We start from the raw sequence: 72,041 nt of genomic DNA, 5'->3' as shown, positions 1-72,041 counted from the left end.
CACCTGCTCCGCTCTTGCACCCCCCCCCACAACCTCCCGATCCTCCTCCCCGCTCCTGGTCCTCCCACATTCTCCCCTGCCCGGCTACGACCCACCCCAGAAGGACTCGGAGCCGCGGCCCCAGCTCCCGCAGGTGCGCACTGACCCCCGGCGGCCACAGAAGGAACAAGCAACTTTCGTGTCCAGTTCCGGGGCCTGGTGGTTTTAACTGCTGTTGGTCAGATTCCTTATTTTTTTTTCTTTCTTTTCTTTTCTTTTTTTTTAGATTCTTTATTTCTAACCACACCAAAGCCAACAGTTAAGCGCTCCTCCGGGGTCTGCGGCCCACCTCTGACTGTGCTGGGGGTCCAGACGCGCTCTGGCCACCTTATTGAAGGTTTGAGCGACTCAGAAAAATTGTCCTCTTCTTGGGGGTGAATTGGTTTGAAAATGATTTAAAACATGGATCGTTAGCGAGTCTATACATGCTGGTATCCTTCATCTCAGATAGGAAGAGATCAAGGCCTGGATGTCTTCTGAAGGAGCAGCAGGTCCCAAGAGACGCTGATGCACTATGTTGGGATTGAGCAAAGCACTGATGTGAAAAGTTATCATTGGGCAAAAGGTAATTTCATTGTCAGCATAAAAGTCTCCCTGCCTCTGCAAAGGATCCCACGGGAAACTCCTGGCAGTCACTCCAATCCCCAGGGAAGTAGAGCCATCTTAAGGATTCTCTACAAGATCAAAGGCAGATGGGGAAGGCTAAAATAAGCTTGTCATCATCATGACTCTAAGACTTTGTCCCCCATCCTTACAGTTGAAAAAACCAAATATATTTCTGTCTTTGTACATCAGCTGGGTTATCTTTCCTCCCCGGATCCTAGTTCTTCCAAAAGCATGATGTCACTGCTACCAAAATCACTTTCACACCAGCACATTAAGCTAGTACTGACAGTTAAGTATGTCAACTCCGCCACACATCAAACATAAAAGATTTATTTGGAGAAGAAAGCTCCTTATTTAGTGGAAAGTGGCTAAGACTCTGGCCCACTCTTTGACCCAAAGCTTGGATAAATTATAACTAACTACTCTGCTAGTTAAAGTTGAAGTTTAATAAGTTACTTTCTTCCAGCTCTGGATATTTCATTGGAAGATATTTTCCTGTGTTTGTCTTACTTTGGAGTAAAGAATGCACCTATCACTTTGTCAACAAGCCTCACAATCATTCCAGAACATTGGCCAAATCTCTAAGTTTTCATCAAGACCCACTGTGTGCCCGGTACTGTGCTAGATTAACATATTTAATTCTTACCAAACTTTATGAAACAGTTATTATTTCTCTGATTTTGCAGATGAAGATACTGAGACTCAGGGAGGATGAATAATATGCCCATCCCACAAAGAGTACAAGATGAAGCTGGAATTCCAAGCCTGGAGTATTCATTTCTTGGAGCTGCTTAACAAATTACCAACACCTTGGTGACTTTAAAAAATGGAAAAATATGCCTTCTCAGTTCCAGAGACCAGAAGTTCAAATCAACGAGTCAGTAGCGTTGGTTCCTTCGGAGGTTCTGCGGGAGAATGCATCCCACATCTCTTCCAGCTCCTGGTGGTGGCTGATGTTCTGAGACTGGAACCCTGGAGGAATGTGGTCCCATTCCTCCATTGTCTGCTCCTGTCTTACAAGGACATCTGTGATGACACTTAGGGTCTATCCAGATAACTCAGGATAATCTCATCTCAAGGTCCTTAAAGTAATCACATCTGCAAGGATCCCTTCCCATACACAACACCATTTAGAGGTTACAGAGACCAGGACTGAGTATCTCTAGGGACATTATTCATCCTACAACCCCTGGCTTATCCCAGAGCCTTTCTACATCTGCTTCTAGAGTCCAATTGCAGTTCACTGAAAGCATCACTCTCTGTTAGTGATAAACAGGAATGAATGCCAGAACAAAGCTTCCTGAAAGAATATTGAGATATCAGCAAGTTAAGGGCCTCAGATCAGCTAAAGGTACTGAATCCTTGCTATATTGTTGTATGGCCTGAGGGGCACTATTGCTGCATGATGAAGGAGTGCCTTTGAGACAGCCCCATCCATGTGTTTTCAGAGTTGTGCTCAGATCATGAGGGGAGCTTGGGCAAATGCCCCTCTCAGAACCCGAAGGGTCTTAGCTCTCCTCGGGTCCTTCCAAATCCAGCTGGTGGGATAACACCCAAACATGCGAAAAAGAAATATCCAAAAGATTTACTGGATGGTTTCAGACAACAGAAAAGAGCCAACTGCAGCACCCCAGGATTACTACTCATGGATGGAACAGGTGAAAATTCTGTTCCATTTTCAAAGGTGGATACTGTGTGAGTGGGTGCACATATGTGCATGTGTGGTGTATGTGTGAATGTGTGTATCTGTTTTTATGTATCCACATTTGTTGGTGCATGCACGCACATGTGAGAGTGTGCGTGTGTTCGTGGGGCACATGGGTGAGGCAATAATTTTGTTCCTCCCTTGTTTTAAAAAGACTGTTATCATGTACATGGTGCACACATGGTCTGTGTCACGCCACTTTTCATGGTGGCTGCTGAGTCACTAGGGCTTCTGAAAACCACCTCACAGAAGGACTTCTATTTTGATTATTACAATTAATCAAGTTGGGAAAATGTGGCAAGTCGTGACTTGTGAGGTAAGGCTCAGAAAAAAAAAAGCCTTAGTTTTGAGCTGGAGTATGACTTGAGTTCCTTCATTCTGATGATTGTGTGTGGTTTGTGGACTTGTCTGCTAAGGAGACTGGCATTCAAGGAACATTCACTTCCGGGTAGGAGGTGTGAGGAAGCAAGCACAGGGTCAGAAGTGAGGCAGGCTCTGCGCCCAGCACATCACATGTGCTCTGGCTGACATGGAAGATGTTGCTCACCCTTGTTGATCCTCCTGTTCTCTGTGAAATGGAACAATAACCTCAACTTATGAGGGTTCATCAAGTTAGTAAGGACAAAGTGTCTCACAGTGCAGGGGCCATGGTGGGTTCTGGTGAAAAGCGTGTTCCCTCCCCTGCCTTAAGGGGTTAATACTGGAATAATTATGAAGGGCTTTGAGTTTTGGGGGAGTCTTTACTCCAAATAAGGCAAACATGGGAGACCGTTTTCTAATATTATATATCCCAGAGTGACAGCGTCGCCTCACTTGGACTTGACGACCTGCTCTGGCAGGACGACCACCCGTCACCCTTGTCCAGGGCCCTCCTTTCTAGGACAAGTCGACACACGGGGCTGCTAGGAAAAGCCCTTCTTGCCGGGGCGCCTTCCCGCAGCTCAGCTCTGCGGGTCATGTGGCCGCACCTGCACCCTCCCCCCGGCCCCCGCAGACCCCAGACCTCACAGCTGGGCGCCTGCTCCTGAGGGCTCGCGCAGCTCATGGCACCCAGCCCAGGGCCTGGCCCACGTGCCCGGCTCTCCGTGTTCCAGTCCCTTCCACCTTGGCTCGGTTGATCCTTCTCATCACCGCCTTTGCGGGGTTGAGCAAGGAGGAGGGCTGCAGGCCCCGGGCAGGCCCGGCTGGTTTACGATCACCATGGAAACCGCAGCTGGGCGGAGCCTCGGAAGGGGTGGGGTCAGAGTCCAGGTGGGTTCCCAGGTGAGATGTTCCGGCTCCACCGACTCAGGCTCTCCCCTGCACCCTGGCCTTAGGGGGAAGCGCGGCCCCCGCACCTGGATTAAGGGCTAGGGAAGTCCCGTCGTCCAGCTGGCTATGGGGGCGGGCAAACATCGCGTCTGCGCCCCGAGGCTGCAGGTGTGGACATCTCGGGACCCACAGAAGACAGAAGGGGTGGGATGCGGGAAGAGGATGGAGTCGCCTCGAGGGGAACCGGCACAACATCCCAGACGCCCCCTTGTGACTCCCGGAGCCGAGAGAGGATGCCCCCTTCCCCCAACCCCTCTCCACCCCCCCCCAAGCCCCCATGTCAGGACTCTGAATGCATCCCAGGCTTGGGACTACCGCGTCTCACCTTCTGCTAACTCACCTGCTGCGGCGCCCTGAGCCCAGCTGCCCTGCGAGGTTCAGGTAGCTTGTCGAGGTGGCCGCCTTGAGGAGCTGCGCCGCTGCAGGGGTCCATGCCCGCTATCCCACGTTGGGACAGAGGGAAGTGCGAGCTGCAGCAAGAAATATTTTAAGATGGCTGGATAGCAGGAAACAGAGACCAAGGGAGTTAAGTTGAACACAGAGAATGAAATAAAGGGGCTTCATTGCCTCGCAGAGGAAGACCTGCGCACTAGAGCGTGAAGTGCCCCACGCACCAGTCTTCCACCTTTCTGATGGGAAGACCTGGAAGTTGCTTGAGTATGTAGGGGCCTCCCCTGGGTCCTATGCAATCATACAAAGTGCCTGCAAAAAAGTCATTCTCGTGAAAACTGGCTCTCACAGTGTAATGGAAGAGAACTCTTCTCCCCTGGTGTGAGACGTGGCCTCTTTTCATGCCGGCACTGCTCACCCAACTTTCTCACAGAAAGGCACTTCCACCTGGCCCATTGGGTATCCTGTGCAACATCCAACCCCTCCAAACCACTGGCAACCACTATTTAGAATCTCTGTAGTTTTGCCTTTTCCAGAATGTCACATAAGTAGGATCAAATAGCACGTGATCTCTTCAGACTGGGTGCTTTCATTTAGGAATACGAATTTTAGAACAGCATTTTAGATTCATCCACGTCTTTGCATAATTTGTTTGTCCAGTTCTATTGCTAAATACTATTCAATGTGTGACTGTTCCCCTGTTTACTTCCTTAGTCCTTAAAGCATTTGACCACTATGGAGAAAGCTGCCATTGCGGGCACATATGTTGAGACTTGTTTAACTTTAGAAACAACTTCCAGTCTTTCGGAATGGTTGTTACCAATATACCTTCACGAGCAATTAATGTGAGTTCCTGTTGTTCCAAATGCTTTGCCGCAATCGTTATTGCGATTCAGATTCTAGCTATTCTAAGAGATGTGCATACTATCTTATGTACAGTTTTTCCTCACTGAAGTGATGACAGGCATGTTCTTGTATTCTTATTTCTCATCTGTTTGCCTTTTTTGGTGAAGTTTCTAGACCTTCACCCATTTTTTAATGCAATGGTTTGTTTTCTTCTCTTTGAGCTTTAAATTTTATTTGTACACTTTGGATACAAGTTTTTTTTTTTTTACATATGCGTATTTTCCAGATATTTTTCTCAACTCGTGATTTGTCTTTCATTCTCCTAAATATGATATTTTGCAGAGTAGACATTTTCAATTTTAATAGTCCATTTGTAATTTCTTATTTCTTCATTGACTTTTGCTGTTGTATATAAAAATATCACCCAATTCAAGTTGACATAGATTTTTTTTCACTAATCTTTACATTTTTGCATTTTAAACATAATTCTACGAACACTTTTGTCTAAGCTGGAAAGTTTGTGTCTATGTTTTGTTTTGTTTTTCCATGTGGTTATCCAGTTCTTCTATCATCATTTGTGGAAAAGACTCTCTTTACTCTATTGGATTACCTTTGTTCCTTGGGAAAAATCAATTGACTATATCTACATGAGTCTATTTTGGGCTTTCTATTATGCTCTATTGTTCTATGTGTCTATTCCTTTGCCAATATCACACTCTCTTCATTATTGTAGATTTGTGATAAGTCTTGGGATATGTATGTATGAGTTATTCCACTTTATTATTCAGTCTTATGCTGTCTATTCTAGGTTTATAAACTTTTTATATATTTGCTTGAATTTTGATTGAGATTGCACTGAATCTATAGATCAAGTTGAGAAGAATTAGACAAATTGAACTATATTAAACTAAAAGAGACGACCTGCTGGATGGGAGAAAATACTTGCAAACTATTCATCTGACAAGGAACACTATCCAGAATATAGAAGGTACTCAAACAACTCAACAACAAAAACAATAATAATAAAAACCCCTTAAAAAGTGATAAAAGAACATATTAGACATTTCTAAAAGAAGACATACAAATGACCAACAGGCATATGAAAAAATGCTGAACATCACTAATTATCAAGGAAATGCAAATTGAAATCACAGATATACTCTTAACCCAGTCAGAATAGCTACTGTCAAAAAGACAAAAAAAAAAAAAAAATGCTGGTGAGGATGCAGAGAAAGGGAACTCTTATATTCTGTTGGTTAAAATGTAAATTGGTACAGCCATTGTGGAAAGCAGGTTGGAGATTTCTCAAAAGCTAAAAACAGAACTACTATATGATCCAGGAATCTCACTACTGGGTATTTAGCCAAAGGAAAGGAAATCATTATATCAAAGGGATACCAGCACCCTCATGTTTATTGTAGCACTATTCATAATAGCAAATATATGGAATCAATGTATGTCAATCAACAGATGAACGGAAAAAGAAAATGTGGGGTATACACACCCAATTGAATGCTATTCAGCCATTCATAAAAAGAATTGAAATCCTATCTTTTGCAGCAATCTGGAGGGAACTAGAAGTCATTATGTTAAGTGAAACAATTCAGATACAGAGTGACAAATATGGAATGTTCTCACTCATATGTGTGAGCTAAAGAAAGTTAATCTCATGGAGGTAAAGAACAGCACAATAGTTATCTGAGTCTTGGAAGGACTTGTTGGGAAGAGGAATGAGGAGAGGTTGGTTAATAGATACAAACATACAGTTAGAAAGAATAAATTCTAGTGTTTCATAGCAGAGTAGGGTTTCTATAGCCAGCAGCAATATATATTTCAAAATAACTAGGACTTGAAAGTCGGCATAGAGACATCAAAATGGTAATTGCACCTGGAGATGAGTATTTTAAATACCTTAACTAATCATTGCACACCCTGCATAACAAAATACCATGTGTATCCTATATATATGTATGAATATTATGTGTCAATAACAATTTTTTAAAAATATGAGACAGGTATATTATTCATTAAATGGCCGAGAACAAGAAGCAATGTCCGGAATTCTGCAAAGTGGAGCAACTTTTATATAGAACTTGGGAACAATGGTGCAACCTAATATCTCTACACAACTTAGGTGTTCATTATAATTTATTTAAAAAATATCCAGCAGCACAAGCCAGGGGACCTAAGACATCTATACTGAAGTATAGTCTCATTCTGATACTTTCTGCAGTATGAAAACTCCATTTCTCAATTTTTCTGGGACATCCAAACACCATTCTTCTTATCTCTCTGTTCAAAGGTAAAAGAAGGCACTTGAGTGTTCTGGATTCTCCTTCACAAATGTGTCCAGGTCCTTAAGATGTACTCTACTTCCTGTAACCCTTTACCTGAATGCACGTCCAAAATTAGGGAAACAATACTCCCTATACATTGCTTGCAATTATGACATTTTAATGAAAGGAAGTCGCAAAGAGGGAACAGTCATGATTGAGACAAGTGTAATGAGAATTTTAGTTACCATTTTTAAAAGAAGTGTCAAAGTGCACAAATATATTTTATCACTTTAAAACTTTTTAAATAGCGAAAAATAAATTTATGCTTCCCCATTGCCTTTTCTGACAGAATCCTCTTGCTCCCACTACCTTGAAATATTATGTAGCTCCTTCCTCCTCAAAATTGGCACCTGGAGCATTGGATTGAATAAGCTCACCTAGGGGAAACATCCATCTCCCTATTTGCTGTAGCACTCTGCCACTAACTCATCTTTATCACCTGCACTAACCACAGTGCTAAGCCCATTATGGTCAATAACATGGTTACTGACTGAATTATTTCCTTAAAGATGCCATGGGCTGGATTGTAAGAAAACCTCTCTCATTCCTTCTGTGAATACACAGACTTAACAGGGGTTGGAGCACTTTCGTGTAATATTGGAATAAGATTTTTTTTTCTTTCTTCTTTCATTTTTTTAGAGACAGCATCTCACTCTGTCATCCCGTCTGGAGTGCACTGTTGCCATCATAGCTCACTGCAGCCTCAAACTCCTGGGCTCAAGTTATCATCCTATCTTGGCCTCCCAAAGCACTGGGATTATAGGCATGAGTCACTTTGCCTGGTTGAGATTACTTCTTAAGGAGTCCTTGACCCAACATGACCATTCCAGAGCCCTGGAGAAACATATCTGGAGCTCAGATCCTTGAAAATCCCTTGAGTGCACTTACAACACCCCTGTGCTGATAACAGAAGTGCGCTTTCAGAAGAAAGGAATTTCTCACTCACTAGTGATTGCTTTGTCAGTAGCTCAGCCACCACTTGTCTTCCTTTGGTTTTCTCTTACAGTCAGTCCAGACATTAAGGAGGAAAAACTGAGGATGGAGAAAGGAGCCAGGAGACTTCAGTCATTCACAATATCCAGACCTGACTGTTATGAAATATGAACCTTCACCCGGAAGTGGCTCCCAGTGCAACTAATAGGAACTTGCAGTTTGCCCTGAGAAAAATGTGGGCGGGGGGAGGCTTTCCTCTCCCAGGGTCAAATGTAAAAGACCATGAGTCTTGTTGCTAATAAGATATAAATACATTCATTCTGGAAAAAAAGAATTTGATAATCACTCAGTTTTATATGTAAATTAGCCTATGGTGTTGACAAATTTTCAATTCCGTCCCTGATTCTAAAACATAAGGATCCCTGAAATATGCCACATGTATATTTAGATTTCCATGTCAACATTGGAGTTGATTAGAATTAATTATTCCTCACCTGTGCACTAGCAGTCTTTCTCTAGCATCCATCTCCCTCTGGAGCCTCATTTCACTTCCCTCTTCCCTTCCCCTGGACCTCTGAATAAAAGTTTGAATTACCTTGTCTCATCCCCATAGGGTTTCTAGAAATATCACTCTCTAATGCTGACTTTTATATTGTCCTGCATGAAGTTAGGTATCAACTAAGTGACTTATAATGGTTTATAAAGGAGTTAACCAATTTAGTAATTTATTCCATTTGGAGGTATCAAAGACACCCATCTTGCAAATTTACTCCTAAAAATTCTCTGCGTCAGAAGAGTAGAGTATTAGCATGAGAAGAATAAAACAGGAAAAGAATAACTAGGCATTAATAACATTTAAAGATTTTAAATAATTGCTTTGGTAGTGTGAACTCAAACTGTAAATAAGATCTCTAACTCTCCAAGAGATGGACATGCCTAAATTTAGATGACAGAACCAGGTGGCCGTGGTGCAGTGAGAGAATAAGAGGAGTCATGTGCCCTTAGTTCTTGGAAAAGGCAGTTCTTGACAAACATTCTACTTTGCTCCTTTGAGTCAGATAAGTTCCTGGAATCAGAGCGAAGAAAAACTGCAGCTGGAAAGCATCTACCCCCCCCCCCCCATGAGTTTAAAAGAAAACATTTAACAAAGACAGCTCTGGTTTGAGATTTGGAAAGCCACCTAGTCAGGGCTCTATTATCTTGACCAATCAGAACTGAACAAGTTTGAATCCTTCATTTGCATAAACGGACCTCATTGAGACCAGGGCTGGAGCTTTTCCTACATGTTTTGTTCTTTGGAGAGCACACTTTTACTTGCACTGAAGCCCTGCCTCCACAAGCTGCAGATTTTATTTTCATAGAAAATAGTCTCTTTTCCCCCAAAGACATCATGATCTTTTGTTAACTGTAGAAAAGTGGCTCCAAAATGATATAATCATCATAAAAGGGGAATGAAGTGAGGCTGGCTCATATCCAGTTTAATGGAAAACTCAAAACTGGAGGAGGTAGTAAGGTCAATTAGATTCAGAAGCAGGCTCTATAGGAAAGTGCTATGTGTTCTCCCAATGTTCTACCCAGTTTAACTTCTCTAAGCAAATGAGGTTTCTATTTTTTCCTCCTTTTATACAAGGAATAAAGATAATAAACCTAATCAGCACTACATTCCCGGGAATATATGCTGATTACACAGCAAACCTATCTGAGTTTCCTGTGTGGGACACACCCCTTTTGTCTTGATTGGATTTACATTTAAAAAGTTAGCTTCTCATAAAATGATGGTGAAAAAGAGATAAGGTCCTTGTGAAAGGTTATTTTACAATTTAATGTATTTATTTATTAGAACATTTGAGTACAATGTTCTAAAACAGCTCCTGACAAAACCTTATCCTAAATGCCTTTAACGTCTTATGAAAGTTATTTCATAACTTTGGAAAAAATAACCACTTCTTTCATATGTCCTGGCTCTTTGGTTAAATGGCAAAAAGTCAAAACCACCAAAGATGATGTTTCTCTCAAAGTCAGTCAGTTGGTGGTTTCAGTCATGCATGCACCGGCCCCCGGCAACAAGGGCATGTGAAAGATCTCAGCAGCCATTTACTTATACAGACCAGATGGTAGACGTGCTTGCATGGCAGACGTAGAATGGCATCCCCACAAACAAATTCTGTGAAACAAATCACACACTCCTTGATCTCTTCTGATCCATCTCCTCCAGGGCCATAAACTTCTTTAGGCAGATTCTGTACAATGCTCATTATTTGACCTCTGCTGTTTTGTTCCTCAGTCAGCTGTGCTGCTGATGAAGGCTGGCTAGGGGATGGAATGGGAGCTGGTTCCTGCCCTATCAACTGGTGATGCATGAAAATGTCATATGGAGTGGGCCATCCCAAGCAGTTTCCCATCTTCCACAGCTGAGGTGGGTCAACAGATCCCGACTGGACAGTTCTCAACAGTATTCTTAACGTGGCCCTTATACCTAAGGTCAGACAAAAATTTTAAAAATACATGAATGAAAGTTTTACTAAATGTGACCCTCTTATTGAAAACATATATTTGCCTAAGTAATTCTTGCAATAACTTGCTTTAGGTTTATTGACCAAATGAGGTAAATATGGGTTCAGGAGGCTTGAGTAACATGACAAAATTACATGGCTGCAAATTTGGCCCAGCAAGTTTTGTTATGTTTTTGTGTTCTGACGCAGGGTCTCCCTGTCACCCAGGATGGAGTGCTGTGGTGCGATTGTAGCTCACTGCAGCCAAACTCAAGCAATCATCCTGCCTCAGCCTCCTGAGTAGCTGGAACTACTCAGCCACTGAACCCCATAGATTTTCATTCTAGTCTAATTGTAATCCCTACTCACCTTGAGGAATACATACGACTAGATTTTACCAGTGCATATTAATTTCAGATAAAGAAAATCAGAGGCCTAATCCAGTAATCATAACCTTCTCCTCTGAGCATGGCCACACAGCCTATTGAACCCACATCCATTGGTCCCCAAACCTTATCACTTTTACTGTTTAGATCAATTACCATGGACTCTCTTCAATAGATATTGATCAGGATCAATAATTCTCATGTCTATCTGCCCTCTTACCAAATCTGGGGATCAAGACACTCACTAATCCTGGTGACCTCACAGTTTTTCCCAGTCAGTGACCAATTCTGACAGAAACATGACTAGGATATTGATTCTGGCTTACAGACACACAGCACCCACTAACTCTCAAATATATCTGGAAACCCACTATATCTTGCTAACAAAATTATCCTTGTAGCACCATAAATATGTCAAATCTACTCTATGCCTTTTACATTACACATATTTATTTTTATCATACTTTAACATGAATTGGATTTCCTCCTACTACAAAGATGAATTTAATTTTGTCACAAATTACCTTAGCCCACTGCCAAGATGTGGCAATTATCTTTGCATTCATACTCATACATGACTACTTCTCTCCAGTAAAGCTGAAGAGTCCTCTCTACTCCTGGGCATGTCAAATTTATTTAATTAAACTCCTTTTTCTCCTGCCCTTAGGAACTTCATATTATCCACGTGTATATTAAATCTCATTTACCAGCCACCTCATCTACTCTCCTCAATCTATTTACTCATCAGGACGCTATTGTCTCTCCCGTTTAGAAACAAATAAGCAAAAAACTCATCTAAACCTATTTTCTTTCTTATATCTGCTTTCCTGTTTCTTCACAATCAAACTGAAAGTTGAAATGGTAACATTTCTTCACATCCTCTCATTCTTTGACTTACTAAGACCATAAATGATCTCTCCATTCATGTATCTTGATAACATCATCAATAATCTTCCCACAAAATATGTAATGGGTTTCTCAGTTTTTTACTTGGAACAAAAAGGGATTAGAATGCAATCTCCTTTTGGAAACTGGTTTTCTTACATTTCTTTCTCTTTGCTGCTTTCAATCTGCTCTGTAATCATTGCTCCCAAGTTCTTCGCAAAGAACTCAGATGACTATCGAAGTGACTCGGAACTCCATCCTAGCCCTTCTTCTATCCTCTTTTTATACCCTGTTCAAGCACTCTCTCAGGTTTATTCAATTGCTTCAATCTTTTCCATTGCTATCTATGAACTGACAGTGACAGATTGTTTGGATTCTATTTCTGAGCTATCATCTCTACTTACATTGTTGTATGTATTGGCAAAGAAATATGTCTGAGGACATAACCTCCCCAATAAAAACATAAAAATATGCCCTTGGTTTCCAATATTAGCTAATGACTCCATCAGGCATCCAGAAATTTATCTTCTACGTGCCCTCTAAGACTCACACAATTACAATAAAACTTTACTTGTGCCCTGAACATTTTGTCATCATTCAACCACATGTATACCCAGCCCAATCCATACAAACATTCTCTCTTCATTCTCATTTCCCCAAAGTCTCAATGTCAATGTCATCCCTCAGAGAGACTTCTGGGAACCTCAACCTGTTAGTCTTGTTCTCCTCCCCATTGTCTTAAATGCAACTCTATTATTCCTTCAGTCCGCTCATATAATTTATTATTATACATCTATCTCATTATTTACTTACACTTATTTATGTCATGTTTTCCCCTACCAGTCTAATTGCAGAACATCACCTCTTGTGTGCTAAGATGAGGCAAATTTTTCTCTGACCATTACATATAAACTAGAAGTCCAGAGAAATTATATGTCCACAACAAACTCCCCTCAGAGAGCTTGCCATGAAATACCTGCAGTAAGCTTAAACAATCATTTTCAAATTAAAATTTATGACAAGACAAATTACTTCTGCTCACCCTAGTAAAACCCTTTCCTATACTCACCAGAAACCAAATAGATGCAAAATCCAGTAGTGCCAAGTCTTCATGCAGGTCACAGTCACCACACTCTGAATGGAGCTCTGAGCTTCTTCTGCTCTGTAGTAGAACCATCTATGTGGTGAGCTGCCTTTTTATGAGTTGATAACCTCATCAATCCTATAAACTAATCAGGCACATCATCTCATCAACCACATAATCCAAAGGACCCACCTTTGAGAATTTTAGGGCCAGGCAAGCTAAATCTAATCAAGACAGGCCTCTTTCATAACATATTTTCCTTTAGGCAAATTGTGTACATACAATTAAGGGAAACAGATTATGTTCTTTAACTCCGCATATCCAAAGGTCTTAGGATCTATAGTCTGGCGCAGGACTTACTTGGGGTTCTATTATCAAAGGTATAGGTCTTCCTGTGGCTATTTTATGAGTGTTTAGCTTTTGTTTTCTTGCAGAGCTAGACTTAATTGTCATTAAAGGCCTGTGGGAAAAAATTTGGCTAGGGTAGCCCAGCTGATGCTTTTAATTAGTCAATTTTAGTTTTAGAATACCATTTGTCCATTCAATATTTCCAGAAGATTGAAGCTGGTATTCTGTCTATGAAACATTTTTTGTTTAATAATTTGCCTAGTAAATGAGTTATTCTATTGCTGGAGATCTCTCCGGGAATTCCGCACAAAGGAAAAGACATTTTCTAGCTTTTTTCTTTTGCTACTTCTGTGGTACCAGCCTTTCTATGTGGGAAAGCCTCAGTCCATTCAGAGAACAAGCACAGTATTATAAGAACATATTGATAGTCGATTGAGGATGGAAATGGAATGAAATCCATTTGAAGATGTTTAAAAGATTCTGCAAATGGTAAAAATGTGCTGCCTGGAATCTTAAGGGTCTTTCAGGGATTATGTTTTTAGAAGGCTAGTTATTGGTTAGAAACTATTTTTGAAACCTTAGAGCAGTCAGACCACCAGTGCTTATTGGGACCATTCTGTCTACACTATAAAAAGTTGTGGAGTAGAGAGCCTTTAATAGTGGTAGTTTTAGGGACTTAAGGATCAGGCAGCTAAGCCCTCAGTGAATCCTTTTTAACATTACATTTGCATTATTTTAGCTACCAATTTTGCTGTTCAAATGTACATAGCATTGTCTGTTGAACAAGTTATTACACGTGATTTGATTTGAATCAATTTTATGGAGTTTATTCAAATTGCATATTCTAACTCACTTTAACTTTCACTGCTAGTTTAACTGGCATGAAAGTCTACTAGGGCATTTACTTAATAGGGCCAATCATATTAACATGAGCTTCAATTTTTATAACAGTGACCTGCAAATGTATCAGACTAACAGAGAAAAGCTCATCCACCTGGGGTCCATTCTTGATGGAGGTCCCACTAGAAGTGAGAAACTTTTCCACAGCATGATAAATTCATGGACAAATCCAAAGGCATACAAACTATCTGTGTAATGTTTACTGATTTATTTGTTCTGTGTGACAAGTCTAAGAGTGTATAACTTGGGCAAGAGCATATAGCTCTGTATGTTGGGCTGACTTGAATTACTAAAGAATTCCCCTCTTCTCTATTAGTTCATATTGAGCTGTTACAGCATACCCTGGTTAGTTTTCCTTTTTATATGTTTGGTTTAAGCTCCATCACCAAAACTGTTAGTTCTGAATTTCCTAATGGAGTTTCTTGTAAATCTGTGTGAAAAATCAACAGCTGTGACACCACACTTAGACAGTCATGGTCTTCACCACATCAGGGAAGGGCAACAAAGGGTTAAGCAGATCACATTTGAGATTGAGATTAGACAGAAAACAAATTTCATAGTCTGCTTGATGAAAAATGTGTTTGATCAGAACTTTAAAAGCTTTCAACAGTGCGTAGAACTTAGACATTTGGTTCCTTTCCTAACACCAGTTTAGATGATGTTTCCACCATTTTAGCTTCTCTTACAATTGCTTTTAGAAAATTTGGATACACTTTAGCCACTGGGTCTAACTGTAGGCTATAATAAACAATGGGTGTATGTTTTCAAACACATTTTTGAGAAGGACTCCTAAAGCTTCATTTCACACTTTGAACAAGGCAAAAAGTTTGGTATAATTTGGGAGTACTAAACATGGAGGTTGTTGTAGAGCCATTTTTACTGGAATAAAAAGTTTTTCATGATTATCTTTCCATGACAAGGGCATGAAATTTTTTTTTGTACGTTCACATAAAGGGAAAGCCAGCAAAGAAAAATTTGGAACCTAAGAACCACAGTATCCTGAAAGTTCAAGGAAATCTCTTAATTGTATCTTGGTTGTGAGTATAGGGAAATCTTGCATAGTTTTTATCCTTTTGTTTTAGAAGGAAATTCTCTCTGCAGTTACATCATGTCCCAGATAATGAAATTTCTTTTAGAAAACAAATTATTCTATGGAGGCCTTCTTGACTTTGGAGGCTAGTTGTTGTACAAGATAAGACTGAATCTATTTCAGAGCCCTCTCTGGTAGGGGAACATAAAAATAAATCACCCACATATTAAAGGAGTGGAATTTTTCAGGAGCTGAAAGGTTGTCAGGTCTTGATATCAACTCAGAGCCTGGGAGAAATAAAATGGGTCTTCCATGAACCTCTGTGGCATGACAGTCCAAGTAAACTGCTGACTTATAAAATGGGTCTTCCATGAACCTCTGTGGCATGACAGTCCAAGTAAACTGCTGACTTGTCCAAGTAAAGGCAAACAAGTATTAATTGTCAACTAGAATACTAAAGAAGGTAGAACAGTGATTTACCTCTGTGAACCATGTAGTAGAATTTGTGGGCACTTTTTATAGCAACAAAGTGGCAGAATTTAAAACCACAGGAACTCTTAGGATTACAATTTTGTTTAGTGTACTTGAATCCTGAACAAATCACCAATTTTCCATTTTTTTTATTGTCAAAATTGGAGTATTAAACAGACTACACAAGGGACTGTATAGTCCTTGTTTAATTAAGTCCTCCAAAATTGGTGAAAGTTCCCAAATTGCCTCCACTTTTGGTGGCTATTCCAGCAGACTTACTGGACAGGACCACACAGTTGGAAAACCTGGACATTTTTTCTTAGGTGAATCCAAAGTACCGGTAGAACTTTATTGACTCTGTAAATTTAAATGTTTGTCTTTACTAGTTTAGTGTTTCTGTAGGATTATTTTGTGGGGGGGCAGTGTACATTTACAGTTAATCAGTTATTCTCTATTATTAACAAAAATGGTTTGGAACTTGGTTTGTTCTTTTAGTTGTTGGTTTTTTTTTTTAAAGCTCATTTTATTGAGGTTAAATTCACACTACGTGAAGCTCATCATTTTAACTATTTTTAAGTGTGCAATCCAACAGTACTTGGTGTATTTACAATGTTGTGAAAGCATTACCACTATCACATTTCAGAGAATTTCATCACCGCCCCCCGCCCCAGCCCACACAAAATCCCAGCATAGATTAAGGAATTGGTCCCCAGGAATTGGTCCAACTGCCAGCCTCTGGCAACCAGTAATGTAAGTCATTTCTCTATGGAACTGTTTATCCTGGACTTTTCAAATAAATGTAATCATAACATATATAACCTTTTATGTACTGGCAATAATTGAATCAAACTTGGGTTATTAAACACTTACTTTATATGTAAAGTCTTATGGTATATAAATTTGCCTCTCTAACAGCAGGGGAGGGTGGCTTATGCCTGACACCTCACATAGACAAATATGGGTTCTGACAAAGAAGTTCTCCCTCAGATGAGGGAGGCTTGTGCAGCATCATGTCGGGGTGTGAGAAGCAGGAGAATGCAGGCAAGGGCAGAGTATTTGCTCCTGTCTTACCTCCAGACCAGTCTCTAACCAGTAGGTTTTAAGACTACCTGATTAATGCTTCCTCCCCCACCATGTGGTGTGAATGAGGCCCCAAGGGGTCCAGGCATATATGACATAGATATTCAATGAACACATGAATAATGTTCCTCATTTGGGATATGCAAAGAAAAACCTCAGAATGAGATATCACTTCACTTTACCTTAATTAGGGTAGTTGTATTCAAAAAGGGAGATAATAAGTGTGGGTGTGAACTTCAAGAAATAGGAACCGTCACAAAGCACTGGTGTTGATAAAAAATGATGTAGTCAGCCGGGCTCGGTGGCTCAGCCTGTAATCCCGCGCCTTTGGGAGGCTGAGGTGAGTGGATTGCCTGAGCCCGCGGGTTCAAGACCCGCCTGGGCAGCGAGACCTCATCTCTACAATAAATCAAAAAATCAGCCGGGCGTGGTAGCGCATGCCTGTAATTCCGGCTACTCGGAAGGCTGAGGCGGAAGGATCGCCTGAGCCCAGCAGGTTGAGGCTGCGGTGGCCGGGAGCGGCCACTGCACTCCAGTCTGGGCGACAGAGTGAGACTCCAACTCAAAAAAAAAAAAAAAAAAAAAATGATGTAGTCACTTTGGAGGAAATTTTGGTAATTCCTCAAAAGAGTAAATAGAGTTGTCACATGAGTCAGCAATTTTACCCCTAGGTATACACTCAAGAGGAATGAGCCTGTGTCTGCACAAAAATGTATATACAGATGTACATAGAATTATCCATAATAGCCAAAACATGGAAACAACCCAAATGTCTGTCAGTGAATGAGTATGCATCATATCCATACAACAAAGTATCACTCAGCTGTAAGAAGAAATTAAATACTGAAATATGCTACAAAATGTATGAACACTGAAAACATTATACTCAGTGAGGACCCCAAAGAAACTCAATTTATAAAAAGTTGTGTGTTCTTACATGTTTAAACTTAAGTCATCTTCAAAATACTGTCTGTTTGATGCACTACACCTATCAAGATGCTTTTTTCCACTGCTCAGTTTTCGATGCCTTCTAGTGCATCTGCCATTTTTTGTTTCACTTTTTCCACATTGACAAAACATTTCCCTTTGAGAACTTTTTTCATCAGGGGAAACAAAAATGCTGCTGGGGCAAGACTGTATAAATAGAGAGGGTGGGGCATGGGGGGGTCATACTGTTTTTGGTCAAAAACTTTACACTCAGTGCAGTGTGGGCAAGTTGTTCAAGTAAATTATCCATCAAGAAATAGACAAACACACTGAAATAATCTCCAAAGAAAATTTCACTGAAGCTGAACACAGCCTCTCACAACAATGCTAGCTGGTACACTGATGCTGATGGGTTCCTAGAACACTTACCTAGTAGGGGAAGCCTGTACAAGAAGAAGTCACACTCCAAAAACTATTTCCAGGTTTTTTTGCCCCATCCTTGTATATACCATTAATATAGTTAGGATATATAATTTTGTGTTCTATATGTACTAGGATCCATTCAATGTTACTATCTAATTGACCCAAATCTGTTTAAAATTGCATAAAAAACTAGTTTGACCAACATATTCAGTAGCAACACTTACTGCTTACATTTTTGACAGTACTGAGCTTAATCTTATTTATTACAAAATTCTGTATTCAATACTCCCAGGTCACTTCAGAATTGGACATTTTATCCTACAGATTTCTAGTAGCAGATCTTTGCTCAAAGTTAAGAGTTTTATGCTCAATTATATGCTCAATGGCTTTCTCCCCAGTCAGACATTTCTGACATGAAATCCACCTGAAAGTTTTTCCTTTCCATGTCAGGATTGTTTTCTCCTCAGTGGAGGAACATTGATATTGACTAATGAATGAGTAAGTAACTGCAGACTTTCCTTCATTCATGACACTGAGAATGTCTTTTACCATGTGAATCTTGATCTATTCTACAAACGTTGCTATATTTTAGGATTTCTCATAATTTTTCATTGGATAACTTCACTACAAATATCTGGAATTGCTCAAGAGATCTCATCTACCTTGTAAAAATTTTTTTCATTTATTTCCTCTTTTATCTGTTACCCTACACCAAATTTTCTTGTGTACACCAAATCTAGTGCCTGCTAAATAAGATTGCACAGACATAGGGTTTCTCTCCTGTAGATTTTACTCATTTGTTTAAAGGGCAAATTATAAATAAAAGCATTTTCACATTGATGGCAGGCACAGAATTTATCTGATATGTGATTTCCCCTGGTGTTTAACAGAGTTGCAGGTGAAGATTTTCCACATTTAATTCATTTATAGTTTATCTCATGGCAATATATGGTCAGTCCTGCGTCTAAAGTTTATGTCATATAGATAACATATACATAGATCCTCTCCAATTTGAATTAATTTAGGATGTATCAAGTTGTAGTGATAGATAAAGGATTTTCCACACCAGTTATAGACATAATGTTTCCTCAGTGTTTTAGTCCTCTGGAGTATTTAGGGATTGAAACTAAGGCTGATGAACTTTAAAGATTTATTACTTTTTTAGTGTGAATTCTCTCATGTTGTCTAAGGTTAAAAATTTTACTAAAGGCTTTCCCACATAGAGAACATACATATGGTTTCTCTCCGGTATGAACTCTCTTATGAAGTCTAAAGTTATAACTTCTGTTGAAGGCTCTTCCACATATGTTGCATTCATATGGTTTCTCTCCAGTGTGAGTTCTCTCATGTCGTCTAAGTACAGAAGAATGATTGAAGGCTTTTCCACATAGATGGCATTTATATGGTTTCTCTCCTGTGTGAGTTCTCTGGTGTCGCCTAAGGTCAGAAGATTCAGTGAAAGCTTTCCCACATACATGACAGTCATATGGTTTTTCTCCAGTGTGAGTTCTCTCATGTCGTTTAAGCACAGAAGATTCAGTGAAGGCTTTCCCACACAGATGACACCCATGTGGTTTCTCTCCACTGTGACTTCTTTCATGTTGCCTAAGGTGAGAACGCTGGGAGAAGGCTTTTCCACAAAGATGACATTCATATGGTTTCTCTCCACTGTGAGTTCTCTCATGCTGTCTAAGATAGGAACATTTACTGAAGGCCTTTCCACATAGATGACATCCATATGGTTTCTCTCCAAAGTGAGTTATTTCATGTTTTCTAAGGTCAGAGCAATAAGTGAAAGTTTTCCCACATAGATGACATACACGTGCTTTCTCTCTAGTATGAATCATCTCATGTCGTCTAAGGTTAGAACTTTTACTGAAAGCTTTCCCACATAGATGACATCCATAGGGTTTCACTCCAGTGTGAGTTCGCTCATGTTTTCGAAGATCAGAGCAATGAGTAAAGGCTTTGCCACATAAATGGCATTCATGTGGTTTCTCTCCAGTGTGAATCATTTCATGTCGTCTAAGATTAGTACTTTTGCTGAAGGTTTTCCCACACACATGACACTCCAATGTTCTCTCTCCATTGTGAGTCTTACTATGTTGTATAAGGGCAGAACTTTGACTAAAGGTATAGCCATATAGATGACTTCCATATGATTTATATCTAGCATTAATTTCCTTACGTTGATTAAAGGATGACCAGTCACAGAAGGCTTCCTCAAACTTTCTGCTTACACAGGGTTTTTTTCCTATGTGACTTATCAGTTTTTGAGTCAATGTTATATGTTCATTGAAATCTTCTCTCAAATCATTACATTCAAAAGAATCCTCTTGAGTATGAGATCTCTGCTTTTAGGAAAGAAATGAAAGACTATTAAAGGTTTATCCACATTCAATCATTTCTTCATTTGTTTCTCTACATATTAATTCTACAGTAATCACTCAGTAGTAGAATACAGTTACAATTGTTCCTGTGTTATATAAACATGGTATATTACCTAACAGCATGCATAGTTTTCTCTGTTGAAGCATACCAACTGAAGAGCTATCTGACTGGTTTTAAGACTTTATTATGTTTCAAAGTTTAGGTACATAAGTCATATTTTATAATTATCTTGTTTTAAAACCTCATGTTATGATTTTTACTTTAAGTTAATTTTTTCCCTCAATTCAAACTAACGAAAACTTTCTGTTGGGACAGCCCTTGATCCTAACATTAAATACAGTCAGGTACCTGTTCAAAATTCTAAACTGATTCCATTTCCAGGTTTCTATTTGGAACAGCAGTTCACACTCCTAAAGCTTACCATGGTGCCAATGGTGAATGCATCCTTTTGATAGATAAGATGCACGGATGTCATTTCTTGTTGTTTAAGGTTACCTTCCTCACCTGAAATGATTGAAAAAAATAATGCTAGATTGCAAATGGGGAATGAAAAATGTTAAACACCACCAATGTCCATTTGATTGTGTTTCAAATATTGACGCACAGACAGGGAAAGAATGCTAAATTAAGGATACTCTAGGAAGAGGCATATTTTAGGGCATTGACAATGGATAGTTTCAGAATACAAAAAAAAATAAGTTGAAAGAAGGTAAATTTGAGTGGCAACAAAAGGAAAATTTTCAATGACGTAAACCATGATAAGGGCTATAAACTTCAATAAGTTTACTCCAATAAGCACGTGAATTTCCTCTTCACTAAAGCCAAAGCCAAAGACAATGAGAAAGAGATACTTGAATAGACAGTGATACCTGCAAGGCAAAATGACAACAACTTAGAAATTTTTTCCTTATGTCTTTGCCTACATTTCATCTTATTTTTTTAAGAGATGGGGTCTTGCTATATTGCCCAGACTGGTCTCAAATTCCTGGCATCAAGAGATCCTCCTGCCTAGGCCTCCCAAAGTGCTGGGGTTATAGGCCTGAGACACGACACCTGGCTATCTTTGCCAACATTTCAGAAAACAATATTCGTTTAAAAAAATCTTTACTTGATAACTCTTAGGGCCTACTCACTTACTGACTATGTTCCTCTTCCTTCTACTAGAGTACTGCTTCTTGGAGCTCACCTGGATTCTGACCTTGCAGAAAACTTATTTCTTCTCTTGAAAGTTCCTCTCCTTGCTCCAAATGGGAAAGCACAACTGATTTGCAGGGCTGTTTGCCTGTTTGTGGGAAAAAGATAGGTGGATTTTGAGTTTTCTGCTGATAAGAGTACATGGCCATAAAGGACAGGATAGACTACTGAGGAAAAATATTAACCACTGAAGGGCAGCCTGAGAATACCTTGAAGACAACAGTAACAGTCCATCATTAGCAAAGGGAAAGCTCTTGAACCTTTTCCCAGAGACGTTACATACCTATAATTGCTAATGGTTATGCCTAACATCAAAGACAGATTGCAGAATCCTCAGTATTTTCAATCAGTGAGAAACTACAAATTTTCATAGTATATTACATTTAAAAAATCCAATCAACACAAGCTGCATCAAAACAATCTAAGTGATGTGCAGAACAATCCCTACAACAGAATAATTATTTTTAAAAACATCAACATATTTATTTATCTGCTCAAAACCAGAATTCCCACCACAGTTCTGAGTGTTGAAGATTGGATAACAAGAAGGACATGAAATTGTGGTCAGAAAGATTATATTCTAGTGAGATGACAATATAACTGAAAAGCAAAGAAACAAATTGCTGTTGATAGTTATGAAAGGATCAAGACAGAGGCTGAAATGATAGGTGGGAAAGCTGTCCTAGATATGAGGCCTGATAATTAAGTTATTGCTGTTGATAGTTATGAAAGGATCAAGACAGAGGCTGAAATGATAGGTGGGAAAGCTGTCCTAGATACGAGGCCTGATAATTAAGTTCACGAACTCATCACAGAGAAAGTGCTACATACCTCATTGTTGAATCACTACAGTCACCTTCAAAGTACTCCCCTTGGGAAGCTATGCACCAACACCAGTGCCTAGTTACCTGTTAAAGAAATTTTGTGAATTTTGCAGCAACCTGGATGGGACTAGAGTCTATAATACTGAGTGACCTCTCACAGAAACAAAGATCTGAGTATCACATGTTCTCACTCATATAGTGGAGCTTGAACATCTATCATAATACTATAAGAAAAGGATTGACAGTGGTGGGAAACTATGGGGGGAGGGAGGGGAAGGGAGGTGGAATTAACGGTAGTCAATATCTGTCTGGGGATGGGGAGACACCCCTTATCAACAAGGGTGCCTGAACGATGCATATTTGTATACTTAACCCTTAACTGTACCCCACAATTTTAAAATAAAAAATATTGATTTAAAAAAATAAATAAATTTTGGAACTTTTTTTTGGACCGATCATCAGAGCTGCTGTCATATTACCTTTGATGTCCTAAATGTAATCAAATTGTCTTCCTTTCAATATTTCCTTTATCTTAAGGTAAAGGATACAGTCATTGGGGGCCAGATCAGATTAGTAGGGAGGATGTTCCAATATAGATATTTGTTTACTGGCTAAAAACTCCCTCATGGATAGTGCTGTGTGAGCTGGTGCATTGCCATGATGCAAGAGCTCCTTCAGGACCATTTTTGCATACACCTTTCTCATGCCAAGATTTTCAGTTAAGATTTTTCTAACTGTTTCTCTATTGATGTCTAATTGGTCTGCTATGCTTCTCACAGTCAGCCGATGATTTTGATGCATAATTCAACAAATTTTGCAATGTTTTCATCAGTTCTGCTTATGACTAGTCATCCTGACCTTGTTTCATCAGTGACGCTTTCTCTCCTCTTAGAAAAATGTTTAATTCATTTATACACTGTTGTTTTCTTCATGGCATTATCCTCATAAACTTGTACTAACATGTCCACCTCCACTTTTGTCAAGTTTAACAGGAAATTTAATGTTTGTTCATTGCTCTCATTCAAACTCTGACATTATTGCAATGACAGCTCTGACAGCTTTTCCAGAAAAAGGTTCAAAATTGCTTTGATGCGTGGACAATGTGTTGGTATTGGTGCATAGCTTCTCAAGGGAGGTACTGCAGAAGTGACTATAATGGCCAGGCTCGGTGGCTCAGCCTGTAATCCCAGCACTTTGGGAGACCAAGGTGAGTGGATTCCCTGAGCCCATGGGTTGAGACCAGTCCGGTCGACTTGGTGAAACCTCATCTTGACAATAAATAAAAAATTAGCTTGGTGTGGTAGCATGCACCTGTAGTTCTGGCTGTTTGAAAGACTGAGGTGGAAGGATTGCTGGAGCCCAGCAGGTTGACGCTGGGGTGGCTGTGAGCATGCCACTGCACTCCAGCTTGGGTGGCAAAGTGAGACTCTAACTCAAAAAAAAAAAAGTGACCATAGTGATATTCAGCAATGAGACTGCAGCACTTTTTCTAGGATAAGTTTGTGAACTTGGTTGTCAGACCCCATATTTGGTAGAATTAATCAATAAAAATACATGAATGAAGACATAACTATTAAGAGACTCACCAATAGAGACCAGGTGACTAATGTTCTCCAGCATCACATCTCTGAACAGCTGTCTCTGGGATGTGTCCAGCAGGGCCCACTCTTCCTGAGTGAAGTCAACAACTACATCCTTGAATGTCATGGGTTCCTAAAACATTATGTACACTCTGCTTCAAACAGGGCAACTTCTGCCAATGTTCAGCATGGCACAAACTGACAGTACTAAGGAAGTGGGAGTGGTATGACAGAAAGATCCATGTTTGAGGTTCCAGTCACAGTCTGACCTGGGAATATGACTTTCAGATATACTCAGACATAAAACTTCACATAAAGAAATACCACATGTAATGCAGCATAATATAACCTGAAGATTTCCGAATAAATTTTGGTTTCAAGATACTAATTATAAAACTTGCACTTGGAAATTTATAATTAAAATTCTCCTCTCCACTAACTTCAAGTAAACCCACAGACTCATCACAAGGCAAGAAGTATTCATTATTTGTCACATTTTAATCACGACTATAGTTACATATTCTCCTAATGGACGTCAGGTTCTTCATGAATAAAATAAAGACCTATTAAGAGTTCCCAAAGATCAAGTGAGGTAATATGTAAAAGGGCTCCTAGCTATTAAACCTTTTTTGATGCCATTCACAGGTATACTATTCATTACATGACGGTGAATATTAAAGCAATGTTCAGGATTCTGCAGACTGAACAACTTTCATACTGAACTTAGCATCAGCAGATGCAGCCTCTCATCTCCACACAACTGAGGTGTTCATTATAACAGATAAGGATATGTGGTTCAGCAGCACAAGCCAGGGGCTCTACGACTTCTATACTGATAGACAGTCTCATCCTGACCCTTCCCATGGTCTTAAGACTCCCTTTCTCAATTTTCTGAGATCTTTAAACATCAGGTATCTTTGTCTCTTTTGTCTCTTCACCTTGTCTCTCTACATTCAGAGGGGAAAAAAAACAAACAGACCACTACCACCAACAAAAGTCTTTGATTATTCTAGTGTCTCCACTTCAAAATTTTTCCAGGGGCCCTAAATTTACTCTTTTCCCAATACCCCTTCACCTATATGCATGGTCAAAATTCAGGAAACAACACTTTATACAATAATTCCAGTTATCGAACTTGAACAAAGGCTAATTTTGGTCAAGGGTAAATAAGAATTTTAGTTTTCTTCTTTGAAAGTTTTTCAAAAACCACAAATATACTCTGTCAAAACCTTAATATTTTTAGGTAGAGAAAATAAATAATTCCTCATTGTCCTCTCTGGCGATACCCCTATCTGCTTTTCCTTCAATGCTATATAGCCCGACCCCAGTACCTGAAACACTAAACTGATTGAGCTTGTCTGGGAAAACAACTGCCTCCCTACAGGCTGTGATATTCTACTCTCACTCATCTTTACCACCTGTACTCACTAAGCCCACACCTTCCAATAATATGGTTAATGAATGAATTATTTACCCAAACAGGCCACGGGCTGGATGAAAGAAACAAAGCCTCTGGCATCTCTTCTGTGAATATGTAGCCTCAGTAGAGGCTGGAATACCTTAATGTCATGTTGAAAGGAGATTACTTCTTGCGGAGTCACTGAGCCAATGTGACTATTCCAGAGTCCTGGGGTATCTTAACTAGGGCTCAGATCCTGGTATTGCTCTGAGTGAACTGAGAATATCCATGCTAATAGGAAAAACCTGTCCATAGGCTGGCAACAGGGGTACAATTTCAGTAGAAAGAGGAATTCCCCACTCACCAGTGACTGCATTGTACTAGTTCGGCTGCCAATTGTATCACTTGGGGTTTTCTCTCACACAGTCCAAGCACTAAGGAGGCAAATCTGAGGAAGAAGAAAGAAACCATGACACTCCAATTGTATCTACAATCTCTAGACCCACATGTCCCAAAGCCCTGGTCTGTCATTTAAAAGTAGCCCTAGTCCAGTCAAGAGAGATATGCATAGTTTGCTCTAAAAGGAATAGAGATGGCCTCTCATCTTCCAGGTTTACAAGACAATGACTATTGTTGCTACTAAAGAAGATATAAATACCTTGATTTTTAGAGATAGGAATGTGAAAATCATTGACTTTTATATTCTAATTAGCCCATGGAATTCTGATGTTTTCAATTCCCTCCATGATTTCAAATCATAAGGAACCCTGACTCATGCCACCTGTAAATGGGATCGCCACCTTCATAAAAACACTGGAGTTTCTCAGATTTAATTATGGGCTTTGCACTTGTGGGCTTTATCCAACATCATCCCAGCACTGTGGAGCCTCCCTCCAAACCCCCTCCCTTGCTCCCACCATGTCTGGATACACTTGTTCTGAATCATGATACCTCCTTTACATGAGGTTTCTACCAGTATCACTCCCTCAGCCCTGACTTCTATGTTTGTTCTAAATGGATTTGTTTATCAACCAAGCAACTTCAGATTCAATTTTATGATGGGATTAATCAATTCAGTGAATTAACTTACAAGAAATGCTAAAGGGAGTTCTTCAAGTTGAAATGAAAGGACATTAACTAACAACATGAAAACATGAATGTATATGTGATGTTATTTATAATAAGAAATACACAGTTTGGTTTTCATCCCAAGTTCCTAACAAATAGCCCATTCCTAATACAAAGACCCTAAAACTCTTGTAATTTCCTAAGCAACAGAGGTACTAGGAGAAGTTTTTGATCCTGAGACAGAGCTCCTAACACCTTGAAACTTCTTTGGTGACAGGAGTTTCTTTTGTTCTAATGAAGCTACTCTTGCTGGGCGCTAGCGTGGGGGATGATTACCTAAAAGACCAAGCCATGATTAAAAGCTATCCTCTGGGAAAGGGAGAGGGGCTAGAGAATGAGTTAATAGCTATTATGCCTATGAGATAATGACTTCATAAAAATCCCTGAACTATGGGATTCAAAGGCTTCCAGGTGGGTAAATAAGAACATATCCACATGCCAAAAGCATGGCATACCCCAACTCTATGGGAATAGATCTCCAAAATGTAGGGCCCTTCTAAACCTTGCCCTATGCATATCTTCAGCTAGCTGTTCATCTGTAATCTTTAAAATATTGTAATAAATCAGCGATATTAAGTAAGTCATTTTCCTGGGTTCTGTGAGCTCCTTTAGCAAATCAAGCCCAGAAAGGGGTTACAGAAGTCCCCAATTTGTAGCCAAGTTGACAGAAGTTGTGTGCAATCTGGGAAAGAGCTACTTATGATCAGCACATGAATGAGGGCCAGTCTTGTGGGACTGAGTCCATAACCTGTAGGGCTTTGCAGTAAATCCAGTTAGTGTCAGAACAGAATTGCCTTTTAAGAAACCCAGTTGGTGTTAGAAAATTGGTCAGTGCAGGGATAAAAGAAACCCTCACACATTTGGTCACTAAAGCATTCTATATTGAGTACTGAGAGTAGAAGATGTATAGAGTTTATTTTTGTTTTTACAGTATAAAACTCATGGGAAAGGTAAGAATATAGTCATATTCAGAATACAGTAATGATGGCATATAAAGCACTCCTAACTCTAGTATAAAAGTTAAGACAACTGAGGTGGAAGGATAGCCTAAGCCAGCAGGTCAAGGCTACAGTAGCTGTGAATGTGCCACTGCACTCAAGCCTGGGTGACAAAGAGTGAGAATCCAACTCAAAAAAAAAAAAAAAATTAAAAGACAAGAGCATTCAAATAACTATACTATAATATAAATAGACGCATGATATATAAAAATATAAGTTGTAACATCAACAACAAAAAATATAGAGGGAGAAGAAGCAAAAATTTAGAGTTTTAAAATGCAGATATCAGCTCAAAACAGACTGTTATAAGATGTTTTATGTATGTCTTATGATAAAAGTAAAGAAAAATGCCTGTACTAGACATACACACACAAACACATACTGAATCAAAGCATACCACTTAATCATCAAATAACAAAGGAAGACAGTAGGAAAGAATGCAACAAAGCAACTACAAACTGTCAGAAAACAATGAATAAAATGACAATGTTGAATCCTAATATATCAATAATTACTTTACATGTAAATGAATGAATTTTTCCAACTGAAAGACATAGGATTAATAGATTTAAAAAAAATCAAACTATATGCTGCCACAAGAGATTCATCTTAGCTTTAAGGACATAGAAAGGATGAAAATGAAGGGATATTCTATGCAACTGGCAACAAAAGAGAGCAGGAGTGATTACACTTACTTGAGGGAAAAAAAAATAGACTTTACATGAAAAGGTTACTCTTAAAAGGTCAGCAGAATTATCCACATTCAATAATTGCATTTGCCTGATTTGCCTATTTAGGTGGAAAAATTGTGTTATAAAAGCATATCTTGATTAGATTTAACTTGACTGGTACCCAAGTTAATCATGGTGTGTCATTTGGATTATAGGACAGATGAGATTACCAACAGTTTAGAAAGAAAGCTCATCATCATAACAGTGCTTTTGCTAGAGAAAGAATCTGTGAGCTCTGTAGTGTGGTAACAGCATTCATCCTCACTGGTTTTCCATTTATTTGAGTTCTGATGAATACAGGAAATAATTTTAACCAGGAAGGATGAACTTCCTTTATTTTGTAAGTTCATTTTAGATCACGAGATAATGACTTAATCTGACTTGTGGCACTTGGGGACAGGCCATCTCCGAATAAGTCAGATTAATATAAACAGGCCATCTCAGAGCAAGTTAGATGAATATGAACACATGTTCCCTTTGAACTTGTAATTCATCACTAATGATCAAAGACTACTTTGAGACTACTCATCATAGTATTCAGGGGTTAATTTTTCTGTTATAAGATCAATGGGGAAGACAGATCAAAATTTAAAAACACAAGAACATTTACGATAGATCACAAGGATGGCATGAAGAGATCGTTGTAATTAAAGCAACAAAGAAGGAAAGGGGAGACTAACATTTGTTAGAGATCACTGAAGAATTCTAAGAAGAACTAACATTTCAAACAACGTTGACAGGAGTCTGAGGTGAGAGATTATGCATGTGGGTGGGCAGAAATGAAGGATTATCATATTATTCACTGGGAAATGATAGCAATGATTGTGTGATTCTAAGAGGGCATGCAAAACATTTGAGTCTATATACTGCTGGTACTTTCTGGCCTATGAGATTTTAAGGACTAGATTTAAAGAAGGGGGCCACATTTCTAACATGAAATAAATTATTTCACTGATATACCTCTTTTTTTTTCCAGTTAGTGAAATTTGATTATAAAACAAATTAAGTTCTTGGTTGATAGCCAATGACATAGGACAGACTAAAGTTAGAGTTAAGGAAATGGTATTGCTCAAAACCGCATATAGTGAAGCCAAGATGTTTGAAGACAAGTGTATTCTAGAGACAGGGGCAGGGTGGAAATTGGGAAGGGAATGAGGCTTCATATGGACACTGGATAACCAATGCTAGTGAATAAACCAAGAATAACTTTAATTCCACAGAGGTTTCCATGAAGGTGAACAACATGTACATGTGACATGAGTAAGGAGTCTTAGGTTTGAGGGTTGGGGAGAAAGAACTGAGGAATCCTTTGAGAGTCATGGGTTAATTAACACATAAAACACAATGATTTTAATTTACTTATATGTAGCCTGGAAATATTCCTGTCTACTTTATGAGTAGCACTAGTCAAAGTCATCATACTTTTAAAAGCAGGAGTGGAGAGATTGTTGTTTTCCCTCTAACTCAGAGTTTTCTGGTGGAACTTATGTTTATTAAATTCTTCTCGATATTAGGTTCAACCTGGAAACATGAATTGTTCCCATTCTGTCTCTAAGTGAGAGCATTAGCAACAGCAACCAGAAGCCATGGTGTGTATAGGTGCAAGATCAGACAGTTTTGCAGGTCTGGCAAAAGACCTTCAGTATGTAAATGTTCGTGATGCTCTTCTCTACTTTCTTCATGATTCCTTTCAATGTTCACATTTTTCACTCTTGGACGGCTACCCCTACCTTTGAGGATAATGCTTTGTTCTTAGTACATAAGCTGAAAATCATGTACCTTTTTTTCTATACCCAGGATATCAACTCTGCCCATCAGATGTGATTTCCTAATTGGAACCAGAAGAGATGTGGAATGAAGGAAATGGATTCCCCTATCAGACACATGTGGGTCAATCCAAGGAAGAGCCTGTCCAGTGAAGGAGCACGACCTCAGTAATATCAACTTCATGTTTTCTTGACTACTTCTGAAAAAGTAGAGTAAAATTGTGCCAGAGTTATTTAGATATCAATATTTATTCATCTATCAATCTACACTTTCCTCAAAACTGTTCTCTCTTCAAAGGGATTTTCATATTTTTATTGGAGCTAAACTTTCACATTGTGTCCTTTACCAGTTCCTTTTTGACTCAAATTATTTCTCCTCTACATCATAACCTATACATCTTTATTTTATCTTATCCACATCTTGATAATCTTTATTATTTGTAATATCCTAAAATGTCTTCCTTCTCACTAGCAAATTCCCATTTCTCATTCTCTCCCTTATGTTGAGAGTCAATATTAAAACATATAAGTGCCTAGTGTGCTTTTAAAACATTTTCATTGGCAAGACCTTGTCTCTACAATAAATAAAAAATTAGTTGGGCTTGTTAGCAAATGCTTGTGGTTTTGGCTACTTGGAAGACTGAGGTGGAAGGATCACCAGAGCCCAGCAGGTCGACACTGGGGTGGCCATGAGTGTACTACTGTACTCCATCCTGGGTGACAGAGTGAGACGCCAACTCAAAAAAAAAAAAAGACTTCCCACATTTGAGACATTCATCCCTCCAGTATAAATATTCCTGTATTGACTGAATGGTGAAAATTCAATAATATTGTATTTTTTTCAACAGATTAGTGCTGGGAAATATGCAGTAAAGTTGTTGCTAAAATCTATAAGGTTGGTCAGTTTCTATTTGTATACAGCTCTAAGCATAATTAACTGATTAGGTTCAATAATAAAATAACTTTGAATATTAACTGGAAAAATGTTGAGCACAATGTTAACATATATAATTGCATAGCAATTATGAATCAAATGTAGATACTTTGTGAGCAAATTCTGCTGGTGTATAAATTCTTTTAAAATGCCATTATTGCTCTTATGATTTAAAATTCAATGAAAATTACTTGTAAAATTCAAATGAATTCGGTCCTGAAGGACTGTGGTTGCCTGGGTGATAAACACCCCCTAAATGCTGAGTCAGGCAATGGGTCATTCCATATATTAAAAGTCTGCATCTAGTGGATCACACCAAAAGCAAAGTCATTTCAGGGAATGAAGTGGAAGATCACTACAGACGTGAAAAAAGCCCCATTTTCAAAATGTCTAGAACAGATTGGAAGTATGCATGTGCTAATTCATGTAAGGATAAAACTCTGGTCTCTTATGATCCATTTTCTAAGTTTTTACTACACATGTCTGCTCTTTGGATTAAATTGTAATAACAAATGAAGACCTGGCAGAAAGAAATATCTCCTATCAGAGAATGTGTAATTTTCAAGTTAAATTTGCATGAGTGCTGGCTGGAGAGAGGATACGATTTGTATGCTGAGTTCTGGCCCCTCTTCAAATCAATTACTTTTTATTATCCAGTGTTTCAACACCTGGACTGTTCTGTAGAATGAGAGGTAAACGACACAATTTTACCACCTTCACAGAGTTAATATCCTACTAGTGGCCATACAAATAGACAGCAAAAAAAAAAAAAAAAAGTGTGGTATTAAGGCTTGATATATGGATATTTGTCCCCTCCAAATCTCATGTTAAAATTTCATCCACAGTGTTGGAGATGGGGTCTAATGGGAGGTGCTCGAGTCATGGGGGCAGATCCCTCATGAATGGCTTGGTGCCTTTGTGCTGGGTTCACAGTAATGAGTGAATTCTCATGCCATTTGTGCCCGTGAGAACAGACTGATGAAATGAGTTTGGCATCTCCTCTCTCTCGCCATGTGATGCCTGCTCCCCTTCCCCTTCCACCATAAGTGGAGGCTTTTAAAGGTCCAGAAGTAAATGCATGTGCCATGCTTCTTGTACAGCCTGCGGAACCTTAAGTCAAATAAACCTCTTTGGTGTATATACCCAGCTTTAGGTATTACTTTACAGCAATGCAAACACAGACTCAGAAAAAGCCTAACTCAGGATTCAGGGTAGTTTTCTTATCCAGGAACCCACATAAGCCCTCCCTGACTTCAGGATATGTAGCACTGAGGTGACTGACCTCACCTGCTGATGCACCTGCCTCCAAACTAGGCTGTGACTTCTGCCTTTTAGCCTCTCTTGCTCTTACTTATGACATGCCTCAGCATTTTTCAGCCACTTCTTGGTTGCTAAGTGAATTATGTTTCCTCCAAGTCTAAGTACTTGATGAGAAAAAAGACAACTTCTTTATTTCTTCTGTGAATACACTTGGCCTGATAGAAACAAACAGGACTAGTTTAGTGAAATTATGAGGGCAAATTCATTATGCATTCCCTGGCCTACACTGGATTACAGAGAAGTCGGAAAACAATAAAGAGAATCAGAGACATGGACATGACATGACTTAGTCAAGGAGTTCTAGGCCACGTTGGAAAACCCACCATTCCCACAAAAACTGACTCTGGTTTAGCTAAAAAGGAAATAAACCCAGTTCTCTTAGATATGTCATCTTGCAACTGAAAACATTGAAAACAACACAAGAAACAGCACATTAAGAATCTAATAAGTGGAAATAAAGTAGGCCACTTATGAACTTGAGCAACTACACAATAGTGAGTTCCCTGATTGTCCTTTTTTCTACCATATTTTTCAGACAGGGTGTTGCACAAGCTTCTGACCAAAACTGCCAATAGCAAAAGCAGCAACACAAAAAGAGCTGAGCTTCCAATCTCCACTCAACAAATTCAGATGGTGCTCTGATTCCCTGCTCTAGTTTTGTGCCAGGCTAGAGTTGGGGGTTGAGGTCCTGATCGTCCCATTTCAAGCAGAAGCAGATGATGCTCCAATTCCCCTGCCAGGGTAGGATTTGGGGCTGAGTTGGGAGTTGAGACTCACCCCATCCCAACAAATCCTGTTATAAGTGGGGTTTAACCTTTAAGGACACCATAGGCCACTCAATTTCTTACAAAAGGTAATACTATCTTACTGTCAAACGGCAAGCACTGACTACTATGCTAGTAGAAAGATCCTCAATTAACTAAGTATTTGGCTAAAGCAAACTAGATGTAAGAATATAGGTGAAATGAATTTAAATAATAGAAAAAAAATAAGAACTAGAGGCTTCCGCCAGTATTACTAGGAATTCTTTTGCTGATAGATCAAGGTAGGATGAATTCAGATAAAATATGAATAAACATATCTGTGACCCACTTTCTTTACAGTCACTGTGCTTCTATAAACACATGGTTTGAGAAATATAAAGCATCACCACAGAAACCTTATCCCAGAGGGTTTCAGAAAATATTTTCTGAGGGTACTCAACACAGAGGGACCAGGCAAGTGGGGCCTCAGTGCAGCCCTACCTCTAAGTCCAGCTGTATCAGTTTTATACATATGTGCTTTTAATTGTTTCAGAAGGCTCAGTGTCTTTCTTTTGAAAATGGAGGTTTAAAAACCATGACTTCATCCTTTTTATTACAAGTCAGGTGAAGAACCAAATGCACAGAGAGGCTCAATAATATTCCCAACTCCACGGGTAAATATGCAGAATTGGGCCTAGAGTCAAGTCCTCTGGCATTGATCTGCAGATCTCAGTAATTCACATATATACAATCTTTTTTTTTTTTTTTTAATGAATGACAGTTTCCGGGAGTAAATGATATATTGAATGTGGTAGACTGAAAATGGCCCACAAAGATCTCAGGTCCTTGCAACCTGCGTAAGTTATATAGAAAAACTGTCCTTGAAGATTATTTTTTAAAGATCTTGAGATGGGAATTCTATCCTAGCTAATATGGATGGGCCCTAACTGCAATCACAAGTGTTCCTACAAAAGAGAGTTAGAGATTTGACCACACGAAAGAGAGAAGGCGATGTAAATGTAATGACCTCAGCAGAGAGAAAGATCTGAAGATACAGTTGAGGATTTAGAGATGGAAGAAGCTTCAAACAGCCAAGGAATTCCAGCAGCTACAGAATGAAAAAGGCAAGACTGCTGCTCTAGAGGATGGAAGAGGCAAAAACACAAATTCCACATCTTTCTGTGGAGGGAGTGCATCCCTGCCTGCACACTATTTTCATCACAGTGAATTTGATTTCAGACTTCTTGTCTCCAGGACTGCAAAGAAATAATACATTTAAGTTTGTTTTAACTCACAATTGTGGTAATTTGTTACAGTAGCAAAGGGAAATGAATATATGGAATACTACTATAAAGGATGCTTAAATAGAATTTAATAAGACCATAAACAAGTTGTCTTGCTTCAAAAAGTCTAGTTAGGGAACTGAGAAACTGAGGTCATTAAAAATAAAAACAGCACATACATTGTTAGCTTTGTATTCACTTGCCTCTGTAGCAGATAGTGGTTTCGATAAAACCTGAGGTTGCCATTACAGTAACTTGATTCTATAAAACACACTGCACAAGCACAGTCATCTGCTACACAGTACAACATTGATCCCAAGTACTGAACACAATATACTGTAACAATACATTTGCAAAAAAAATAGTTGTTTTCAAACCATAATTTCCCAAATACAACACAATTCTCCAGTCACTGACAGCAAAGGGTTTACCTAAAACATACCTCCTGTAAGGAGAAATACACACTAAGAAATGTATTTATGTATTTTTATTGAGGTAAAATTCACAAAACAAATTATTTTGAAGTCTCCAAACGTTTCCCCTCTAATTAGGTTAGCTGCATTGGTGAAATTAAGGATACTGATTATGTCTTTAATTCTGCACTGCTTCTGTAAGTCTAAGAAGCAATTTTCCTGTTTTCCCAAAGTCTCCTTGTTTTATGAATTTGGGTTGTTCTGGGCAGTACTATAGTGAACCGGAACAGGAAGTTTAATTCTAAGATGACTTGTAGTCCACAAACCTCCTCTCAGACCATGGGCGTCAGTGTGACTTTGTAAATGAAATACTGATTTTCAAATACACATTAACAGTAAATACTTTCTAGGATTCTGAAGTATCCTAGATGCATATCTTACTATCAACCAAGAGAAAGACCATCCAAGAAAGTCTCTTTCTTCAATTCAGATTTAGCTGAAATTCTAAGGACTGTAATATTCTACACAGTTCAAAATATAAAGGAGTCCCAGAATAAATGATCTAATTTTATTACTGATCTTCCTGTAAGTGGTAAATTTTTCAATCATTTATTTTTTAAATAATATTAAGAACTTTTGAGAGTCTTAGGATATACCTTAAGATATAAAAGAATAAATTATTTCTCAACAAAATCAAATTATTTATTTTCATTTTAGGCACAAGCATTTGATTTACAAAAACAGTTTTCTTTTTAAATGCATTTCTATCAGGTAAAAAGGTACAGTCTGCATTATTTTTGTAGCAAGCACTGTAAATAATCAAGGACTCAGTTTCCATGATTGTCCTACATATTCCTATATATTTTCAGTCTGGTTATGATGCAACATTTTTGAGGCAAACGAATATTTCTTTTTGTCAGAAATGAATATATATGGCATGAGGTGTTGAATTAGATCTGTCAGGCAGTCAAGTTACATTTAAAAATAAAGATATAATTTAAAGACATTTAAAAAATACTCTAAGTGTACAATCCTGAAGGACACAATTTATAAAGATGGGGAAATTGTCTTGGGAAGTACAGATATTTAATTGAAGATTTGGACAAAGTCTTAGAAATACTGGTAGAGATAGGAATAGCTGCAGAGTTGTTTTATTTTTGCCCCACCCCCAGGTTGACAGATCTTGCGTAAAATCCCTGAGACAGACAAAATCTGCTGTGTCCCCAGGGTAAGAGCCAACAGTAGGAAGGAGATGAGGGCAAACTGGATTGGAGAAGGCAGGAGGCTAATAGATTTCAGGGCCTGATGGTTATGCAGGTCCAAAAGTCCTTCTAAAGCCATTGGGAAACCACAGAATTAAGGTTGGAGAATGATATGAACAGATTTGTGTTTGTCAGTGGGCTTTCTGCTGCAGAGTATATTTAAGTAACACAGAAATATATTGTTGAGTTTGGAGAAATAAATGAATATTGCCTGTCACTGGGTTTTGGTAATGAAATGGGGAAAGAAAATGAATGGATAGTGAGACGAGGCAGCATAGTTCACAAACCTTTATTATCTGTGTTTCCTCAACAATTACTGAGCTTGACCAACGTGTCAGGTATTGTGGAAGGTGCTGGGGATGCATTTTTAAAAGAGTATCAGAGTAATGATCTGTAATAATTAGCCTGAAAACCAGTGGTCATATAAGAATAGAAGGAGAAGAGGGAAGAACTTCACATAGAAAGAGCATTCTTTATTTATAAACTGAGGACTGGTAATTAATGGGAGATGTTACCCTCGGGGGACGAAAGGGTCTGTGGCATGCATTCTAATTTTTTTTTTTTTTTTTTGAGTCTCTAGATGGCAGGTTAAGTCCACTCCTCGAGGTTCATACTCCTATGGACACCAATGGTTGGCGAGTCCTCTGTCTCACCTCATCCAGTTTGTGTATCTCCATTTACATGTTTACACTCTGATTATGTTGTTATAATTTTTTGCCCACCTCATGCACAGAAGGAGAGTACCTTGTATCTCAGACATCTCACTCCTACCTGAAGGCAGCCCATTCTCCTCATTCTTGTCCCTAGACCCAGACATCCTATCTCTAACCTTCTAGAAACCTACACAGGGCAATCTCAGGCCTACACTCTGGTAGGTTCTCATTCCTGACCTTAATCTCCTCTGGGTTTTGGAGGAAATCTGAGACCGACTGAAGGTTACGCAGTCTCCACTCCCTGCCAATTGGCTGCCCCACTGTACTGTGGGGTGAAAAAAACACTTCCCTTCAGAAAGGACACTGCTGGCCATAGGAGTATTTTCTGCCTCTTAAACAGTCCAGTTTAAGGGGTAGCTTCGTGAGGTCTTCATGCCCATCATCATGTCCATTTCACCCACAGTCTCAGTAAGAGTAGTGCCTGCTGTGGACACATATTCAAGACAAACTCCCTCACCCTCCCAACCAACGTGCCACAAGGCAATCTACCCCTTTATGCTTCAATGATGAGCCTCTCCTGGGTGTAGGGACACCAAGGTCAGACGAAGCCAACTACCTCTTCAGGAGAGGGTCTGAGGCCAAGGCCCTTTCTCTTCTCTCTAACATGCCAGACTCCATGGGACCTGAGATCCCCAAAGGAGCTCAGATATGCTCATTGTGAGAGAAGGACAGAACTGTCACTCTCAGAGCACCAATAGGGGACCAGGGATGTTGCTGCTGTTTGAGGGGCCTAGGTCCTATCTCTGCACTCACAGCCCTGTGTTCTCTTCAGACCTTGCTAGGCCATGGGGAGAAGACGGACCCTCAATGACCATGAGCTGAGGACTGGGCTCTACTCTAAGGGACAACAGCTGCTTGAGAATTATGCAAGATGACAGAAATGTTGATGGGACTTTAATGATCTTGAAGCTGCTGATTAGCCACCTTCCAAGGGCCTGCATGCTCCTTATATTTGCTCTTTATCTCCCTCACACTTTTTAAAATTTAGAAGTGACTGAGGATTTGTATCATCAGTTCTGATGCTCATTCATGAACAAATGTGGGGTCTGAGGAATCTGGATAAGCATTTGTGAGGACATGAGAGGAACTCCACAGATCAGAAAGTCTGAGTGAGTAGGAAGAAGGGGTAGGGACAGTGAACAAAGAACATCAACAATGCTGAACACAGGTGGGAAGATTAAAAGGTAACAGGGAGTACTGTGGATGTCAGAGTACTGGGGTAGAACAGAGTCATGTCAGACAAGAGAGGGCAGGAAGCTCCACCAGAAACATGTGTTAGCAGTTGAGACTTGAAAATAAAAGCACGGCAGATGAGAAGGCAGAAGCATGGGTGTGTGTTTCTATTTATTTAATAATCCATGTAATTTCCCTCTATGACCCTCCCAAGGAGGTATTAATAGCTGATGCGACCACAGAGATACAGAAGTCCAAGCAAACACTACGAGCACTCAGGTAGAGACAGCACCGGGTGTGGAGCAGGATCTGTGCAGCCACCCCTGGTGAGTGCTCTATAGTATGCCCCAAAAGGGAGACAAGAGTCATCTCTGAATTAGGGGATACTGTGAAGATAAAATGAATTACTCCAGAATATGGCCCAGCTGTCACATGGCAGGTGCCAGTCAATGTGGTAGTTGTTGTTATGAATATCATCACTATAGCCCTCTTCACTGTCACTGTCACCATCATCATGGAATGAATACAAGTGTCCCCAAGGCCAGAGAATTCTGAAATGGCTCCTGAGGAGGGTGGGTGCTAGATGTCTCAGAGGTCAGCTTTATAAATAGTGTCTTATTGAATGAAGATCATTATAAAGCTTTCCCAAACCAACACACACAAAGCCTGCCTGAGCCCCCTCAATTTTGTGCATCAATTCAGGAGCCTGAGACCACCACGGCAGGTAGGGTTTTCTAGGCCTGGGTGAATGTCTGAAAATGTCCTAGAGCCATTCAATTCCTCCATGGAGCCTGGAAACTGCTCATACAGGTCCATGCTGGCCTGGGAACACCACAGGTACTTTCTCCAACAGCTCTGGGATGACATGTTTGAGCCAAAGTGTCTGGGTCTCCAGCAATTTCGGTGGATCATATGGTGGGGAGAAGCCGGGCAGTAAGGACTGAGACAGTTCTGGGGGCTCTATGCACACTATTACAGATGGGGCTTTTGTGTATTATACACGGATCTGGAAGCCTGACTTCCTTTCAAGGATTCCCTACAAGCAGTCACTTGGCCAAACTCATGACATTGTTTGGGTTTTGTGTATGGGGAAGTCCTCATGACAGGTTCCCTTTTCTTCCATCCCACAGGCCTGCTGGAACATGAGGTCCTAAATTGGCCCACATACTTCAGCAGTTTGGATTTTTTTCCCCTCTTCTGTTCATTTTTGCCTTATGAAACACATTTAATCATGCAAACCTAATACTATGACTCCAAAGCACTCCATAGGGCCCAACATCAATTCTTCATCATTCATCTAAAAAAATCTGTCCTCAAATCTGCCATCTCCTTAGGTTTACTATTATTTTCATTCTTATAAGCACCAATGTTAGTATTATTATGATATTCATCAGTGTCATTATTATTTAACATTATTTTAGGTACTACATTTATTATTAAGAATAATTTACGTAGTTGCTCTGTGCAAAGAGATTGCTCAATTTACTGAAGATGATTAGGAAGGATTTCCCAACATGCACATACATACACACACACATAGTTCCTTCCAAACTTCTGCTATATTGTTTAGTAACCTTTGGTTGTATTTGCTTTCTGAAATATTCCAAGGCCCTCTCCAGAGTCTGAGACCCAACTAAGTAGGCATTACAACCTCAGGAATGACCACACCCCTGGCTTAACTAAGCCTCACAAAAAATTTGCAAGTCACATCAAATTCCCATCAACCTCTGGTGCCAGTCTCTGCAGGGAGAGCTTCCTTAGCCCAATAAAGCCACAAGATTTTTTCTGAGTCTACTCTGAGGGTTTCAGACCACTCTTATCTTCTTAGAAGGGCAAGATAGTGTATCCCCACACACACGAGCCTCCTAGAATTCTCTACCTGGGCTCAGGAGTATGAGAATCACCACTACAGACAACAGAAGTATAAGAAGGGTGCCCCAGGCCCTGTGAGCCTCTGGTTATGTTCTAAATCTACACAGGTGCCAGAAAAGGTGGGTGCTGGACTAGACTAAGGCATACAGAAGGCAATCTACTCTCATGAGCAATCTCAGGATTGGCTAAATCCTCTATGGTGATCAACAATGGCTTGGGCAGGCCTGGGTCACCCCCTGCCAGCAGGGAGTACCAAAGATGAGACCCAGCAACAGCCACAGCGGAGTTATGTCAACCAAGGTGTTTAGACTTCAAGGGGCAGGGAGGACAGAAGGCACAAAGCCAGCCAGGCCCAGGGGTTACAAAGCGCTGGGTTTTAATGTACAATTTTGGTGAGTCTGCTACATGCTGAGTTTGGATCTGAAGTACAGCCTAAATTCCTAGCAAAAATAAAACACCAAAACATGATGTTCATAAATGTACATGCAGTTAAAAATATATGTTGGAAATATACATAATCAGAAACACAGAAATTCTAAGAGAAACACTAATTCCTTAAATTTTATGGGGGGTATAATAAAAATGTATCATTATGTATGTAATGAAACAACATGAGCAGGTACATAGAAGACGAAGTATATCTGACTAGTAAATACAAACTGAACTTTTATCCAAATCATAAAGACTCTTTTTTCCACTTCAGTGTACCATGTCAAATACGACTGCAGTTGGTACAGAGAAAATATAAGCTAATTGCAAAAAATAATACACAAAATAGGCCGCAGATACTTACCATGGTAAAATAAAAATATAAATATACAATAATCAGGTAGTACAAACAGGTCAAACAAACTGACAAAGATAGGTCATACAACAGGATTACAGTAAAATCAAAAGGGTATTTCAATTAGAGTCATGATAATTATGAATAATGAAAGTAATCAAAACCATTGAATTAGGTCTACAGCTGTGATCTTAAAGAAATGTAAAACTGTAAAAACACTTAGAAGAGAAGGAAAAAGAAAAAAGTAGTTATTTGACTTTCCAAATAGTTACAAATTAGTAGATATTAAAGTTTAAAGAAGATTAAATGAGAAAAGAATGACATGAAGAAATAGATTTGACAGAAATCAATTTAAAAATTTTTTTAGAGTAAAATCACAGAACTGAAAAACCCTATAAAAAATAACACTAGCAAATAAAACAGACCACCCATTTACTTAAAATACATAATTTATAATGTAAAAAGTGGGAAGATTCTATTCTAATTTGAATATGTATGATAAACTGACTAATTATCAAGGAAATACAGTATAAACATTCACTCATAAATAAGGAGAAAAATCTGATTAGCCAATATTTACCATTATATAAAGAGTCAATCTCTAAAAGGAATTTGTGAGAGTTCTCTCAAAATGTTAAATCACTTATAGTTCCTTTGTAATGTAAACTCTCCTAAGGAAGAAAAATTAAGCCTGTCTTCAATAGTTTGTTAGGCTAATCAAAATGTACAAAATGTCAAAATAATTGGAAATTATATCACCAATCTTCACTGATTACATTTGCAAAAATTACTAATACAATTTTCACCGTGTAGTTACTTATTTTGGTCACTTAGCCATCACTGGCAGGTTAAATAATAACAGAACATTGTAAAGTGAAGTTTATTGAAATAATAAAAGGATGATTCAATACTAGAAGATTTACTACTTTCATATAGTAATTTACAGATTAAAAAAATAGATCACATCAACAAACCCTTGAAAAAATATTTTAAAATATTTTACATCTTTAAAAATAATTTTAAAATCTTTAAAAATCATGTCAAATGGGAGAATTATTCTTGTTGCTCAAGAGAATTTGAACAAATATATTCAGCAGTTAATAAAAGCAGCATTTTCATTAAAGGTAAGGCTGAAAAATGGGGGCTGGTGCTACAACACAGGATGCCTGAGTCGCGACCAAGACAAGAGGGGAAAAGAGATGGAATACAAAAATGAAGTCGAAGAGCTGAAATTGAATTTATTCTCAGATGAAATGACTGCAAGCACAAACAAGCACAAGAATCTATTCTATCAATACTAATAATATTTTAAAAGTGGGCAAAACTACTCCGAACATACCAAAATCAATATATCCTGTTTAGTAGCAATAATTCATAAACTAACTCACCAAAATCAGCCTCTATTTACAACAGCAAAATATTATGACTACCATTTGAAATAAATTTGCAGATCCACGTAAAGAAACTTAAAAACTTACTAAGGACATAAAAATGGCACGAATAAGGCCTGGCAAACCAAATTCTTAGACTTATGAAAACAGTGACATAAAACCCCAGTGACTGTGAAAATCAAGGAAACTTAAACATAAAAGTTACCTTTGGTATTTCACATTTTAAAACATAAAGATTAGCCTAAAAGTCAATTTTGTCTCAATTTTGATTTTGGGTGATGATACAGGCAAAATAAATGTGAGAAGAAAAAAATGGAGACATGAAATTTTATCTAAATCTATGTTATTTGAAAATTTAAAATAAGTTAAATTAGATATTTAAAACAAACAATATTAAACAATATAACATGAGGACTGAAAGAAACATAGTATCTTATAAAATAGGCCATACCTTCTTAAGGAAAACAAAAAAATGAAAGGGCATACAGGAAGGATTTTGGTTTCACAAACATAAGACACCAAAATATATGTGTGTATGTGTATGATTAAACTACAGAATGTAAAACAGTATCTAAAATACATTAAAAAATGAGTCAAGCAGAAAATGAGTCAAGTATAAAAATGCATTTTATATGAAAATTTATGTAGTTGCACAATTTGTGAAATGGAAATAAAAGCACTGAGTTGTCATTTCATCAAAATTTACAAAAAATATACATACAGTTATCAAGTCCTGGGTAAAGTAGTAGGGGAACTTTATGTGACAGTGGTAGATAAGAAAATATATATGCAGCTTTGGGGGTGCATCTTGCTATAATATATTACAATTATGAAATATACTATTTCTTGATCCAGCAAACAAACCTCAACTTACCAGAAGTGGAGGAAACCTCAGACATCTGCAGAGAAGTCAGTGTGCTACGAGGCATCCAATGCAGCATTCTTTACAAATGCATGAACAAGGACTCCTTGGAATGGATGTGCTGTGAACAATTTTAAAAACCTCCTACTGTTAGACAGGTTGATTCCATTTTTAAAAAGCAATTATGGAGTAAAACATACTCCATCATGTAGAAGAAATGCCACCTTAATTTGTCAAGGATATCAGTTTCTAAACTGTCCCTTCTATCCCAATCATCAATATTTTGAAGTCAGATCAACACTGATTCATCTTATTATGCTTCAAATGCATTATATACTCAGGTATAACAAATTTTCCCTCATCAATCTTCTTTTCCAGTATTTGTCAGGTATTCCTGACATTAGTTCACTACTAATATGTGCAGTTTCTTTAATCCTGATCTACAGATACAGTGTATCCATATGTGGTTCTTAAACAATCCCTACTGGCCAAACTACTGACACTATAGGTCCCGCTCCCCATCTCTAATCCATGTCTGGGCATGAAGTCTTTCCCATCTGACTCCCCAGATGGAACTTCACAAGTTCTATGTCACTGGTTCACGGTACAGTGTATCTGTGAGAAGATGGAAGGGGGTTAAGGGTAGACTAGGTTGAATTAGGAAATGTGTTAAGCAAAATACTTGAGAGTCAGAGAACAGCACATCCTAAAAACAGTATTTCAGGAAGGAGAGTAACAGAATAATCAACAAATAGCATGACTTTTTCCAGTGGAAATGTCAGTCCTGACTGTTCCTCCTTTTTCTTAGCTCTGAGTTCTTTCTCAGGCATGATCAGTCTTGAGAAGTTACTCCTGGGTGTTAGAAATATGCATATGAGGGTTTTAAATCTACATACTCCCTTCCTTTATCACATCCACACAGTGTAGAACTCAGCATGTGAAAAAGACAGTTTTCTGCTTCCACCAAAACAAGAGAAATTCGGGACAATAAATTCCTATGTGGACACCAACAGGTGAGTTTTTCTGCCTCTTTCTTCCTAACATCTTTCTACTCTAGTGAAGCCCACATGCTACATGGCAGTTGTGGGTATATGAGCTAGGCTGAACCCTTTCAATCAAAACCCAAAGTCCCTTCTGGTGCCTGCTGACTACAGGCTTATGGGTGAGAATGGGCAAGAAGCTCCAGTTCCTGAGCTTCCCCCAGCCTCTCTCCCATTCCTGGATGCTAAACACCCAAACTGCACTGCTCTTCCTCTTCCAAGCTCCCTTCCCAGAAGCAAGCGTCACCTCATTGGAGAGATACCTTTGTTCTATGCTTGAAGAGTCTTGCTCTTTCCTATTCAGCTGCCTTGTATCATTATGTGTGCTTGGAGCAGATGGAAAGATGAATAGAAGAAGCCAGTAGAGTAACCTGCACTGGCCTCACAGGAATGACACAGCCTGTATGGGATAGCTGCAGGGTTTGTTCTGATCATTTCTGCCTTAAAGATTCCAGATCCTATTTCATACTCTTGAGCAAGAGTAACTTGGTTTTCATGGTTTAATCATATTCATTAGAAGTATTTCTCTTTTCCAGAACATCACATTAAAACATCAAAAATATAAAATAAAAACTAATTACTGGCACTGAAAACAAAAAAGAAAGTCATCTTTGGAAATATCTCTGAGCAATTTGTTCATTATGAACAGATGGGATCTATGGGAACAAAGTTCCAGAACAATCCAGGTCATCCTTCAATATTTTCAGAAAAAAAGACAAAGAAAACTTCAAGAGATCATATACTTAGTTGCAAATTTTAGACCACAGTCAATTAAATTATCATACAAGGAAACTATTGAATATTACACAAGTACTATTCAACCTCAGAACACAAGTTGAAAAAAAATAAACTAACTCTGTAATTTGGTTTTGACTGTTATGAGAAAAAAAGAAAAAAGAAAAAGAAATCATCAGGCTGGGGCAGTGGCTTATGTTTGTAATCCCAGCACTTTGGGAGCTCAAGGAGGGAGGATTGCTTGAGTCCAGGAGTTTGAGACCAGCCTGGGCAACAGAGCGAGATCTTGTCTCTACAAAAAATAATGTAAAAAAATTAGCCAGGCATGGTGGACTATAGTCCCAGTTACTTGAGAGACTGAGGCAGGAGGATCACCTGAGTCCTGGAATTCGAGGTTGTAATGGTTCATTATCTGGTCACTGCACTCTAGCCTGGGGAGAGTGAGACCCGACTCAAAAAAGAAATTAATATCCTTACCAAGTGCGTAATGTATTAGTGTCAAGGTATTTACTAAAAAACAAAAAGTTTTTTCAATATATAATTAAGATGGAAAAGTACTGACGCCTCATAATCTGAACCTAACACAATACATTTAAAAGGTAAAGTAAATTTGGAAGCTAGAAAACCACCGAAAACTCTTGAGAATTGGACTTCCACACTGGGGGTCAAGGCTTCCTCCTCACACTCTGCCCTCCTCCTCCTCTCTACGGATTTGTTTTTGCCTATTTTCATTTACTCCACTGCTTCTTGCCCAGGTCACTCTCCTTCATTCTCGCTGTTTTTCCCAATTCCTCAGATCTACCCACTTCCTACCTCGAAATTACCCTCCCCTTTTCTCCCTGGCTGTCTCTCTCAGCCTCTTATCCTCCGCCCCACCACGACACCAATAGGGACGCAGAAGTTCGAGTCCAGGCAGAGCCCACTTTTCAAGGGACATCGGGAAGGGGAATACCCCGACAGCCAGGGGGCACAGAACTGCGAATGAAGACCATGGGGCGTCACCCGCACCCCTCCCGCAGGTCCGGACTCAGGGGCCTCCCCGAGGCGGTGACCACCGAGGGGCAGGAGACCAGGAAGAGTCCCAGAAAAAGTCAACCGTCTGCAGAATCTCAGGCTGCGCTGAGGGCCAAGGGCGCGCGACTGGGGACGGAAGGCGACAGTCCGCGAACAAAAAGGGAAACTGGTGAGTGGAGGGCGGCGGGGCAGTGACCGCCTCGGGGCGTTGGAACCGGAACCGGAACCGGACACAGACGTGTTACGACTGCGGTGCAACAGGCCTCGAAGCCTTTCAGGAAGACGAGGGGCTCCCCGCCGACAGGAGGGCGGAGGCAGGACCTGTAACTTCCGCATGGTCCCCCGACCCCGGGTGTGGAGGACGGGGCAGGGAAGGGATTGCAAAGCGGGATCTGAACGCAGAGACCCGAGCACGCTCACCTGAGTGGACCTTGGCTTCGGAGAATCCGTTTCCGGGTCAACAGGAAACTGCGTGAGGGCGGGGCCTCGGGCCGAAGGGCGGAGCCGGAGCAGGACTCGGTTTCGGTCAAGACTGGCGGGACGGTTTCTGGATGGAGCCTCGGCCGACTGGGGCGAAGCCGGAGGGGCGAGCCCGGTGGGGAGGAGCGAGCTGGGAAGGGGTGGAGCCTGAGCCTTCCCCGCTCCCCGCTCAGTGCGTTCCCGGCTCTGCCACTCCGCCCCTTCTCCCGCGCAACAGAACAGGAGTCTCCGAATTTGGTTGCACTTGAATCTCTTTGGTGCACGGTGGAACCGGACTGCGCCCACCCAACTTCACATTAAATTTGTCAGACAGTTCAAGGTACGAGCTCAGTTTAGTGAGAACGCAAACAGAATGCTGAACTGTTTCCCTGTTCACAAGTTGAAGCCGGTTTCAGATCAAAAATACCTTTTGGCGAACAGTGGAAATCTGTGTCCTGCAGGTGCGACGCGGTGCCGGAGAGGGGGATACCTCGGCAGGCGGGATCGGGCGGAGACCACGGTGGGATGGGGCGGGAGAAGGGGGGCGCGAGGACCTCGCTGGGCTCGGGTAGGTGAGGGGAGCCGGACAGCAGCTGCCCGTGGGCGGAGCGGGGGCGGGGACCTCGGCGGGTAGGGGCAGGGGGCGGGACTTCGGTGGCCCAGGGGCGGGCGGAGTGTGGTGGGGACCTTGGCGTGGCGGGGTATGGGGGGCGGGGACTTGTGTGGGGCAGGACCTCGGCTGGCGGGTGTCAGGGGTAGGGGGGGTAGGGAAGGAGCCCTGCGTGCACACTCCATGCTTGCCTGGATTTGCAGCGTCCCGCGGGGTCCCCAGGAAGTCATTGCTTTCTGTTCCTCCGTCACCCGAAGCTGAGACGCAGCCACATCAGCTCCAAGGACTTGAGGGGTCGGGACTGGGCTGGGGGTAGAAGGTACAGGAAACGGTTTCACAGAGCAAACTTGATTTCGCGTCTGTGTGTGAATTACTTTCGTTCTTCTGCTTAACCTGTTCTATTTCACACATCTAGAGGTAATTTTAAATTCAGTACTTTTGGGACAAGCGTGAATAGCTTCCCAATTGCTTATGTTGTTAATTTCTAAATATATTGTAATAATACCGCCTGAAAGAATGTTAATTTGAAAAAAGATATTTTAATATATGCCTTTGTTTTTATTTCTGAGTGTTTTGTTTCACGTACACATGGTACACATGATGAGGTTTGTAAGCTGAATACTTTTTAAGAAGTATGTGGATTTTGTGTTTAATAAAAACTTCATATTTTACAATAACTAGGAATATTTGATAAGGATGTCTATTCTCATATGAACATTTAAAAATAATAAAATCACTTTTATATTTCAGTAGCTTCATCTATATCTTAATAAATTTTAATTGAAATGTGTAAGTAAATATCTTTTTTATTTCCTTTGGAAAATGTGAAGTTTATGCTACCTGGAATTTGGTAAGACCAGAATCCAACTGTTCTTGCTTACAGATTATTTCTAGAACTAATGCCAGTTTCTCAACTTTTAAGTTTACTACATATTAATATTTAACCTCAAATCATTTTAAATTTTCGAAAAAAACTTTCTCTTAGTGGAATATATACCACTCTGCAGTTCACACAGAGAAGGGAGCCCTGCCCACGGCTCCTCCCTTTCCCCAGGGATGAATTTACTTTCCCTGTCCAAACACATTCCTTTTAGACCTGCTAGATACTACACTCTGACTAAGGATCCAGAACTGTACACCATTTGGGGTCAAGTGGTCTTCACATTTGGACTCTAATTTATTTTCTTCACCTACCTCATTTGTTTTCTAGGAGTCAAATGATAGAAATATACCTGTGTAACCACTTTCATCAAATCATCTACATTCAGATTTATATACAATGTGTGCTTGGAGCATCTCCACATCAACTGAAGTGATTCTTCATGGGACCACATGGGATGCATACCCTTTTATGAGAAGCCGAGCCCATGAGTATCTGAGTATACCAAATTCTGCTCCCTTGTGTCTTAGTCTCTGCTTCCTTGACTGGGAATTAGATCTAGTGAAAACTGAGATGTTATAAGAAGTAACAGTACACTGAAGTATAAGTTCTTCAGTGAATGTGTTCATTATCATTATTGCAGGGAAAGAGTTTCCAGGTACTCCTTTGGAAAAACAACCTCACTAAAAAACCAGTTCTCTGTTGTGCAGTCTGCAGGTCAATGGTAGGTTTCTAGACAAGTTTCCTCTTGCTCACTTGGGTGCTTCTTTGAGTCCGGAGAAAACACCTGCAGAAAGTAACTGAGTATTTTTGGAGAAACTACTGGGGAAACCAAAGTCAAGGGAACAGCTATGAAATTTACAGCTTTTTCATCATCAAATGATGAAAGCTGGCAAGCCATGCCTGGTGTCTAAACTAGGGAAACCTTTTATTTTCTTCACTGGTACTGAGAGGAGACTGAGGAGTCTAGAGATCTCCAGCTCGGGTCTCTGAGTGCTCCTTTGCAGGATCTGGAAGAGCTGAGTCTCAGAGATTCTACAGCATATGGATGAGGATCTGGGGAGATCATTTGTCTGGTGCCTTGAGGCTGATTTGGATCCCTGGCTCAATCTGAGTGGCAGGCTGGTGGGTTGAGCTGTGAGTACACATCAGGATGCTTGACTCATGCCTGGGGGTTGAGGAATTGGCCCAAGACAAGTGTTTTGGAGGCTGTCTGGGGAATTTGAAGAGAAAACACATGAGTTCCATTGTCTGTCAGGTTCACAAAGAGGATAGAGTTCTGGCTAAAGTGCTTGGATGTGAGCTGGGGCTATCAGGGATAGTCACTTGCTGTCCCTTATTTTGTCCAGGATCTGGAGAAGAAACTTAGCTTAGGTCTTTTCACAGGAGATACTGCAGTGTAGATGGGTCTCAGGGCGCATGTTTTTGTTTTGTTTGGGTTTTTTTTTTTTTTTAATGGGTGACTGACTTGTGAGAACTGCGTCCAGGACAGACTTTGTCAATTTCTTGTGGACAGAAATTGACCTGGGAGGATGATGGAGAAAAGGCATACAAATACATTAAGTTTTCATCTTTATCAGGTGAAAGTGGAAACTAACCAGATAAAATAATATGCATATGAAATTAAATCTGACAATAACAGAAATATAAATTATCACTTTAATATACAAAGTAACCCATATTTGGTCTCACTGAAAAAATTGCAATATCAGTTTGGTTTATTTTTATCAGATTGTAGATTATAAACGTTACTTATATTGTCTCTTGTTAGTTAACTTGAAATAAGCACTTTCACATACTACTATAGGGCATATAGACAGCTGATGCTGTTGTTAAGGAAGTTTGGTGGTTAATGTATTTTGATGGACAATTTGGGAATATTTATCACACTTTATAAGATTTTCTTGCAATAGAATTATATCTTTTGGAAGCATCTGATAAAATCATATCTACATACTTTTTCTACTATGTTGTTGACACATGCAGATAATCATGCACAAACAAACAGGAAAAACAGCATCAGGAAAGTGTACACATAAATTTGAACCACTTTGGCCAGAAATGTATTTTAACACATTCTTCATCTAGGAGGGCAGAAAAGAGAAACAAATCAGGGTTGTTGGGAGGAGAAATGGAGCAGAGAGAGACCCAGTGGCAAGACTCACCCTCAGATAAAGAGAAGATTCAATTTCTTCCCATTTCTCTTGTGAACAAAAAGTGGCAGATAATGCATGATAACAGAGGTGGAAGTCACAACACCAGAGAGCTTTTGCCTTGCCAATTCTTCCTCTTGGTATTTTTGGCCCTCCCTTCCAGACAAGGGTGTTTGCCAGTGCTCATGAATGCCTATCTGTTGTGTTCCTGGATGGTTTGTTTAATTGGTATCTTTCCTGTTCAGAATAATTCTTTTTCATCCTACTATGTATTTTGGTTGATAAATCATGACTACATTGGAAGGGAAGGTAAATCCTATTTTTCTGAAGTTGAATTCAGGCTTAGGTTGATTTTATTTTTGGAGGAACTTCTACTGGTTCAAGGTAACTTCTTTAGTGATTTTTTCCTAGTGCTAATCTACTTCAACCTTGATACATAAGTCTCTTGAGATCTCCTTGTGTTCTCAAATCTGTGACTTCAGCTCCAACAGAGCTTAGTTCCCTTCCTATTGACACACTGTTACTGTCTCTTTCCAATTCAGTCTTCTGGGCATAAAAGAGGACATAGGCATGTTGATTTTGGACAGAGGTAATGCCACAGGCAGCTACCTTAGCATCATCCATTTTATACCACTGGCTATTCCCAGCTTTTACACAACAGAAGTAAACAGCTATGAATTTCTGATTCACTATGGATGTCATGAAGAAAGCATGCCAACCTGGGCAAAAGCAGTTAGTCATTCTGAGGACACCACCCTAATTCATCTGGAGGATTCTGACAAGTTCACCCCGCGTGGACCAGCACAGCATAGAGGACATGAGACAAGTGGTCCTTGGTTCTGCTAAGGCATGTATGGTTGCACATCAAGACACTCAGGATATTGCACTTACTTTGCCTGTGAAATCTGAGAACAAGGATCAGAACCTTGGAGGAAGTGTGCAAAGTCAATGTCTTGGGAGCAGCTGCCTTATGTAGACAAATACCACAATGGTAGCCATTGTCTCCATCCAGCCTTTCAGGTTTCACCAACTGTTCCAAAGCTTGGTTCGCCCTCTAAGCTGCCTCAATGTCCAGGGCACTGTCAAGGTAAGGATCAAAGGTGTCTGAAATGCCATGGAAGTGGAGACAATTGATTTGAGATCTCCAGAATCATGACTAACTGCTTTTGCCTGGGTTGGCATGCTTTCTTCATAACATTTACAGTGAATCAGAAATTCATGGGTGTCTTCCTATTTGTATCTATGCAATGCAGCAGCCAATGCAGGCAAGGGCTGGATATCATTGCCAGAATGGTGGAGGACCCAGTAATGTGAGGTTGCATAGCACACAGCAGGCAGAATCCTTGGTGGCAACAGGTTTGAGAGTGCTCCTTGGACAGCATATAGTTGGCTAAGGGTGTGTGTGTCAGACACTGAAGCATAGCATTCACTCATTAGGAGCTTCCCATATTCTGGAGCCCAGCCCCAGCCTCAGAAGGTCTTTTCCAACTCAGAGGAAGTTTCTCCTTGGGAGTCACTGTTGTCACAGGAGCCAACTCAAAATACAAGATGAGATCTTTCTTAAATGACAGTGATGGGTTTTCAGGCAGATTAGGACTCCAGCGGACATTAGAATCTGCTGCATTTGTCTAAGAAGATTTGAATTTTGGAAAGATACCAGCTGCGACTCACCTCCTAAGTGGAATGAAGAAGCCTTCCTGTCCCCATGAACAGTGACCACAAGCTTTCTTTGTGTCCTCTTCTAAGAAAGCCTCCAAATGGTAGGATATCTCTCTCATCAGTCCTTTTCTGACTCACCCCACCCACCATACCCTTCATACCCACGCATCAGGTACATCAGGCCGATCTACCAATCAGATCCAAGCACTTAATTGAGTTAGGGGTCTTAGGATGTGGCCTCTTGTGTTATCCAGAGAATTCAATGAGCACTTGTTGGGAGCTGGCCACGGAGGCCCACTGAGCATTAGGGATCAGGAAGGGCCGTAGACTCCGAGACCACTAGGATGTGTTCGGAAGCTGTTGACCCATTCCCTCCCTCCTTTTCCATTTGGCACAAACTACCAAGAAAAGCTCCAGCTGGCTCTAACAAAACTCTGAGACCGGAAAGTACACAACTGACCAAGGAGTCTATTGTTCCCATTCCCCACGGCTTATGGTCTTTTGCTTTATCACAATTTAAGTTTGGCTTTGAGTCACATTGAGGAGCCTTAGTACAGGTCACAGGTTCTCTTGATGTGACCTTTAGAAATTTATAGATATAGGTTTTAGAAAACAGTTTATATAGATTAAGAAAAATTAAGTAACCATTTTATTATAGAAGTGTGGTTAGTTCAGTTTGATTTAGAGGGGCCGGTGAAGTTTGTATTAGGCTGGCTAGTGCTAGGAGAGAGTAACCATAGCACCAATTGTTCTATAGAAACCAGTTTGAAATAGCATAGAATAGTAAAAGGCAATATATCATTATGTTGGTTTTAGGTGTAAGCATTGAACGATGTTATGTAGCTATGAACAATTAAGGGTACACAGAAACTGGATAAGAACTTCATGTTTTTCCTTATGTTTGAAAAATACATCTGCTTGAGAGTGGGGGGTGTCTGTGTGCACCTGAACCTGTTCATGTGAAAGGCACATGCTACCTTTTGTGTAATCATAGCAGCAGGAGTTCCCATGATGATAACTTTGTGGAGTTTGGGGATAAAATCCCTGGGATTACACCCATTAAACGGCTTCTGGTCACTTGAACAGGAGTCCAGTCTCTTTCTTTCTCCCCTCTTCTCTTTCTTTCTCTTTATCTTTCCAGAATAATCGCCAACGCTGCCCCACCTTCCAAGGGACCCCCTAAATCTCTCTGCGGGGGCTGGCCCCCCGCAAGCACTGTCTACATTATGTTTATAGAACACCCAAAACAGATTTTATTAGGATCCTGCACAGATATGCTAAAAGGGGAACTGAGTTGGGTGATGGGCATAGATTGTCTTAGCTCTTCCAAAAGAAAGAAAAGGAAGAATGTCAGAAGAAGTGAAGTGTGTGTGTGTGTGTGTGTGTGTGTGTGTGTGTGTGTGTGTTTATAAGTACAGTTAGACATGCACTTTTGTAAGATACTAGTATCCCTTAGGGTATTGAATAAGAAGAAGGTGAACTCACACTTCCTGATTTTAAAACACAACAAAGCTATCACAGTTAAAACACTGTTACTTGCTTAAGATCAGAAATAGAGACCTTAAGGGATGTTAGTATCTTACAAAAGTACACGCCTAACTGTACTTATAAATACACACACACACACACACACACACACACACACACACTTCATCCAACATTCTTCCTTTTCTTTCCTTAGAACCACTTTCATTGATATAATCTATATAATTAATATATTATATACAAGGGTGCCAAAACCTTTCCATGGAGAAAAGACAATTTTTTTTCAAAAATTGGTGTTGTGAATCCTAGACACCCACATAAGAAGCATAAAGTTGGACTACTGCTTTATATTATATACAAAAACTAACTCAAAATTGATAGACTAAATATATAAACTATGATACACTTAAAACTTAGCCTTCCTAATGCATGTGAAGCAGTAGTTCCTGGCTGTAGTTTCAACTACATGGAAAGCCGAGGCAGAAGGATCGTCCGAGCCCAGCAGGTTGATGCTGAGGTGACCATGAGCATGCCACTGCACTCCAGTGGGCAACAGAATGAGACTTCAACTAAAAAAAAAAAACCCAAAAAGCTTCTACAGCTTAATTAAAACAGTAATTCTAATAATAATTGGGAAAAATATTTATGACATTGGATTTCCTGAGGACTTCTTGGTTATGACATAAAAAAGATCAAAGAAATAGATAAATTGAAATTAATCAAAATGGAAAACTTTCACATATCAAGGAAACTATCAAAATATTGACAATACAACCCTCAGAGTGATAAAAATATTTTCAAAACATATATCTGATAAAGGATCACTATCCAGAGCATATTAAAAACTTCTTGGCTGGATGCAGTGGCTCAAGCATGTGGTCACAGCACTCTGGGAGACCAAGGTGAGGGGATTGCTGAGCCCATGGGTTCGAGAACAGCCTGGGGATCTTGGTGAGACTTCATCTCTATAATAAATCAAAAAATTAGCCAAGCGTGGTAGTGCACGCCTTTAGTTCCAGCTACTTGGAAGGCTGAGGCAGAAGGATTGCCTGAGCCCAGCAGGTAGACGCTGGGGTGGCCATGAGCTTGCCACTGCACTCCAGCCTGGATGATGGAGTGAGACTTCAACTCAAAAAAAAAAAAATTGGAAACGCATTCTAATAGACATTTCTCCAAAGAAGATATACAATGGCCAAGAAACACATGAGGAGATAGAAGTGCAAATCAAAATGTAAATGAAATACTCTTTCACATGCATCAGGAAGGCTAAGATTAAATCAATTGGTAAATCAATGCAGTTAATAACCAGTGCTGTTAAGGGTGTGAGGAAATGGCCTTACTGTATGTTGCTATTGTAAATGAAAAATGATGTATTCCTGTGGAAAACAGTATAGTCATTCCTCAAAAAGTTAAATATAATTATCACATGATCCAAAAACTCCAATTCTAGCTATTTAATCAAAAGTTGTGAACTAGTTTTAAAAGCAAGGACTCAAACATGTGTTTGTACACCATTGTTCATGCCAGCAATATTCACAATAGCAAAAGGTGGAAACAGTCCAAATACCTGCTAGTGGAAAAATGGATAAACAAAATATGATGTGTGTGTAATGTAACATTATTGAGCCTTAAAAATGAATGAAATTCAGATACATGCTGATATAAGTGAAATAAGACAGATACACAGATACAAAAGGACTAATTAATATGTGATTCTACTTATATGAGCTACTTGGAATAGGCAAATATATGGAAGTTGTGTTATTTTTAATTTTCTTAGAATATTTTTATTTGTTAAATTGATGTTTAATATTATATTTAAGGGGTACAAGAGCAGTTTTGTTACATGGATGTATTGCATAGTAGTGAAGTCCAGGCTTTTAGTGTATCCATCACCTAAATAAATGTGCATTTTACCCATTAAGTATTATTTCATCCTTCACTCTCACATATATCACACTCTTCAGAGTCTCCAATATCTATCCACACTCTATGTCTATGCATACACATTATTTAGCTCCCACTTCTGAGTGAGAACTGCATGTGTTCATTTATATACAGATTCTCTTCTGCCTCTGCCACCCATGAGACAGCAAAAACAACCTCTCCTCTATATCCTCCTTCTTGACCTTAAATGTGAGTCCTTTATGATAAGCCATTTCCACTAAATAAATAACAAATGTATTTTCCTTATGATTTTCTTAATAACATTTTCTTGTCTGTAGCTTAATGTATTGCAAGAATATGGTTTATAACACATATACAGTATATGTGCTAATCAACTGTTTATGTTATGGGTAAAACTTCTGGTCAACATTAGGCTATTGGTTGTTTTAGGGGAAATTATAGAAGGAATTTGAACTTTGAGGAGAGTGGGAACCCCTAACTGCCACGATGTTAAAAGATCAAGTGTATATTTTGTGTATACTAACAATGTGTATACTGAAAATTCTTAACTAATAGAGAAATTAAAGGAGTCCTATATACAGCAAAAGTTATACCATGCTCTTGGATTCAATAGCATGAAGACCTCAGTGCTCTCACAGCTGATCTATAGAGTAAAAGCATTTCCACCCTACTGTGCTTGGTCAACAACTGTGCAGGGACTGATACATTGACTCAGCTTTCACAGTTGCCCAATATGGGGTGGACCTGTAGGAACCACATTTTATGCAAATCTTGATGTAAACACACAGATAAATTTTAGTCCTAGAGGAGCCTATAGCCAATAAGTAGGAATTAAATGAAGATCTGAGGTTTTGGCTGAAGAAGCCAAAGCTCCCTACCAAGCTACTGCCAGTTCCTGTGAGCATCAGATAACCAGAAAGGGGGCGGGGGAGACACACCTAAACTTGCATCCCCTGCTTGAACAATAGATGCTCAATTTCTGTTTATGCCCCCCCATATGTCTGAAACACCCAAGTATTTGTTCCTGGAACTTAGAACCTCGCACGCTCTTAATCGCCGGCACCAGAGGGTTATTTTGTGGGGCAGAATTGTAACATGCCCCCAAGACTCCTTCAGTGTTGTTCAAATGCATGTATATAAACTGTTGCTTGCCTCATTTTACCCCAACTTTCTTTAATTCTGCTTATCACCTCCCCCTCAGCCCACCTTCCTCCCATGCATAAAGGTAAGTCCCATAAAGTCACATCTTCACCCTCTTTCCTCCACACCCTTGGTTCACCTGGTGGTTGCTCCAGGGTCTTCTTGTGCCACCTTTCCCCAGTCGTGCCCCAGCCCATCCCTGCCCTCACCTCTTCTTCCTGCTCCAGATCTCCCTTCTTTGCCTGTGTCCTCTATTCACTCCTGACCTAGGTCCCAAGCTCTTTCTCTATCCCAGCCTCGGGGCCTCTTCTCTCTCCTTCCCCCTTGGGTTCCCAGTCCCAGTTCCATTTCCTGTTCTGTGCATCACTTTCCCTTATCATGGCGCTGTTCTCTCCTGCTTCAGTTTCCCTCTGTAATAGGTCCTCCCTGAGCCTGCCTAGGCTGGCTCCCCTGCCCTCTCCCATCCCCTCCACTTTCCCACCCTGCTTTTGTCCCTGGGACCTTCGTCCCCATCCTCAATCAATGAGTCATGGGGACTTACCCTCACCCCACCTGTTCCCACCTCAGTTTCCCCGCCATCCCCATCTCCCCTGGGGGCAGCGCCAGCATCACCCCACTGCTCGGCCCTACTCTTTACAGGCCTCCCAGCCGCCCACCCTCTGTTCTCTGTTCTGCCTTCACACACCACCACCTCGCTCCGCCACCAACACCCGCTCTGCCACCCAGGGGTCCCAACCCAACATCTCCCCTCTCCTCCTCGCAACCACACCTGTTTCACCCTAAGCCATGTGGCTGAAAGGGTAAGGAAACTAGAGTAAGAGTTGACAAGGGGTATGCTGTGTGCATGAGAGGAGGATGACCCCGGGTGTCCTTGGCTTGGGCCGCTTGGCTACCCACCCGGGACAAGGAAAGTAAGCCAAATGTTCTGTAAACCAGGTGTTTTCGGCAGAGTATTTGGTTTATCAGGAAACTGGACTTGGACCCTAGCCAAGTGCAAGTTCATGAGTACTGAGTTAATTAATTGATGCCTGCTTTGTTAGCAAGGGGGCTCCTCTTTGTCTGAACTTAGCATAGGAAAGAGCAGCAGGGAGAGCCTGGGATTTAGATTCTCAATTGGGTGATGCTGTCTCTGATGCTGTTCCTGTCTGGATGATGAGAGTTTCCCAGAGATAGGATCACGGGATGGTGGTAAAGTGTTTCCCCCTCTTTTCTTTATTTTTCCTCCTTACGAATATATATTTCTATATCTAAATAAAGCTGTTTAATTTTCTTCTGCTGGTGTGTGGCGGTGATTTTTGCAGATTGAGCCCAATTAATATTAGACCGTGAATGGCAATACAGTAAGATTCCTTGCTATCACAAATTGGCATAGTTAGCAAGATCTGCAGAGCCACCTAAACTTGCCTTTCTTCACTAAGAAATATGATGTTAAATGTATAATTTGTGATATTCCTGACTGGGAGGATGCACGTTTTTCTGGTTTGGTCAGAGAATGGGCAAAGTGCATTGGACTAAGTGAAAACTGGGATGCATCTTTACAAGCCACTGAGCTGCCATGGGTAACTGAAATATTGCAGACTGTCCCATTGAAAAAAGGGAAGGAACTGCAGGGAATAGGATGGCAGGGGTGGATTTTGTTACATGCATACTGTCAGATGTGTCTTAGTAAGCATGCTCTGATAGAGGAAAAATGTAACTTGGAAAAGGAAAATTCAGAACTACAGAGTAAGCTTGCTATGTTACAATGTCAGAATTATATCTTAGTAGACCAAACTTGAACCTATCAGACAGGGGCTGAAAAAGCTGCCATCCAGTGTGCTCAATATAAGTATAAGAAACAGAAAGGGAAAGTTAACAAGAGGAAAGTACATGCTGTTATTGCATGTGCTAAAATGGTCTGGGACCCGAATATATTGTAGGAATAGACATATTACGGGGACCAATTTTAAATCTAACAGATGGAACTTACAGATTTGCTGTTTGATGCCTACAAATAAGTAATGTAATGGCAGAAAAGCTGCATATTGCTCCTATTCTTTTGCCCATCCCATCTAAAGTGATTAATTGTAAGCCATATTGGATCCCTGGAAGTCATAAAGAAATGGGGAAACTATAAAAGAATATGTGGATTCTGGGGTGATGGTAACTACTACTACTGAATGGAATAATCCAGTATGGCCTGTTGGAAAATCAGGTGGTAGCTGGAGAATGTCTGTAGAATACAGGGAATTAAATAAGGTGACTCCTCCACTGATTGCTGCAGTTTCTGATACTATAACTTTAATAGAGAAGATCCAAACTTATAAAGGACAATGGTATGCAGTTATAGATCTAGTTAATGCTTTCTTTACAATTCCTATTGCCTCACAGCAGTGGAATCAATTTGCTTTTACCTGGCAAGGTAGACAATACACCTTTACCCAGTTGCCTCAAGGATATAAACATAGCTCTACTATATGTCACAAATTAGTGGCAGAACACCTAGATTCCTATTTTATTCCCACAGATATACAAATTGTCTATTATATTGATGATATTTTAATACAGGAGCACACCTCGGAACAGGTATATGATGCTTTAGAGCATAGAATGATCTGTTTGTGGGAAAAAGGTTGGGAAATCAACCCTGCCAAAATACAAGGTCCAAGCCAGAATGTAAAATTTTTAGGAATCAATTGGAATTGAGGGAGTGTAGGATTATCCTCCCCAAAGCAAAGCAGAAAATTTTGTACTTTGCAGTGCCCAAGAGTAAAAAGGAAGCACAGAAATTCATTGGACTCTTCGGGAACTGGAGAAATCATGCTCTCCATCTGGGGCAAATACTCCAACCATTATATAAAGTAACTAGGAAAAAATATGAGTTTGATTGGGGACCTGATCAGAATCAAGCCTTTGTAAAAGCCAAAGCAGCTATACAAACTGCTTTGGATCTATGGCCTACAGAGGGTGGGTCCATGGAGCTAATGGTGTCTACTGATAGCATGCATGCTAACTGGAGTTTGTGGCAGAAACAGGGGGCCCAGAGGGTACCATTGGGATTTTGGTCACGAAAACTGCCTGAGGCTGGACAGCATTACACCCCTTTTGAACAACAGCTTTTGGCTGCCTATTGGGCCCTAGTAGAGACAGAACAGTTGACTCTGAATCATTAAGTACTATTAAGACCAACCATACCAATTATGCAATGGATCATGAGTGATCCTGTATCACACAAAATTGGTCATGCTCAGGAAGCCAGTACAATCAAATGGAAGTGGTATATACAGAATAGGGCTAAGATGGGCCCTTCTGGCATCCTGACCCTACATGAACATATCTTTAATATGCCCAGTGATAATAAGGGTTGTGAACATCAACCTCCCCTTGAATTAGAAAATTCGAAAGTAACCTGGAGTCAAGGATTTGAATCATTGACTGAAGAACAACAGCAGCATGCATGGTTCACTGATGGAGCTGCTAAGTATGTAGGCCATGAATGATGCTGGAAGGCAATAGCCTATAACCCTGTAACAGGAATGGTGTTAGATACCATGAGGAAAGGAAAGAGTAGTCAATTTGCAGAACTTCAGGCAGTATTTCAGGATATTGGCTATGAAAAGAGAAAGCAATGCCATCTTTTTACTGATTCCTGGGCAGTGGCTAATGGGTTGGTTACTTGGATGTCTAAATGGCATAAAGATGAATGGAAAATACATGATAAATTATTATAGGGAAGTGAATTATGGAAAGAGATCTGGGACATGGTTCAAATTACAAACGTGTCTTTCATGTAGATGCCCAAGCATCCAAAATGTCCGTAGAATGTGAGTACAATGCCAAAGCTGACTCTCTGGCTACTATAGCAGTAGCAGATTTGAATGAAACCCAAATACATAAAGAGCAAGCATTGGCAAAATGGATACACCACCGATCGGGCCATTTAGGATCTGCCGCTATGCACAGGTGGGCACAGGATCGGGGTATCAGCATCCCTTTATCAATGTTAAAGCAGGCTAAGGATGAATGCTCAACTTGTCAGCTGGACAGTAAAAAGGCTATTCACCAAGTTGTTACAGGGGAGCTCAATCGAGGGAAGGTACCGGACCAAATCTGGCAAATTGACTATGTGAGGCCCTTGCCAATCTCAAGGAGATGTCGGTACATTTGTACCTGCGTAGATATCCACTCTGGAGTCCTAGTCACCTGTGCATACCGGCATGCCAATCAGGAAAATACCTGTAGAAACTTAGATATCATCTGTTTACATTATGGAATCCCATCCCAAATTCAAAGTGACAATGGCTCTCATTTTAAAGGGAAATTAATAGATCAATATTGTAAGGTTCATAACTTAGAATGGGTCTATCATATTCCTTATTATCCCCAAGCTGCAGGATTAATAGAATGGATGAATGGCATGCTAAAAGAAAAACTGTGTAAATTGGGAAATGCCTTCCATATACTTTGGAAAGATAGTCTGTTTATGGCCTTACAACAGCTGAATAATCAGTCCTTGGGAGAAAGTACTCCCTTGGCCCAAATGATGACACCTAATCTACAGATTAGAAAGCACATTGTCACAAGTACCATAAAGTGGTGGACCTTTTCTGTTAAAGCACAAGTCCCATATCAAGCTATTTTAGGGTCAGCTGGATATGATATTAGGAGTATAGAAACTGCCTGGATTGATCCTCTGGAACAGATCACGGTAAGTACTGGATTGGGCATCCAGTTGCCTTCTGGATATTATGGGCAAATAGCTGCTAGATTCAGTTTGGCAAAGAAAGGAATACAAATTATGGGAGGGAGAATAGATTCAGACTATGTAGGGGAAATAAAAATAATGTTGTATAACATAATCTAAAGAAACCTTACATTTTAATGTAATAGAATAGTTCAATTACTAATAATCCCCTATAAAACTTTTATTTGGGAACAAGTTCCTGAAGTACCAAATATTACCACCTGAGTAGATGGTTTGGGCTCTACTAATGAGTCTGGAGCCTGAAGTACCAAATATTACCACCTGAGTAGATGGTTTGGGCTCTACTAATGAGTCTGGAGCCAAAGTATGGGTAAAAAGGCACTCAGGAGACACACCTCAGCCTGGCAAAACAATAGCTCAAGGAGATAATAATGTGGTGGCAGTAATGATGCCAGGACAAGAATTCCCACAGATGCTTCCCACTAACCAGTTGTTTTATCATACCTAGTTTATTCTTGTGCTGTTACGCCTGACCGTTAATGGATGGACCCCAGGGATGAAGTTATCCAATAGCAGTACACGGTTCAGATGGAATTGGAAGAATGCAACTAAACTGCACCAGCAAGACAATTTCACCTGTGATGCTAACACTTCTTGTACAATTGCCAGTATAACAACAGTCAATGCCACAGCCTGGAAGGGTAAAGTTCCTTTGAGGGCTGTTATAGCTGGTTCCTCTCCAATTAGTATTAATATATCTTCATATGTAAATATATCTTGCTGTTTAGTTAATGAGTTTAGCCAATCCTATTACTTGGAGACAGAATTTAGAAGACTAAATAGCTAAGTGTAATGCAACTGAATTAACTTTTACTGTAAATAGTTCCCAATTTTTACTTTGTTCAAATTCAACTGCAATTACTAATAGGAGTACTTGGGCTGATCATATTTGGATCAATGTAAATAAACCCCCAAACATTATAGTTCAGCCACCCCAAGTGGTAAGGATTCCGAAATCATGTGTCAACATATCAGTTATGGCCAAAACGGTGCTCTTTCACTTTAATGTAACTTTCCCAATTATCTCACCATGTGCTTGTCGGAGGTGGGCATGGTATGATATGCTCTTGGGAGGGTTTGGGTCAGGAATGGGACTAGTAAATTCCATAGATTTGGAAGTCCTGGCCAACAAATTAAAGAACACTAGGTAAGACACTGAGGAGGCTGTTACTGTTAATGCCCAATGGCTTCCAACTTCGATACTTTCTCATGAGAATAAGCTATCCGGTGCTGTCAGAAGAATATGCTAAGACTATTTAACAGGACCCATCTCCAACAGTATAATGTGACCATTCTTACTAATTGGACAATATGTTCTGTAAAACATCTGTAAATACCAATACAAAAGGAACATGCACCACGAGTTTTGCAAGAGGAAGGAATAACAACATGGAGATCCATCTTTAAACTCCCTCAGGTGGCCTGGATAACCGCTCAATTCCCAAATGTTTTCTGCAAAGAAACTTGGTGCACCATACAATGTTATTTACTTTCTGTAACAAAAGAATTATGTTCGTTTCATGTACTCCCTCTTATTACTCCTTTCTATTTTATGGTGCCTCAATTAGAAGGCTCACATATTGATAAAGATAATATCACTTATAGGTTAGATGACTGCACTGCTACGGATAAAGGACCTAATTGCAATGGTTTAATTAGATCTATGGAACCTTGTCTATTAATACATTCCTCCTATGAAATAGGAACTCAGCATGTGTGTCTTGCTGGCAATAATATATCTGAATTAGGCCTAATGGGGCTGACTGCTCTGTTCTCTGGATGTCTGCAGCATCTGGAGATTCTCCATTGGAACGGTGATGTGTATTACCTGTTGCCCGATCTGGTAGACGATGTAAACCTTACTGGCATACCATGCTGGCTTCCCCTACCACAAGTTTATTTTTACTTACTCCTTACAACAAATTGTAAATGAGCCTATATTACTACAGCAGCATCTTCAAGCAAATCAACACTCTAACTGAACACAGGCTTGCTACACATATTGTATCTAACAAATTACTTGATGTATCACATGTTATTGCACAAGATTCTAATCATCACTGGTGTGATTTCTTGTTTCAGTCCTCTACTGCACAATGTTATTTTGGACGCATTTTTATCATACTAATCATTATATGCATCATATAAATGTTAATTTGTGGGTGTAACTGTTGGACATATAAACAAATTCATCAAATGTATAATGCTCTAATAGTAGAAAATATGCCCACATATGTTTTTCCCTTCTCAACTCTAGGGCTGAAATGAAAGGGTAAGGAAAATAGAGTAAGAGTAGGCAATGGGTATGCTGTGTGCACGAGAGGAGGATGACCCCAGGCGTCCTTGGCTTGGGCGGCTTGGCTACCCACCCGGGACAAGGAAAGTAAACCAAATGTTCTGTAAACCAGGTGTTTTCGGCAGAGCATTTGGTTTATCAGGAAACTGGACTCCGATCCTAGCCAAGTGCGAGTTCATAAGTACTGGGTTAATTAATTGATGCCCGCTCTATTAGCAAGGGGGGCTCCTCTTTGTCTGAACATAGCATGGGAAAGAGCAGCAAGGGAGAGCCTGGGATTTAGATTCTCAATTGGGTGATGCTGTCTCCAGTGCTGTCCCTGTCTGGGTGATGAGAATTTCCCTGAGATAGGATCGCAGGACGGTGGTAAAGTGTTTCCCCTCTTTTCTTTTTCCTCCTTACTAATATATATTTCTATATCTAAATAAAGCTATTTAATTTTCTTCTGCTGGCATGTGGTGGTGTTCTTTGCAGATCGAGCCCAATTAATATTAGACCATGCACGGCAATACAGTAAGATTCCTTGCTGTCACAGTGGCCTCCGCGACCGTATATTCCCATCAGCTCCATCGCCGCCACTGCAGAAATGCTTCCCTCTGGTCCGTGATCTCCTCCTCTGTCTTGGAGTTTGACCCTTTGGAAACATCAGAGTTTAGAAGACAGGCAGCATTCTAAGTGCCCAGAAAGCCTAGTCCATCCCTGCCCCATGTTGTGAACCATCCTTATCCTCCGCCACACATCCATCCTGAGAGTGAACGAGAGGAATCCGGCTGTGGTGGTTTTATGCAACTTCTGACTCCTGACGACTAAAAGCCATTCATCATGTCCTTTCCCAAAATAAAATGCAAAAGTAAACTCCCTAGACTTGACCCCACATCTCCCCTCTCCCTTCAGCCTTCACACAACACTCCACGTGTGAAATAAAATGTGTTGGATGGGGGCTCCTTCATGGGTACCAACAGACCAAGCAGGTGTTGCGCTTAATCACAGCAACTGAGTTTTAACTCTGTATCTAGTTAACCAGTTAAGTTGTCACTATACTTCTTGGTTTCTATGAATACTGTCAGACCACGCAGTAGCTGTGTTCTCTGAACCTGTTTTGGTTTGAGAGCTGTCAGATTTAAGCCATTTTTTGGTTTTATTTTTGCTGTGTTTTGTTTTGGGCTTGTGTGTTTTTTGTTTTTGTTTTTGTTTTTGTGTTGGAGTCTCACCCTGTCGCCCAGACGGGAGTGCAGTGCATGCTCCCAGCCACCGCAGCCTCAACCTGCTGGTTCCGGCGATCCTTCCTCCTCAGCCTTCCAAATAGCTGGAACTACAGGTGCGCACTACCATGCCCAGCTTAGTTTTTTGATTTATTGTAGAGATGAGGTCTCGTCACATTGTCCAGGGGAGTCTCGAACTCGCTGGCTCAGGCAATCCACTCACCTCAGCCTCCCAAAGTGCAGGATTACAGGCTGAGCCACCGAACCCAGCTGGACTTGTTTCATTTGCTCAAATAAACCCTATTAAATTTAATTGGTCAAACACTTTTTTTTTCATTTTAGCATGATTTCCCACCTCATTTGGGGGCATGCATGTAGCAAGCGTTTCTTCTTTTCTATTTAGTAGTTTCTGTTCCACATTTCCCATTTATGGAAATGACAAAGAGACCCTCTTAAAACACCCTTCTAAAGTAGCCCTCTACTACCAAATATTGGATTGCTTAGGGTTACTGCCCTGCACATACTAGCATTCCTTAAAATATTAAGACTGTGCTGATCCTCCCTGAAACAGAATGAGTCACAAACCCCATGGTTGTAGCCACATAGTTAGCAAAAATAGGCTGTCATTCATCCCTGCAATCAATAGTTAAAATTAGAAATATAATTAAATTAAGCATGTGATCATTGTCAGTACACTCTTGGGTTTGTTGTACCCATTGGGTAATGATGTAACACGATGAATAATACTTCACTTTGTGAAGTATTTTACAGTCTGCTAACACCTTTGCTTAAGGTTATGGATAAACTAAAATTACAGGTTCCCAGTAATGGGTACCAAGAATACGCAGACAATGAATGTTATGATTAATAAAACTCAATTAAAACTGGAATCTTACAGAATGATATGTAAGTCATGCAGTTTGATTTTAATCAATAACAAGCCTCAATTCTTAGGCATATATAATGCAGACTGTAAAATCCAATGAACTGAGTCAGCCTTAGTATCTATACTGGCTTGTCTCCTTGAATTCCAAATTGAAAAATAAGCTTCTTTCAATAATAAACTCCAATGCTTAGGCATATATTAATGCAGACTGTAAAATCTAATGAACCGAGTAGGTCTTAGTATCTATACCGGCTTGTCTTTCTGAATTCCGAATTGAAAAATAAACTTCTTTCCTCCCAGTTCCCTGCCTCTCAGGTTTCACTGGTAGGACAGAAAGTAGTCATGTGTTCCACAAACCATATCAGAATGGGGGTTGGTCTGTGGGGGGTTGGACGGAAAGGCAGAGGATTCTGGGACCTCACTCTCAATCCCATGTCCAAGAACAAGTGAAATGTCCCTGAAGGGTGCAGGGTGGGATTGGGTGTGGCAGGGTGTACCAGTCTTTAGCAGCGGACAGGTGTGGCTTCTCCTATTGGGAAAAGAGTCTCCTCTCTTCTGAATCCCTGTCAGGGTCTCCGCTGGGCTAAGGAAGATCTCTGACTGTGGTGATCTTGAGGGCTCAGCCAGATAATGTGAGGTGTGTGCAGGATCCTGGGCACATCCAAAAGCAGCAGAGCAGGAGGGCAGAGGACTGTAGGGTCTCCAGATTGTTTCTAACTAGAGGGTCTTGAGACTCTGCCATGTTCTGCTTCTTCCTTCACCATAACGAGAGAATGAGGGCTCTCCATAGACTCCAGAAAAAGGATTATAGAAGCTGAGCCAGCTGCAATGAAATAAATAGCATGTAAGACATAGTCCTTTAGAAAATGATATCCTTTAAAAAGTCACAGGGAAATTTGACTTTTTTTTTTTTTTTGAGTTGGAGTCTCACTCTGTCACCCAGACTGGAATGCAGTGGCCACTCCCGGCCACCGCAGCCTTGACCTGCTGGGCTCTGGCGATCCTTCCGCCTCAGCCTTCCAAGTAGCCGGAATTACAGGCATGTGCTACCATGCCTGGCTGATTTTTTGATTTATTGTAGAGATGAGGTCTCGCTGCCCTGACGGGTCTCAAACCCGCGGGCTCAGGCAATCCACTCACCTCAGCCTCCCAAAGGCGCGGGATTATAGGCTGAGCCACCGAGCCTGGCTGGAAATTTGACTTTTAAAAAAGAGTGGAGTACAGTCTTCCCAGGTTTGATATCTAAGAGGCAGGCCAACCTCACGCGATTTTTCCCTTGGGAAGAGAAGGAGGAAACTCTGAAACGGGTCTGGAGCAGGTGGCTCGTGCTGAGGGAAAACATGTAACTCAATCTTACTGATGAATGTTCAGAGCAAATATTAATTCATTTAATCAAAAATAAACCAGGAGTGGGTTTCAATCAACTTATTGTAAACATAATTTCTAAGTAATTCTCTAATGCTTTGTTTCTACCTGATTTTCTTGTCTGAAATATTTGCAAAATTAGAGAAAATAAAGTGAATCTGCATTTCTCTGCAAGATAGTTTCAACAACTTCCATATTAGAAGTCTTATGTAAATCATACAGAACTCGGCTTTTTGGGGGGAGGGGACTGTGTAGCAAGATTTTTTAATGCAAAACCAGAATCTTGTCACTCCTCTAAAAAATATGTACATCTCATCAATATCTTGAATACTAGAAATTGTTTTCTCATAAATAATATGTAATTACAACTAATTACAATGTCATTACAAACTATCAGGCCAGTGTAGCCAAAATTAATAAAAATTATTAACATCAAAAACATTTGGTATCCATCTACTTTCAAATCTGCTAAATAACTCAAAAGTATATTACCGGCTTTTTGTGACCTACATTAAACAATGTCCTTTAGTTATGTTTGCTCCTTACTGAAATCTTAAAATTAGAAAGTCTATTACTGCTATTGGCAATATTTTAACTTTATATAACAAAATGAAAAGATGAAAAATTTTAATGATTAAGTAAATTAACCATTATTTCTAAAAAGAAAAAAAATACAGAGTACTAAATACACATGTACACATTCTTCTTTCATTAAGGTGTAATTCAATCAATTCCAAACAAAGATCCAAAAGATTTTATCTTGGTAAATAAGAAGGAAACATTAAAACTTAACAGTTAGGAACATGAAACCAAAAATAGCATATGTGAATTTGAATAATCACAGTAGAAGGGATTCATCCACCTGGTGCCAAAAGACCTTCTCATATAATAAATATTGAAAGATAAGTGGTGACTTTGCCATTAGTAAGTAAGTAATGGGTATACAATTATCCTGGTTGAAAACAAATTTAATTACACCTTGACTTTTATGATTGCCATCAAAATAAGGGAATATATCAAACATCAAGTTTACTGGAAAACATAAAAACATTCATTAGGATATTTAAAGTAAAATGCTATGATTTAAGTGTAGGGGAAATCATGCTTAAATTTACAAAATGTACAATATATGGAAAATGTAAAAATTCTTACTCCATGAAAATTATTAAGTGACACAAAATAATGAAATTTACGAGCAGCTACAGAATGAGAGGATCCATTTACAATTATATGGGCTACAAATATTACATAAAACATACATTTTACTAGAATACATAAAACATAATTTTACTAGTCCACAAGCAAAAGGAAAACAACCAATATGTATGTATATTTTACCACACTGAAAAATGCAACGTACAAAATGAAAGAGGTATATGAACAATTTTTCATTTTTTAACAGAAAATGCATATTATTAAAAGTATGCTGGTGTATACATATTTTTAAATGCTTCTAAATGACAAACAACAAATTAGAGTGCATTGTTTCAAGAGTAGTTTACATGAAATGTAATTAGATTAAATTGATTAGGTTAGATTAGGTGTATTGCATCCAGCAGGGTGTGTTCAGCCTCTGCACATCTGAGAATCCAAGGGACATAAAGAGGACACCTGGATTTCAGGTTAGTTTTCTTTGCAAATTTCTCCAGATTATTGCTGAGTAAAATAGTAGAGGGAAAAATATATAAAATATTGTGGCTTTGGCAGATGTGGTAAGGATTTTTTCTTTGTAGTGGTACTTAGAACACAGACTGATAAAATACTTCAATCTAAATACCAATTATCATACCAAGTTTCAAATTCCAGTGGGAGTATACCCCAGTATTCTCATTTCTGTGGGCAGTGTATAAATAGATATGGAAGCATGGTGGTTGTAGCCACAGACATTTGAAGCCTAAACATTTCATTTGTTTATCTTTAATTCAACCATATTCATTCTATATTAGAAACTAGTTAAATAATGGGGTCCTAGAGATAAAGTATCAGATAAAATATACAGACCATCAGCACCAAGTCAAGTAGAAAATAAAATAATTCTTATGTGAAATTTATATTTGAAAACTGCCTTCTCTAATGTCAAATGTGGCAATTCAAATTTTGAACAGGAAATCATATTTTATTTCTGGTTTTCAAATATGTGTGCCAGAGGATTTCTTACCCTATTCCCTGTAGCCTTGGTAATTTTGTACGTCTAGGGAAATATTCTTTTTACCTAATGGACCATAATGTGATAAACTTAAACAACATTTCCAGAATCAGTCATTCAAAGGTAAAAATCTAATTTCGTCACTTAGACGATGTGTGTCTGGTCTATGAAACAGCCTATTCTTGGGTTAGATCATCATGACAGAGGATGGTACTGCATGGGTTTGGGAGGTGACTTTGTGAGGAACAGATTTGACCAAGTGGGCCTGAGGTCTCCTTATCACCACATGGAAAAGAAGGTGCATGAGAAAGTTTTGTTTCTGTGTGACTACAAAATATTGGTTTTTTGTATGTGTTACCCAGGAAATTAAAAAATCAACACCTGAGGAGCACTGACCAGAAATTGCAAGGAGATGAGGATGATGGCAAGTCAGTACCCACAGCATCCATTTAATTAAAGCCCAGACTGTGAACAAGCAGCAGAGAGAATCAGTGGGGCCAAGGGTTCCCCCACCCAAGGAGGAGATCCCAGGGTAAGTGGCGACCTAGATCTGTCAGGCACAAGGGATTTGCATGGCTCTCAGGGACTATATTTGATCAAAGAAAATTCTGCTGCTGTAATCTAGTTTTCTTTTCCCAACTGAGGATGGCTTGACTGGGGATCCCCTCACCAGGCAGATAGGTCCCTTCAGCAACTCTGAGGAGCAACCTGTCTTCCTAGTTAGTGTCATGAGTAGCCAAGCTTTGTTCTGTTGTTGTTGAAATCTGGGTTATTAACCTTGCCCTTAGAACCTTCAATTCTTCCTTCCAGTGTCCCCCCCTAACATGGGCTTTGGGAAATGACCATAGTATGTAAAATATTCTAACACTGAATGGGCCACCTGTCTATGTCCTCTCCCTATAAACCATATCCAGCTCTGAATTAAAATCGGTGTCTATGTTGACCTTTAAAAGCTGCCTGTGATTTCTGCTGATTCACTGATGGCTCTCCTTCTCTACCCACAGGTGAAGTTCAAGGACTGTAGGGCCTTTGGATACACAACCAGAAGCAGAAGGTGCCCCATGAAATGCTGGAATGTAGGCTTGACCCCTCAGCCCTTGGGCTCTAATAAGGAGAAAGAGAACCTTGAACCAGGAAATCTCCAGAATTTACATTATTCAGGACTCTATATCAAAGACAGGAGAGAGAAGGAGTGGAGACAAAGATGAGCCATGTGAGAGGTTGTGACCACTCCTTGGGCCACCTGAGGAAATGGTGTCTCCATCTTCAACCATGAGAACAGCAACCTCCAGGCAAGGGCAGGGAGACTGGAGAGATATTTATTTAAGAGATTCCTATTCTCCAGAGTTCCACATCCTGGAGCTCATCCTATTCCTGAAGCTTAAGTGAGGGGGAGAGGCCCAGGCAGTCTTGGATCTTTGCACATGACAAGCAGAAAAACAATGGTGTCTAAATGAAAATCTTTAGTGAAAAAAATCTGAAGGGATGTTTGCAGTAGGGGAAGAATTTGATCTGAGGGAAGGCACAGAATTAGAAAGATTACAGGGCTCCAATTGTATCCTATTGAAACGTTGAATGAGTTGGACCCCGGAAAGCTTTCTTCCAGTTTTAGACAGGAAATCTGCTTGCACCAACTCAAAAGTGTTTATTCCTCAGGCAAGAAGACCAGCAGAGGAAGGCTCTACTCCAGAAATTTCCCAGGAAACCCCTAGAGAGGCAGTTGCAAAACTGGAAGAAACTGACAGAATCATGTGACTATCTGAGAGTGAGTGTAACCCTGGTTCTCTGCTCCTTTTCTTTTCTAGGGAACCCAAATTTGATGCATTCGAGTCCCCTTCTGTGTGAGGGACTTGTTCAAACTATTTCTTGCCTTCTCAGTGTCAGTTAGTCAAAAATTCCTTCAGGGCAATTTGATTCTAGTTTGCACACTCTTCAGATGACATATTTTCTGATCTTTGTTTTGTAACATTATTTGCATACCTGCTAATTATATCCTCTTGAGGAAATTGTGAAAAATTTTCAGTCAGAAACCTCCAAAATGTAGAATTCTATATTCTGGAACATGCATCTTTAAATAGATAAATATTCCCAAACTGTCCATCAAGCCTCCTTATCCATCAAACTGCCTTAATAAGAGCATTAGCTGGTTACACTTCAGAAGAATTGAGGAAAGGGCTATTTCCAACTTAATTAACAAGAGACAATGATTCAATCAATGATTTTTTGTAACACATAAAGTTATATCAAGTTAATGTAATTTTTCTGGGGTTGATCATCACTGAGGTTGAGCACCCATAACTATTTAAAATGACTTTGTAATTATTTTATTGCTAAATTCCTTATTATATGCTCGTCTTTTTATTTGCTTGATATTCATTTTCTTCTTCTTCTTTTTTTTTTAGTTGGAGTCTCACTCAGTCGCCCAGGTTGGAGTGCAGTGGCATGCTCACGGCCACCCCAGTGTCAACCTGCTGGGCTCAGGCAATCCTTCCACCTCAGCCTTCCAAGTAGCCAGAACTACAGGCACACACTACCATCCCTAGCTAATTTTTTGATTTATTGTAGAGATAAGGTCTTACCAAGTTGCCCAAGCTGTTCTCAAATGCATGGACTCAGGCAATTCCCTTACCACGGCTTTCCAAAGTGCGGGGATTACAGGCTTGAGCCATTGTGCCCAGCCTGATTTTCATTTTCACTTAATGATAAGAAGTTTGTAATATGCGTTTTATTTTCCTACAGATTCCAAACAGGTTAATGTCCATCCACACAACTAATAACAGGTTTGTCTTTGACCCTGTTCTTACTACTCTGACACCCTTTAAAAAAAATCTTGCAAGAGCTCCATCCATTCAGTGTCTCCCACCAAAAAACCTGGACAGAGCTCTGACTTATGTCTTGGAGCAAATAAAGAACAGGCAGTGGCTATTACTGACACCCCTCAGCCTGCATTAAAGCACTGTGGCCAGGATCCTCTCTTTATGAAGCTGACAGATAACAGGTCTGATGATTTCTTCCTTGAAGTTCCCCAGCCTGCCTCCAAAACCCTTGGTCTGGGCCAGGTCCTCAACGCCCGGGCACAAGCCAAATGTGCTGATGTGATCTCAGCTTCAGGTCACCAGACAAGAGATCTGCTCAAATTCCTATCCAGACTCCCTAAATGAAACTGAGACTCAGCCCCTCCCAGATCCCTCAGAAGAGCACTCAGAGACCTGACCTGAGCACTCTTCAGACTCTCCAGTCCCTAATAAGTGCAACTGGACTTGCACCAAAAGTGTTACCTCAAGTGACCAGGAGGACACTGACCCAGGTGTCTAGCATTGACCTGCAGCCTCCACACAACAGACCTCTCCTACATACTCTCTAGGC

General features: G+C 40.0%; 1 protein-coding gene across 2 annotated transcripts; it reads right to left on the bottom strand.

Annotated features, from left to right (window-relative positions):
* Positions 1-18,999: 18,999 nt before the first annotated feature.
* ZNF596 (zinc finger protein 596) lies at positions 19,000-43,046 on the bottom strand. Of its 2 annotated transcripts, none has more exons than XM_021714382.1 (6): positions 42,966-43,046; positions 25,945-26,028; positions 24,188-24,314; positions 21,770-21,865; positions 21,005-21,087; positions 19,000-20,546 (listed from the first exon to the last, which is right to left on the bottom strand). In XM_021714382.1, the coding sequence occupies exons 2-6, from the start codon at positions 25,954-25,956 to the stop codon at positions 19,335-19,337; spliced, it is 1,530 nt and encodes a 509-aa protein (XP_021570057.1). In that variant the 5' UTR covers positions 25,957-26,028; positions 42,966-43,046; the 3' UTR covers positions 19,000-19,334. The 2 variants fall into 2 exon arrangements, with proteins under 2 accessions (XP_021570057.1, XP_008060105.1); XM_008061914.2 differs by having other exon boundaries at positions 19,000-20,543.
* Positions 43,047-72,041: the final 28,995 nt, after the last annotated feature.

Source organism: Carlito syrichta, unplaced genomic scaffold (assembly GCF_000164805.1).
Source record: "Carlito syrichta isolate Samal-C Ts95f unplaced genomic scaffold, Tarsius_syrichta-2.0.1 Scaffold305639, whole genome shotgun sequence".
NCBI classification, from domain to species: Eukaryota; Metazoa; Chordata; class Mammalia; order Primates; family Tarsiidae; genus Carlito; species Carlito syrichta.
This window is presented reverse-complemented; position numbering and strand designations above follow the sequence as displayed.

Bases quoted from the DNA above. Each gene is read 5' to 3' on its own strand.
- ZNF596 (XM_021714382.1), bottom strand. The intron at 21,088-21,769 runs GTGAGCTCCAAG...CAATCATTTCAG, and splicing joins TCTGCAAGGTCAGAATCCAG to GTGAGGAAGGTAACCTTAAA. The intron at 20,547-21,004 runs GTAAGCTTTAGG...CTTTCCTAAAAG, and splicing joins CATTCACCATTGGCACCATG to CAGAGATCTCATACTCAAGA.